This window comes from Gossypium arboreum, chromosome 8 (genome assembly GCF_025698485.1).
Source record: "Gossypium arboreum isolate Shixiya-1 chromosome 8, ASM2569848v2, whole genome shotgun sequence".
Lineage (NCBI taxonomy): Eukaryota > Viridiplantae > Streptophyta > Magnoliopsida > Malvales > Malvaceae > Gossypium > Gossypium arboreum.
The window spans coordinates 128,997,501-129,069,589 of NC_069077.1; the positions used below are offsets into that span (position 1 = coordinate 128,997,501).

The 72,089-nt window shown below is 33.9% G+C and overlaps 6 protein-coding genes and 1 long non-coding RNA gene across 11 annotated transcripts; 4 read left to right on the forward strand and 3 right to left on the reverse strand.

Moving 5' to 3' along the window:
- Positions 1–3,224: 3,224 nt before the first annotated feature.
- On the forward strand, positions 3,225–10,553 carry LOC108468326 (uncharacterized). The gene is made up of 3 exons (XM_017769216.1): positions 3,225–3,420; positions 3,687–3,794; positions 10,387–10,553. The coding sequence occupies exons 1-3, from the start codon at positions 3,225–3,227 to the stop codon at positions 10,551–10,553; spliced, it is 471 nt and encodes a 156-aa protein (XP_017624705.1).
- A 4,492-nt stretch (positions 10,554–15,045) lies between these two features.
- LOC128296336 (uncharacterized) lies at positions 15,046–23,962 on the forward strand. Of its 2 annotated transcripts, XR_008286913.1 has the most exons (5): positions 15,046–15,186; positions 17,565–17,685; positions 17,758–17,904; positions 23,425–23,565; positions 23,653–23,962. XR_008286913.1 is itself a non-coding variant. In XM_053031494.1 (3 exons), exons 2-3 carry the CDS (start codon positions 23,430–23,432, stop codon positions 23,922–23,924), a joined length of 408 nt encoding a protein of 135 aa, XP_052887454.1. In that variant the 5' UTR covers positions 17,753–17,904; positions 23,425–23,429; the 3' UTR covers positions 23,925–23,962. The 2 variants fall into 2 exon arrangements, 1 of the variants encoding a protein (XP_052887454.1); XM_053031494.1 differs by lacking the exons at positions 15,046–15,186; positions 17,565–17,685 and having other exon boundaries at positions 17,753–17,904.
- Positions 23,963–27,648: 3,686 nt separating this feature from the next.
- Positions 27,649–29,478, reverse strand: LOC108468327 (uncharacterized). 2 transcript variants are annotated; one of them, XM_017769217.2, is made up of 5 exons: positions 29,241–29,478; positions 29,093–29,158; positions 28,190–28,361; positions 28,023–28,112; positions 27,649–27,925 (listed from the first exon to the last, which is right to left on the reverse strand). In XM_017769217.2, exons 1-5 carry the CDS (start codon positions 29,379–29,381, stop codon positions 27,753–27,755), a joined length of 642 nt encoding a protein of 213 aa, XP_017624706.2. In that variant the 5' UTR covers positions 29,382–29,478; the 3' UTR covers positions 27,649–27,752. The 2 variants fall into 2 exon arrangements, with proteins under 2 accessions (XP_017624706.2, XP_052887381.1); XM_053031421.1 differs by having other exon boundaries at positions 28,190–28,364.
- Positions 29,479–31,042: 1,564 nt separating this feature from the next.
- LOC108468146 (pentatricopeptide repeat-containing protein At4g02820, mitochondrial) lies at positions 31,043–33,531 on the reverse strand. Of its 2 annotated transcripts, none has more exons than XM_017769013.2 (2): positions 32,988–33,531; positions 31,043–32,671 (listed from the first exon to the last, which is right to left on the reverse strand). In XM_017769013.2, the coding sequence occupies exons 1-2, from the start codon at positions 33,282–33,284 to the stop codon at positions 31,418–31,420; spliced, it is 1,551 nt and encodes a 516-aa protein (XP_017624502.1). In that variant the 5' UTR covers positions 33,285–33,531; the 3' UTR covers positions 31,043–31,417. The 2 variants fall into 2 exon arrangements, with proteins under 2 accessions (XP_017624502.1, XP_017624504.1); XM_017769015.2 differs by having other exon boundaries at positions 31,043–32,674; positions 32,988–33,114.
- Positions 33,532–33,695: 164 nt separating this feature from the next.
- LOC108470175 (mitochondrial Rho GTPase 2) lies at positions 33,696–39,540 on the forward strand. Of its 2 annotated transcripts, none has more exons than XM_017771435.2 (14): positions 33,696–34,131; positions 34,442–34,574; positions 34,671–34,820; positions 35,170–35,346; positions 35,419–35,670; positions 36,387–36,455; positions 36,603–36,658; positions 36,936–37,017; positions 37,674–37,885; positions 38,032–38,101; positions 38,337–38,449; positions 38,742–38,892; positions 38,979–39,165; positions 39,276–39,540. In XM_017771435.2, the coding sequence occupies exons 1-14, from the start codon at positions 33,926–33,928 to the stop codon at positions 39,347–39,349; spliced, it is 1,932 nt and encodes a 643-aa protein (XP_017626924.1). In that variant the 5' UTR covers positions 33,696–33,925; the 3' UTR covers positions 39,350–39,540. The 2 variants fall into 2 exon arrangements, with proteins under 2 accessions (XP_017626924.1, XP_017626925.1); XM_017771436.2 differs by having other exon boundaries at positions 33,700–34,131; positions 39,282–39,540.
- Positions 39,541–44,867: 5,327 nt separating this feature from the next.
- On the forward strand, positions 44,868–45,618 carry LOC128296275 (uncharacterized). The gene is made up of 2 exons (XR_008286829.1): positions 44,868–45,090; positions 45,392–45,618. It is a non-coding gene; the product is annotated as an uncharacterized LOC128296275 (long non-coding RNA).
- Positions 45,619–57,506: 11,888 nt separating this feature from the next.
- On the reverse strand, positions 57,507–58,079 carry LOC108468328 (uncharacterized). Its single transcript, XM_017769218.1, has one exon. It carries the CDS (start codon positions 58,077–58,079, stop codon positions 57,507–57,509), a length of 573 nt encoding a protein of 190 aa, XP_017624707.1.
- Between the last annotated feature and the right edge of the window lie 14,010 nt (positions 58,080–72,089).

Here is a 72,089-nt window from a genome sequence, read left to right on the forward strand (position 1 = left end):
TTCGATAGTCAGTGTAAGACCATGTCTGGGACATGGCATCGACTTGATGGATGAGCCAGTGTAAGACCATGTCTGGGACATGGCATCAGTATTATACCCTATGTTTGAGCCTTAGTGAATATCTGATAGTATTCCAAATGGTTCAACGGTGAGAGTTACAGTTTAAGTTAAACGAGAAAAGTATAACCATGTTGTAAGTGGTACAGGTACCTATTTGAGATGTATGAGATGTGAGCTCAATATATGCTATGTGAATTGTATTGGATAGTGATGAGTAAGTTGTGCTTATGCCTACTTTTGTATTATGAGCATGATGATGAATGGTAAAGTCATTGTTATATTTATTTGCATACAACTTACTAAGCTTTATGCTTACTCCCTCTCATTTCTATTTTTTTTATAGTACCACCTAATTAGCTCGAGAATCATTAGACGTCGAAGGCATCGGTCACACTATCAACCAAAGCACTTGGTATAGTTGGTTTTATTATTTTGAATATGGCATGTATAAGGCTTAGACTTTTTAAGTTTTGTGTCAATGTTAATTTGGCCAAATGTGTTGGCTTGGTATGAATCCCTTCATTTTGTATAAAGCCTTGGATAATGGCTAATGTTCGTTATTGATTTATGCAAATGATGATATTTTCATGGATGAGTAAATTGGATGAATGAGATAATGCCTTGTGTGGCTGATTAGACCTTGTATTGTTGTATGGATTTTCCATGTTAGATGTTATGTAAGTTAGTGCAAGTAAGGGTGGCAAAAAATACTTGGTAAATAGCCTTATTTTGTCTACACGGGTAGACACACGGGCGTGTCTAGGCTGTGTGTGACACACGGTCACCCCCATAGGCGTGTTGCTTGGTTGTGTGTTCCCTGCACGTAAAATTTGCAAGTCAGTATGCATGGTAGTAAACACACGGACAGAGACACGGTCGAGTGTATTAGCTGTGTGGAGGACACGACCTCTGGCCACAGGCGTGTGCCTTGGCCGTGTGCCCTAAATTAGATGCTAACGTCAGAAATAGAATGTCAAGGTTTTTAAACACGGGTTAGGACACGGGCGTGTCACGGCCATGTGAGGGACACGGGCCATAGACACAGGCGTGTGTCAGGCCGTGTAAAAACCCCTGTAGATTCGAATTTAAAATTTAATTTACACGGGCATGGGACACGGGCGTGTCCCTAGATGCTTAGGCCATGTGTGTCACCCGGGCCATCAGCACGGCCAAGTTATAATGGCCACACAGGCGTGTACCCTGTTTCAAGAGTTATTTTCCTAAAGTTAGTTAAAGGACCCGGGTTGGTCCTAAGTGGTTTCCAATGAATGTTTGGGGCATCGTAGGCCTATATTAAGGAGTTTAGACAAAGTTCAAAAAAGTTTTTAATTTGACCGAGTCTTAATGACATCAAAATTATTGTATGTATGTGATTAAGTGTGGTAATGTCTCGTATTCTGTCCCGGCGTAGGGCTCGAGTATGGGGTGTTACAGTGATGGTGAAAGACACATCTTTGTGGGCGATGAAAAATCGGTAAAAGTGGAAGTGATAGGGCATTTTCGGTTGTTAGTAGGAACTGGTTTTTATTTTGATTTAAATGACACTTTGATTGTACCGTCATTTAGACGAAATGTAGTTTCTGTTTCTTCGTTGGACAAATTTGGATATTATTGTTCATTCAAAAACAATCAATTTAGTTTTTTCATTCGAAAATAATCAATTTAGTTTTTCTTTAAACTCAAATGTTATTGGAACTTGTTATTTAAATACTTATGACAACCTTTATTTGCTAGAAACAATTGCATCCTATAATGAAAGCTTGCATGTGGAATCACGTGGTATTAAGCATAAATTAAACAATGAAAATTCAGCATCATTATGGCATGAACGCTTAGGTCATATCTCAAAAGGTAGAGTTGAACGCCTTGTTTCTTATGGTATTTTAAAGTCCCTTAACTTCACAGACTTTAATGTCTATGTTGATTGCATTAAGGGAAAATAGACCAAAACCAAGAGATTGGGTGCCAACAGATCTTCAAACGTCTTAGAATTAATTCATACAGATATTTATGGGTCATTCCCTACAGTATCCTGGAATAGTCTACAATATTTTATAACATTCATAGACAATTACTCATGTTATGGGTAACTATATCTTATTCATGAGAAATCTCAGTCTTTAGACGTGTTCAAAGCTTATAAAACTGAAGTTGGGAATCAACTTAACAAAAGGATTAAAAACATCAGATCTGATTGTGATGGTGAGTACTACGGTAGATATGATGGCTCAGGTGAACAATATCTAGGACCATTTGTGAAATTCCTAGAGAAATATGGTATTGTCCCACAGTACACCATGCCAGGATTACCTAGTATGAATGGTGTAGTTGAAAGATGAAATAGAACTCTTAAGGATATGGTAAGGAGCATGATTCCTCATTCTACCCAACCTAAGTCCCTCTAGAGAGAAGCATTAAAGACAACAACTTACATTCTGAATAGAGTACCCAATAAAACAATTGCAAAAACACCTTATGAGCTTTGGACAAGTCAAAAGCCTAGTCTAAAGCACTTTCACATTTGGGGATGTCTAACTAAGGCCACATGAAAAGAAATTAGACTCTAAAATAGTAAGCAGCTACTTTATTAGTTATTCTGGGCGATTTAGGGGCTATAAATTTTATGATCCCATAATAAGGAATATTTTTGAGATGGGAATTGCAACATTTTTTGAGGATGTTGAGTTTGGAGGGAGAAATAAGGTTAGAGACATTGCTTTTGATGAGGAATTAGATTCTAACTCAGTTCCTACTGTCACTTTTGATGATATTCAGGTTCTTATACCTATCATTAATCAAGAAGTGAATCCAGAACCTTTACAAGACAGTGTTGAATAACTCCCCATTCAAAATAAGATAATTGTTCCAAAAGAACAAATTCAACAACCTCAAGTACAAGTTCCATTAAGGAGGTCCACAAGAAAAAGGAGAAATGCTATTCTAGATGATTATGTTGTATTTCTCTAAGAACATGAGGATGATAATAGAACGATGGAAGATGATCCAATTAAATTTCATCTAGCCATGAAAAGTTATAATTCTCAAAAGTGGATTGATGCCATGATAGATGAGTATAATTCTATGTAAAACAATAGAGTTTGGTAACTTGTCCCATTACCTGAAGGTGCAAAACCAATTGGTTGTAATGGATATTTAAAACCAAGATGGATGCAAATGGTAATGTGGAGAGTTATAAGGCGCGTCTTGTAGCAAAAGGATATACTCAGAAAGAAGGTATTGATTTTATAGAGACTTTCTCTCCAGTTTCATCGAAAGACTCCTTTAGCGTAATCATGGTGCTTGTTGCTCATTTTGATCTTGAGTTACATCAGATGGATGTTAAGACTATGTTTCTTAATGGTGACATTGAAGAAACAATTATATGGTGCAACCAGAAAATTTTGAGTCAGAAGACTCAAAGAATATGGTTTGCAAATTGACAAAATCTATTTATGGACTCAAACAAACTACCCGTCAATGGTACCATAAGTTTCATCAAATAATTGTTTTGTTTGGTTTTGAGATGAATATTGTTGATGATTGTATGTATCACAAATTTAATGGTAGTAAGTACATATTTCTATTTCTATATGTTGATGACATTTTGCTTGCTGCTAATGATATAGGCTTATTGCACGAAACCAAGAGGTTTTTATCTGAGCATTTCAAGATGAAAGATCTTAGGGATGCCTATTTTGTTTTAAGAATTCAGATACATCGAGATCGATCTCAAGGTATTCTTGGATTATCATAAAAAAGCTATATCGATAAAGTACTCAAAAGGTTTAGCATGCAAAGTTGTAGACTAGGTGACACCTCTGTCGCTAAAGGAGACAAATTTTGTCCTACTCAATGCCCTAAAAGTAACTTTGAAATTCAAAAAATGTAAAAGATTTCCTATGCATCAGTTGTTGGGAGTTTAATGTATACTCATGTATGTACACGTCTGAACATTGCGTACATTGTTAGGATGTTAGGAAAATATTTAAGCAACACTGGTATAGACTATTGGATAGCAGCCAAAAGGGTTATGAGATATATTTAGAGAACAAAAGATTACATGCTTACTTATAAAAAATCAGATCTTTTAGAGGTCGTAGGGTATTTTGATTCTGATTTCACTGGGTGCCAAGGTAGTAGGAAATCTATATCAGGCTATATTTACCTATTAGCTAGAGGGGCTATATCTTGGAAAAGTATCAAACAGACACTTGTAGCCTCATCTACTAAGGCAACAGAGTTTGTAGCATGCTATGAGGCATCAAACCATGGAATATGGTCGTGAAATTTTGTCACAGGGGTATGCATTTTGGAGAATGTAGAAAGACCACTCAAATTATTTTGTGACAAAAGTCAGCAGTGCTGTATTCCAATAACAACAGGAGTTCATTTAAGTCAAAGCATATTGACATAAAGTTCCTAGTTGTAAAAGAAAGAGTGCAAAATGGTCAAATATCCATAGAGCACAGACAAACTCCATGATAGCGGATCTGCTCACAAAGGGTTTACCATCCAAGGTCTTTCATGAGCACACTGCTCACATGGGTGTTACATTGTTTGAGGATATCATGATTTAGTGGGAGTTTATATTTTATTTGTTTTATGTTTGTTTTCATACATTTATGTATTTTGTTATTTTTTGATCAGAAATGAAGTATTCAGATTATTCACTCTGTTTATTGTTTTGAAACTAACATCACTTAAGTTAAAGAGGACCAGCTGGAAATAGACATGTTTAGATCATATTGCATGTAATTTCCGTGCTATTTCCAAGTGGTCCTTTTTAACTTGATTTATTCTAGTTTATTAAGTTTCATTTCAGATTTATTTTATAAATTCTAACATTGTCAACTTGGAAACAACTAGCAAAAACAGTAAAGTCTGCGCTGGGTACATCCTCTGGTTCGGGTTCTTTTAGGTGGCTTAAACCTTCCTCAGTTCAAATGGTTCATTTCGCAAGCACTAATCTAGATCATTGGGTTTTTCAAGAAAGAATATAGATTGACAATTTCTTCCTTCTACCTTGACGATGATGTTGTTGAGTGGTATGATTGGACGCATCACAATCAACAACTCGTCGACTAGTTTTCCTTCACTAAAGACATTAGCAAACGCTTTTGGCCACGACAACTTAAGGGCCCAAATGTTTTCTTTGTGATTATCACTTTAGTTTCAAGGTGATTACAAACTATGTTGCACACACGTTTCAGATAAAATATTTATTTAAATCACAAGCCAATATGGAACTAGAACAATATATATAAAATATGAAAAACGAAAAAAAAGAAGGATTAAAATGTTGGTCTCATAGGTAGATAAGAAAAAATCGACCGGCAGTTAAGGTTTGTTTTCACAGTTTCTTTAAGATAGATTTGGCCTCTCCTTCGATGCTGAAGAAACGTTGGTCGACTGTTTTTCAAGATATAACAATGAGATGAACACGACAGTGGCACAGTTGCAATGATCAACAAACTGCAGCCTTACCTTTGTCCATGAAAACGGTTTAAAAAATATACAGGGAAAATATATCTCGAAATTTTAGAAAATTCAATATCTCTTTTCCTGCATATTATCTAGTTTTAAATAAAATTCAAATGAAAAACTTTTAAGTAATGAACATTTCAAGAGCGATGTCTTTCTCCCTTATCTTCGAAAGTTCATCTTGGTTTTCTTTGATGATATTTCAGTGTATAGCTCCACTTAGGACACTTATTTGGAACATGTTTGGGTGTTTCTTCAACTGTTATGTGATCATTACTTAGTAGCCAAGCAGTCCAAATTCGTTTTTGGGTAGGTTTTGATTGGATATTTAGGCAGAGGCGATTTTAGGGGGGTGGCATGGGCCGCCACTAAACTAAAAAATTACCATTTAAGCCCTCTAATTTTTTTTAAATTTTAAACTAGTAAAGGTAAAATTGTACTTTGGCACTCCTCAAATTATAAAAATTCAATTTAATCCTCTAAAAATTATAAAGATATAGACTATAAAAAATTAAAATTTCATTCGGCCCCTTAAAAAATTATTCTAGCTTCACCCTTGTATTTAGGCCATATATTTATAGCAGTTTATGCTAATAAAATATCTGCTATTCAACAATGGCCTCCTGATACGTGATATTCGCGACAGGTTTTAAAGATTTATGAATGAATCGTTCTTGAGACTAACTTATTATCACGATTAAGGCAAGTGTATCTATCGAACAATAGTATAGTTCAGCAAGACCGGATTGTCGAACCCAAAGGAACCACGAGTACTAGTATTTACTTCATTTTTATTATCTAACCTAAAAATTAAGAGGTTTGGTTATCTAAGCTAATTACTAAACTAAGAATGCACAGAAAGAAAATTTGGGAAAACACTTTTGAGAAAATTCGATTGATTAAGACAATACCTAAGGAAAAATCCACCTAGACCTCACTTGTTATTTGACTCTGAATCAGACGATTTATTCATTTGACTTGATCCATAAGAATCCCTAAGTTATATTATTATCTCTCTCGAAACTAATAACGTCTAACCCTAGGTTGAATAATTGAAATTTCTTTCTAATTAACACCCTAGAATTGCATTAACTCGATCTATGGATTCCCTTATTAGGTTTCACCCTAATCCGGCAAAATCTTGTCATCCTATCTCTAGGCGCGTAATCAACTCCGCTTAATTATGATAATTTTACTCTTAGACAGGGTCTATTCCTCCTCTGAATAAGAGCGTTAACTTGAATATGGGGAATAACTCCTACTCTGCGTCCCCCTCCTAAGTGCCTCCTCAGGTGTTTAAATAGGCTTTAGAATGCCTAAGAGCCCTCAAAATTGGCCTTTTCTGAACAGGGTTATACTTGGGCTCGGCAGGGACACGCCCGTGTGACACGTCCGTGTGCGATTACTCCAATCCGTGGTCAAGGCTGTTGAATAGGCACGGGCGTGTAGTCTACCCTTGTAACTCGTGCTTCAATCCTACTAAATGGACATGGCCGTGTGACGAAGTCTAGGCTGTGTTGATTTCCTACGTGGGTACATTTTCTCCATTTTCGGCCCGTTTCTCACTCTTTTTACTCTCCTATGCTCACCCAAGTATAAAACATGAAATTAAAGGATTAAGAGTATTGAATTCACCAAATCTAAGGAGAAATCATCCGTAAATGCGCTAAGCATGGGATAAAAATATGTATAAATTACGGTTTATCACCTCCTCCGAATGCCAAGGATGTTTGGAGTTTTCTAGGTTTGGTAGGGCATTATAGATAGTTCATTGTCATTTTTCTTCCATTGAAGGGCCAGTGATTGTTTGCTTAAAAAAAAAGGATTTCATTGGACAAACATCTCCACTCAAACCTTGGAAAAACTGAAATGTTATTGAGTTTAACCTTTATCTTTCAACTTTTGGATTTCTCCAAACCATTCATAGTTAAGACGAATGCATCAAAGACGGACAACAGTGTTATTCTTTCGCTAAATAAGCTCCCAAATTGCTTTCTTTATCTAGTAGCTCAGTGACCCAATACAACATGCTTTGACTTATCTTAGGGAAATGTATGTTATTACCCATGCTGGTGCTAAATGGCATCAGTACTTAATAGCAATCTCTCAAGAACCTCATTGAATAAGTAATCCAAACACTGGAGTAGCAAAAATGGCTTGGAAAATTAGTGGGCTATGGTTTTGATATTATATATCATCTAGGAAAACACAATGTGGCTGCAAATGCTTTATTAAGGGTACCATATTTTCAGTTTTTTTCCTCTCTTATTTTGCATTCGCTGTTGTGGAAGAAAATATTCGAACAACTAATACAGAACATCCTAAATTTACTTGAGTTGTAACAACATTGGTTAAAGGGACCCTCAGTCCTTACCTGACCATGTTTTCAAAGATGGGTATCTAATATTTCAAGGGCACCTTATCACTCCATACAAAGCTTTTATTTGAGTTCTACTCTTCTCCTGTAAATGGACATGTAGGTATTGCTCGAACTTTCCATCACCTTTATTCCAAGTGATTTTCTCATCTATTGCCCATTCCTAACTTGGTGTTAGAAGGCATATCCATTGATCAAGTTACTAGCTTCCAAAAGAAAATTTGTCATCATGGTAGTTGTTGACAATTTATCTAAATATGGACATTCATCTATTTACCATCCAATTTCACCAACGATCTGCAGCTATTGCTTTTGTGATTGAAATAATTTGTCTTCATGAAATTGTGACTGATCATGATGTTCGATTTTTTAGTGTATTTTGGCGAAAAATTCATTATTTACAAGGCACCACATTACCTATTAGCACACCATATCATCCACAAACTGATGGTCAAACCAAGGCCTTCAACAAGTGTCTAGAAATGTATTTATAATGTTATGTGGCAGATTATACCAAAACTTGGATACAGATGCTACCATGCATGGCCAAAATATTGGTATAATACATCTTACCAAACTTCTACTCAAATGATCTTTTTTGAGGTTTTGTATGGTTTTCCTCCATTAACAATTAGTCGTTATATTTATGATGCTATAGGGAATTCCTTAGTTGAGGATTATATGCTCGAACGAAATCATAGCTAATCAACACTGATGTGTAGTTTAATTTGACGAAGGAGATTGGGTATATGTTTAAACTTAAACGCCACTCCATTACAAATTAGGAAGTAGATACTTCAGACCTTACCAAGTACTCAAATGTTATTGGTGATGTGGCCTGATTCTGGCAACATTCATCTTATTTTTCATGTATTACTATTTCGCAAATGTGTTGGCACCCTTGATTAGTAAATTTCTTTATTGCATTTGCTAGATTCTAGTTCTATGTGTTACTTGATAAACGTGTAATATCACAGTTTAGCCACTTAGAGGAGCAATGGCTTTATTTCTTGAGATGGTTTCTTGAGATGGTTTTCCTGCTACTTGGGAGAATAAAGATATAATTTCCCTAATTGGAACCTTGCAAACAATTGTGATTAAGGTGTTTGGAAGCTGGAAAATATTTTCCAAAGGGAAAATATTTTACTAGACACGGGTAAAATGGCTTCAATTTGGGGAAAATGTCTTAGTGATTTCATTTCTGTAAGACATTTTCCATTTCCTCTTCATCTAGGCAAGCTTTTTTTTCTTTCGTTCTTCAACTTTAAGCTTTCTTTTTCTTCCATTCTTTAACTTTTCCCATCTCTTTCTTCATCCAGGTAATCTTCTTCTTCTTCCATTCTTCAAATCTCTTCTTTAATTCTGCTTTTTCATTTTGTTTTGGTAATGGGTTTTATGATGTGGGGTTGTGGTTTTGGTGCAAGAACTGATATCAGTCGACTGATATCACTGGTGTCAACAAGCAAGGCTTCCCTAGCCTTAGAGGTATGCATTCCATGAACCCTAAAATACTAAAAACTCTGTTGTTAATTTTTTTACCTCTAATACAATCACTCTTTGACATTGATATAGTTACTTGCCTGTTTTCAACAAAGTGTTTCCCAACTGCCTACCTATCTGTCTCTTGTTTTGGCTAATTAGTATTTCTCATAATACCTATTGCTGTCATTGCAGAGTATTTTTATTTACAAAGTCATTACAGAGTATTTTTATTTCTCATAATATGTAAAGAGATGATAGCAATGCCTTTCGGATACCCTTTTATTCTTCATGACCATTCATCTTGGTTAATTACATAAATAAAAAAAGTTGTCAGTTACCACATTCCGTTTCATAATGAATCAACCTTTTTTAAAAAAAATAAAGAAGCAAGCATGGAATGGGTTATAAAGGCAGAAGCCCTACAACTCAAAGAAGATGATCACATAGAGTTGTGTTGTCTACTTATCTAATCATTCCATGCATTAGTTTGAAACCAAAAGCTTTATTAGGTCCGGTTGGGTCAAGACAAGTGTTTTTCGTTTATTATTATTTTTTGGTATGTATGTGAAACGAGTATGTTAAACTTTTTCTAAGTTTTTCATGTATTTGAAAGGTCATCTTTCCATGCTTGTATTGGAATATGTGTTGGACATGGGTTCCTCAATTAAAATGAAGAGGTTGAGTGATGCAGTTTAAGGGTAACGATATTACAAGAAAGATGATACTGCCTTCATTTCATTTTGTTCATCGATTTATTTGGTATACTATTAAAAGTCCTTTGAGAAGTAATAGTGAGACTTTTGATGCATATCATTATAATAATGGTTTCATTATATGGGATTTGAAAAAGCTATTATATACTAACATATAGGGACATAAGGATGCATGACAATTCATGACTCGACCGGTGCCATACTATAAATACCTGTGTTTGATATGTAACTTATATCCTGCTGAAAGTGATTGTTTTTCCCTTCAATGTACAGAACCAAAAAACGGGGTTCAAGAAGTGAAGCCGGGGCAAGCAACAAAGTGTTCTCAGTCTCCTGTAACATCTGTTTCAAGTGAAGATGAAATTAGAGTCGTGCTGGAGCTAGCACATCTGGATTCAAACACAACTGGATCTAACCTGAAGTGCAAACGTCAACCATAAAATAGGTTAAATTCTGTACATACAAAGAAACCACGAGGAGAAGATGATGGCATGACCAGCGCTCTCTGAGAGATGGCAAGCGCTGTTTCATCTTTAACAGAGAAGAAGGATGACGAGAACACCAACTCCATTTCAATAGAGAATATGATTACAGCAGTACAGGCGCTACCTGACATGGACGAAGGCCTTATATTGGATGCATGTGACTTGATGGAAGATAAAATAAAATCAAAAACTTTTATGGAACTGGATGTTAAACTGAGGAAGAAGTGGCTGTTACGTAAGCTTCGTACTCAGCAGTGTATTTAATCGAGTTGAGTCGAGTTTCAATGGAATGGTTTAGATATGTGTCATAGTGAATGTAGATTCAGTGAGTTGAGTCAGAGTTGTTAGCAAGTAATTTAGCAGCCTAAAGTTTCAATAATCTTATGAAAATGGTCTAGAAATTCTAAATATTTGCTATGATGTATATGTGTATATATAGAAATAAGCTTATATTTTTAATTTGAATATGAAATCGGCTTTGAATATAAATAATTGAGGGTTCAGGGTTATACAAGCTACCATTCATGGTTGTTATCCACAACTATTTTATGTAATGTAACTTACTTCCTGGTACCATCCATTGGTTTTTGACATGAGAATTAGTGTGGTATGGGGAAATTAGAAAACTTGTAGAATCGAGGTGAAGAGCGTTTAACTTTCGAACAAGTTGGACGAGGTGGGACAATGGTCCTTACCGTCTCACCGTTGTTAATAACTCTGCTTAATAGTCTAGCATCCGCTCACTCTAATAAGGTGGATACACTCACCTGAGATCCTTCCCCAAATGGCTGATTTAGCCTCTCTAGTGCTTATGATCTGGTTAAAGGATAATTGAGCAATCTTGATTCAATTAATTGTTAAAATTCCATGAAAATTAACCCACCAGTCCCTCGTAATAATTTTGGGAATTTGGACCGAAAGGATTGGATTTCTATTAATATTTCTTCTAAAAAGTAGATGCAAGTCCTTAAAGTTCCATGGAAATTTTTTTGTTTCTTTATGTGGCAGGTTTGGTATTTCTACAATTTAGTCAGGTAGGTTCGTATATCCTGAATGAGCATGTAAATATGACAATTTAAGTATTGTATTATATTTTATATGATATTTTGAATTGAATATATGAAAAGGATGTTACATGAAACATGAAAATGAATACTAAATAATATAAATTAATTGAAATTATTCTGAAAATCTCGGTAATGCCTCGTATCATATCCCGGTCTCAGGTACGGGTATGGGATATTACATTTAATGGTATCAGAGCTATGATTTAGTCGGTTCTCGGACCAAACATAGTATATGTGAAGTCTAAAAACACATGTCATTAAAATATGTGATAGTGTGATACCTCTCGACTCTAATGAAATTTGTTTTACTTATAGAAAGATATGGTTTTCAACCAAGCTAATTCTGATAATGCTAAAAGCGATACTCAAGTATACGAGGAGAAAGTTGATTATGATGAATCGGTACAAAAAAATCATGAATAAATGTTTTATAATACATGTCGATGATGAATATTATGTTATATGTATTATTAAAAGCAAATTATATTACTACATGAAATATTGTGCCGATGACTAAATTACAAAATATTTAAATGTAATATATGAAGTACATGATAAGGATTATTAGAGAATTATGAATGAATAGTAAATTTTGAAATATATTACATGTATTGAAGATACAAAAGATATAAGTATATGAATTATTGGTACAAGGATTAAATTGTAAAGCATGTAAAAATATTATGTGAAAGGTGTAAAAGTGATATGCATGTATGAAATAATTTGCCCAAGTAGACAAGATTAGAACTACTAGGATGTTAAGGGATCTCAGCATGCTCTCTGAATATTAGCACGCCAGTGCTCTCTGAATATTAGCACGCCGGTGTTTCTCGATATTTAGCACATCGTGTTTCTAATTAGCACATTTGTGCTCTCGATATTTAGCACGTCGGTGTCTCTCGATTAGCACATTTGTGCTCAGATAGCACTTCAAGATTCTCTGCTCATTAGTGCATAATAATGCACCTCTGTATAAGTCTGTATATCCAAGTGTTCTATCTAGTCTCATGGGCCTCTGTTAAATAAAAAGTAAACAATTTTCGTTACAAGATAAAGGATTATCCCGAGTAAAAATGTTAGTTATGATGAAGCAGAACTCGTAAAAGTACGGATAAATGTTTTATAATACTTGAGAATAATAAATGTTATATGAGTAAATACATGAAAATTAAATTATGAGGCTTTACGATCTATACCCCTTTACTAATACAGTTATATGCAATGAAATTCATGAGATTTATATTGATTAAATTCAGAAGCGGAAAGTGAAAAGCTCAATGGTTGAACAATTGATAATGCAGTCAGAACTGAGAATGAGTTAATAAATAAAGATGGGTTCTGAATAGAGATATCAGATTTTTCTTAAACTAGTTGAGATATACAGTATCACTGTTAAAGAAAGAAGTTATTTATGGGAAAATCGATTTATTTAAATATGGTATTTACAGAATAGTTAACTGAAAATTTCTTCCGAATTAGTTTTTTTTTTAGTGAAGTAAATGATGTGAAATTATTGATGACTATACTAGTCAATAGATTGGTGATTAAATTACAAAAATATTTGAATATAACCGTTATAACTAGGTATATTATAGTAAATTTTTGGGATTTTATATGGGTATAGTGTACAAATGATTTCTAACTAAACATTTTGGGTTGAATATGATGGTTGTTTGCAATTTAGAAATAAAAGTGAATGTATGATTCGTAACTTATACAGAGAATTTGCATGAAATTATAGTAGTACTATGTCTATGCATTCTGGAAGAATAAGATGTACAGTGATTTGAGACAAATGTGTTGAAGACTGGGAAAAGAAAAGCAATACTTTGAATTTGCATATAAATGTTTATATCGGGTACATATGTCTTCGTAATCTATTACGACAAATGATGATACCATAATGGAAATGGGATAGAATCTCTATGGTTTTGGACTGGAATTATCTCTGTCTGTGAAAAAGAAAGATGATATTTGAACAATCGTCGAAGATAAGGCAAAGTCTGTATAATTTATTTCGATATGAATGAAATTCTTACTTAATAATTATCTGAAATATGGGTTTCTGAGATCGTCAGATTCATGGTATAGTAATTTTTATTATTTCTGATTGAAATACATGGTTTATATTTTGATTCTAGAACAAGTACAAGAAGTTCGGGATATATAATAATAGTGTACAGTATTGTATGAAATTTTGTATGATTGTAAATGTAGAATTTCATAGTATTTGATTTAATATTGTGAGAAAATGAATATGCAAAGTTGTTTGATTTATGAAACCGAAGAAAAGTGAAAGTGATCGGATTAGATTGAAATAGACTGAAAGCAGTTTTAACAGATGCAAAATTATGTATATCGAGTATTCTGCCAGTGATAAGGTATTTCTTAAGTTGCATGTTGGAAGAAAATTTTGAGATCTAATTGGAAAAGAGAAGTTGAGTTCTCGTTCTGTTTGGGTATCTAAAATTATAGAAAGAATTCAGATAGTAATGAATTGATTGGTTTCACTTCCGAAGCTACAGAAAATTTGTGATGCTCAGAAAATATAGGTCAAATCTCTTATATGTTAGCTTGACAAGGGATATTGAAATTTAAATTGATTCATTGTATAAAGAAAAAGAACCGATCGAGATACTAGCTTGAGAAGTGAAGTCATAGTATTAAGGAAGTAACATGGGAACCGAAAGAAACAGTGAGATTACTAAATCCCCATCTCTTTTAGGCAAATTTCGAGGACGAAATTTGTTAAAGGGGGGGAGAATTGTAATGACCCGAATTTTACCGACACTGAAAAAGTGTAATTTCAGATATCTGTTTATGAAAAATGGATTCGTAAATATTTATTAAAAATATTTACGAAGTAAAATGAGTGGTTAATTAGAGTTTAATTAAGTGAATTTAACTTAATTAAGAGTGATTAGGAAAATGATTAAGTTAAATGAAGTGTAAAAGTTTAATTACGTAATTAAAAAGATAAGGGGACTAAATAGGCAATTAAGCCTATTCTAAAGAATGAGGCGGCAAAACATAAAAATCTTTGATTAAATTATAAATATATTATTAATGTTATTATTTTATTATATTACAAATTAAATTAATTATATTATTATATTTTGAAATAAATTAAAAAAGACAAATGTATGGTGTATATGGATATGGTGACATGTGTAATATTAATATACATACAATTTTAAAATACATGTATATTTACTTATCATATAAGTATATTATTAAATTATATATTAGTATTAAGTAAAAGATATTTATATAATAAATAGATTAAAGAAAGGCAAATGTAAGGATATAAATGGATACAAATGTTAAATAAATATTGGTTATTTAGTAGATTTTTATTGTTATTATATTATATATATAAAACAAATGGAATAAAAAAAAAAAGGAAGATAGAAAAGAAACAGAATGAAACGAAACAGAGAGCAGGGGAGAAAAAGAAAGAAAGAAAAGAAAGAAATGGGGAAAAGGGAAAATTGAAGGTTTGAAGCTTTAAGCTTTAATAGGTAAGTTAATCAAGCCCTTTTTACTTAATTTTGATGTTTTAGAAGTTTCGGAATAAAGTTTTGATGAAATTAAGTTGATATTGTGAAAGTTATTAGATTTCTAGATATTATCCATGTTAAATAAAATGATGAATTAAGGGCTAAATTGATAGAAATTCAAGTTAGAAATGATATAATGATTGAATTGTAAAGTGATTCATAAGTTTTATGCTTTAAGGACTAAATTGAAAGAATTTTGAAATTATGGTTTTATGATGAAAAATAGATAATTATGTCTAAGTTTGGTTAAAAATTGAGTACAAGTAAAGTATGAATCAAGATGGAAAAGCAAGTGAATTTAGTTAGGATTGAATTAAAATTAAAAGTAGAAAATCAACATTTTGCACTAAGACTATTTTGGACAGCAGCAGTAGTCTAAGTTTGAAAAATGACCAAAAATTGTATAAATTTAATTAGAGGATGAATAAAAAATGGAATTAAATCTTATTGAGTCTAGTTTCTTATAGAAGAAACGGTATAAGCAATTGAATTGTAAATTATGAGATATAATGAATTTTGTGAGACAAGGTTAGAATGAATTCAGATTCTCCTGTTCTGACTTTGGAAAATCACAAAAAATTGGAAAAAAATAATTATAGGCTTAAAGTTATATTTTTAGAATCCCTAATGAGTCTATTTTCAGGAGAAATCAATATGAATATTATCTAAGTTTTGTAATGTGAGATAATTAATTTTTAGTGAAGAAGGGTCGAAACTGTCAGACAGCAGAACATGGGTAACTTTAAAGGATAAACTGTACTTATTGGCTAAACCAAAAATTCTTAAAATTTTATGGTAATAATATATATGAGTCTATTTCCAGGGAAAATTATCAGATCTTAATTTTGAGTTTTATAGCTCCAGATACAAATAATTTAGTGACTATGACACAGATGGACAGCTTGAATATCTATAAAAGTAAATAATAAAAATTATAGATAATGTTACTTACAAGTGTGTTATACACATTAAGGATGTGGAATGGAGAGGAGGAGGAGGAAAATATATATGAATATTCAGTTAGCATGGCTAATTTGCATGTTTTAAGCTCATGGACTAAATTGAATAAAAGTAAAACTTTAGGGGGCAATTTTGTAAAAATGTCAAAAATGACTAAATTGAAGGGAATGAATTGTTTTATTATCTAAATTAATGAATTGAATGAAATTATCAATTTAAGATTGGGTGAAATTTGGAAAAATTGTAAATTACCAATATGCCCCTAAATCTTGGTATTTCTGCAATTTAGTCAGGTAGGTTCGTATATCCTGAATGAGCATGAAAATATGACAATTTAAGTATTGTATCGTATTTTATATGATATTTTGAATTGAATATATGAAAAGGATGTTACATGAAACATGAAAATGAATACTAAATAATATAAATTAATTGAAATTATTCTAAAAATCTCAAGAATGCCTCGTATCATATCCCGGTCTCAGGTACGAGTATGGGGTATTACATATCATTTAAAACGGGATATTAGAATATATAACTTTTGGTTTGATGCCTGTATTTGTATTTGAGGATTAGAATTTTACAGTGTTTGCTCCATTGGTAGCCTGCTATCTAAGGTTTTTCACTTGAAATGTCATAAGCTGATTCACATATATTTAGGCTTAAGCTGCCAATCCAATTTTAAGACATTTGCATCTCCATAGTTTTTTCCTTCAAAGTGCTCCTTTTATCTTTGATCTAAAACATGGATTTTTATGCTTTGCATAATATGCTTCAATGTTCACAAAAAATGCCCCAACTAGGAAGTAGGAACCTACAAGGCCATCAGCTTTTTAGCCTCCAAGTAAAGATAAGGGTTGAACCGATCTAAAGCAGTAGTTTTACAATAAGTAGCTTTAGATGTTTATCTTAGTTTAATTTAGAATTTTATCTTTATTTTGGAGATTTTAATTATTTTTAAGAGTTTATAAATATTTGACTTACTTCACCATTATAAAGAATAGATATTTTATTAGTTTAATAAATTTTACTATGTTACTTCTTTTTAAATTTTGAGAAATTTACCTTATTTATTTCCTTTTCAAGGTTGATAGCAATACCTTGTTATTTTCTCATTATCCATGTTTTTAAGTACAAGTTAAGTCTGGGTGTAGGAAGGAATCATTTTGTGACACTCCACATCTTATCCAAACAATAAATTTAAATGCCAAATGTCAGAGTAACTCAAATAATTAACCATCAAAACATGCAAGTTTTAAAATTAATAATAAAAAAAGGTTTATAGATTTGCTTTTTGCTTTTTGCTTTTTGCTTTTTGCGTTTATAAGTAACAGATGCTTTTTACTTTTTGCTTTTTTAATCTGTTTTTTTTATAACAGATTTGCCAACTGCTTCAAACTGGGTGAGAAAGGTGTGGAGAATGATATAGATGTAGATGACAGCACTTCAGTAGAGGAAGTCTGAATCAATTTGGTCACTGTACTAAAAGATTACCTTCAGGTCAGCTTCTTCTTCTTCATTTGGGTAGCTATATGCTGAATAATTAATCATGTTTGTAATAATTGTAATTAGTTGGAATTGTTGGATTGGGCAAGATCGGACCAGCAATAGCAAAAAGAGCCGAAGCTTTCAACTGCTCTATCAGTTACCACTCGAGATCTAAGAAACCAAATACAAAGTACAAATACTACTCAAATACAAAGCCTAGATAACCAGAAGGTTAGCTACTCTTTTATTTTCTTTTTATTTTCGTTTTTTTAAATTACCATTCTTGTTTATCGTAAGATTATTTTTAATGGATCTTTAATGGATCATGTTTTTAACTTATTTCAAGTCTGTCCTTTGATTATTTTTTTAATTTGCTTATGTTGTTTATCCTTAGAGACTTGTTATGCTATCTTTAATTTTTTTAATTTGCTTATTCTGCTTATCTTTGGGATCTCTTTGCTACTGGTTCCAATGCGTATGTTCTTTCTTACAATAATACTGTAAAGGGGATCATTTCTGCTCAATTTCTAACCTTTTAATAATATTATACGTCTAGACATGTATGCTTGCCATGTGAATTTTTTCTACCATATTTTTGTAATTTGTGATTTAATATTTCTATATTTCTATCATGATTTTTAATAAATTTATTTATTGATATAATATGTCCCATCTAATATACAATTATTTCTATCACGATTTTTAATAAATTTATTTATTAATATAATATGTCCCATCTAATATACAAATATTTAATAAAATATTTTATATAGTTTTTAACTTCAATTTAAATTATTATTGAAATATTCTCGTCCGCTTTATCACAAATATTATTGTCCGTTTTATCACAAATATTATCGTCTGCTTTTATCATTTAAGTTAAACTTTTACTCAAAATAAATCATACATTTTAAGCTAAATACGGATGTCCACATAGTGGTTTAACATGTACTTAAGAAAAGATGACTTGTAAAACATAAATTAAATTAATTGTGGACTATTTTAACGCACATGTAATTTGTCAAATAAAACGAATGACATGTATATTATTTAATTAAAATAATTTTTTCAATATTATTTAATTAAATATTATTTAATCCATAACTTACCTGTAAATACTTGATGCTTGATATGTATTATCCATGTGATTTTCCACATCGTCAAAAAAAAACTTACATAATACATAAATATATTTGATAAATATTTAACATAACTTACAAAACTTACATAACTTATATAACTTAGATAAATATATAACTTATATAACTTATATAACTTATATAACTTAGATAAATATATAACTTACATAACTTATATAACTTAGATAAATATATAACTTACATAACTTACATAACTTATATAACTTAGATAAATATATAACTTATATAACTTACATAGCTTATATAACTTATATAACTTACATAAATATATAACTTACATAACTTATATAACTTATATAACTTACATAACTTATATAACTTATATAACTTAGAAAATATATAACTTACATAACTTACATAACTTATATAACTTAGATAAATATATAACTTATATAACTTATATAACTTACATAACTTATATAACCGATATAACTTTGATAAATATATAACTTACATAACTTCTATAACTTAGATAAATATATTACTTACATAAATATATATCATATCATAACTTATATAACTTACATAACTTACATAATACTTAAATATATTTGATATCATAATTTACATAACTAGTTTACTTAAACTTACTTAACTTACATAATATACAAATCAATACTTGAAAATCCCGCAACTTACCTAAATTAGTTTATACCCATTAGAGGCTTAATATTTAGTATAATGACATGATTTAAATCAATTGAGAACATTTAAGTAACTATAATATGTTGTCAACTTTAGATTTCAAGAACTACGAAATGGATAGGAGTTGGATGAAATTGTCAAGGGTAAGCAATTCCTATCAAAATGGAGTACAAACTTTTCTAAATTTTGTATTTCAAAATGCAAGCCAAGAGAATATGATTCTTTGCCCGTGTAAGAAGTGTGGCAACATCAACTGGCATTTTCGTGAAGTTTTCTACGAACATCTAATTATTGATGGCTTTATTCGGGGGTATAAAAAATGGATTTTCCATGGAGAGTGTACATCTAGTGGAACTTCTTCAACGATTAATCCGACTTATCCTGATATTGATTACCATCAGTATGTTAGACAAGATGACATGGAAGATATGTTGTGGGATGCATTTAATATGCATAGTCATGGTGAGCAATCGTTTCCATCTGACTTTATTGCATCCGATGATTGTAATATTGGTGGAAATATTTTTTGCGAAACGGGAACAAGTGCACCTGATGAGGAGCCAAATGAAGAAGCGGCGAAGTTCTACAATTTACTTAATGAAATGAATGAAGAACTTTACGAGGGATCAAAATATTCGAAATTGTCCTTCTGCATTCGTCTATTTCACTTAAAATGTTTGGGAAGGTGGACCGGAAACTCTTTTACAATACTGCTAGAGTTTTTGAGAGAGATGTTTCCGTTTGCAAAAATTCCCCAGTCTTGTCAAGATATGAAGAGACTAATAAAAGATTTGGGCCTTGGGTACGATAAAATTCATAGTTGCCCAAATGACTGCATGTTGTACTGGGGTGATCAGAAAAACCAACAGTCTTGTTATGTTTGCGGTAAGTCTCATTGGATGAATAGTAATACAGAAGATGTGAATACGGATGAAGGTGGGGCACAGTTAAGAAAGAAGCCAGTCAAGGTCTTGCGATATTTTCCCCTAATACCAAGACTTCAAAGGCTTTTCATGTCCTCAAAGATAGCCGAATCTATGAGGTGGCATAATGATCAACGGACCGATGATGGATTATTAAGACATCCTGCGGATTCTTTAGCTTGGAAATCATTTGACAGTAAATTTCCAAGCTTTGCAAGTGATCCTCGGAATGTGAGGCTTGGGCTAGCAGCTGACGGCTTTAATCCATTTAAAATCATGAGTACTTTGTACAGTACTTGGCCTGTAGTGCTTGTTCCTTACAATTTGCCTCCATGGATTTGCATGAAGCAATCTTCATTTATTTTATCAATGATTATCCCTAGAGAGAAAGGTCTCAGAAATGATATTGACATCTATTTGCAGCCACTTATTGAAGAGTTAAAACAATTATGGTCGGGTGTTGAGACATAACCTGTATTGAGAAAGGAGAACTTTAATTTACGTGCAGCTTTGTTGTGGACAATTAATAATTTCCCGGCTTATGCTAATTTATCAGGTTGGAGTACTAAAGGACGTTATGCTTGTCCTTGTTGTACTGCACAAACTTGTTCGAAGTGGTTGTACAATGGGAAGAAGTTCTCTTACATGGGTCATCGTCGGTGGTTAGATGGAAATCATAAATTTAGATTTCAGAGGACTCTATTTTGAGATCAAGAGTACAGAGGAGCTCCTGAGCAAACCATTGGATCTGAAATCTTGTTTATGTTAAAAGATATTAATTTTAGTTATGGGAAGATGAATCAACCACCTAACACGCAAACAAAGAGAAGATCGAGGGATGAATCTGATGATGAATCTGATAGAGAGAATGATCCTAATGAGGCGGACTTGTGGAAAAAAAGGAGTATTTTTTTTGAGTTGCCTTATTGGGAGCACAACATTTTACACCACAATCTTGATGTCATGCATATTGAGAAGAATGTCTGCGAGAACATAATTGGGACAATTTTGAATGTCGATGGAAAATCAAAAGACAATCTTCAGAGCCGACTTGATTTAGTTGACATGAGAATTCGGTGCGATCTTCATCCTCAAGTACTTCCAAATGGGAAATATCGGTTGCCGCCTTCTATTTTTTCAATGTCAAAGGAAGAGAAAGAAGTGTTCTGCATGGTTTTGAAGGATATAAAGGTCCCAGATGCGTATGCGTCAAATATATCTCGATGTGTGAGTCTCAAAGATCAAAGATTATATTCATTAAAATCACATGATTACCACATCTTGATGTAAGATTTACTCCTAATTGCTTTACAGTGCTGTATGTCAAAAAATGTAACGTCCTGTATAATTGAACTATCCAATATAATGAAAGCTATTTGTGGCAAAGTTTTGGATGTTGAAGAACTTGAGAAAGTACAGAATCGAGCGGCTTTGACTTTATGCAATTTGGAGAAGATCTTTCTACCTTCCTTTTTCACTATTATGATGCACTTGGTATTCATCTCCCTCACGAAGGAATACTCGGTGGCCTGATATTTTGTTGATGGATGTATCCTATGAAAGGTGCTAATTTATTTCTCAAGTATTCATTCATTCACCTTTATACATTTAGTTACAGCTTTTGATAAATATTGTATATCGTGTTTAGGTTCCTAAGCAAATTGAAGTCATATTGTCGCAATAAGCGTTATCCGAAGGATCAATTCTTTGAAGGCTACTTGGCAGAGGAGTGCATGACCTTCTATTCTAGATATTTAGAAGATGTTGAAACACGATTAAATAGACCAAGTAGAAATGCTGGGCTCAATGATCATAACTTGGCCGAAACTTATTTATTCCAAAGTTATGGAGAACCAATCGGCAAAGTTGAAATTGCAGAATTAGATGATATATCGTGGATACAAGCATATCGATATGTACTTTTTCACCATGATTTAGTTGAACCGTTACGCAAGTAAGTGCTAAAATTTCCTCATATATTCATCGTTTTGATTTGTTTATCTTCTAACCAATTAAACTTGTTTTTAACATAGTGAGTACAAACAAATTTTGAGATCTCGTGCACGCTCTCGAAGATTACAACATCGAGAGATTAATAAGTTATTCACAGAATCTTTTCATGAATGGTTAAGCCAAACGGTATGTAACTAAAGTTAATAAGTTACATATAATCGCAAAATTTTACATAATACATTTATAATTATTCAATTTACTTTCGATTCAATAGGTTTGGAGTGGGAAGGATGTCAATGACGAAGTTAAATGGCTTTCCCAAGGTCCAAACAGAGTAATAAAAAGATATAGTGCCTTCCTCATCAATGGATACAGATTTCATACAAAGTATCGCGAGAGAATGAGGAGAACTCAAAATTGTGGAGTTGTTGTTAATTCTTCAATTACAAGTTATGCTAGTGCTAGGGACAGTAATCCGATTGAGGGTAATGTGGAGTATTACGGACTTCTTACCGACATTATTGAATTGGATTACTATGGCAGATGGAAAGTTGTCTTATTTCGGTGTGATTGGGCTGATGTTAATGCTGCTCGAGAAATTAAAAAAGATGAATTTGGTTTTACAATAGTGAATTTCTTTCGCTTGATTCACACTGGACAACAATTAATGGACGAGCCATATGTATTTTTGTCTCAAGTGAAACAAGTTTTTTATTCGAAAGATCCAACTGATGAGGATTGGTTTGTTGTACTTCGAAACACCCCTAGAGACTTGTTTGACATGGGTAATAGAAGTAGAGATGACATCGTCGAAAGATCAGAAACATTACCTTTTCCAGAACAAAACTTAGATGAAAATATCCCTAGTACTAGTACACAACATCAATGGGTTCGACATGATGTGGATGAAGATATTTACGAATAATGATGTAGTAAGATTTTATGATTTTTTAATTATATGTAATATTATAATTTTAATCTTGGTCATGTTATATAATTTAACTATTTTATATGTACTATTATTGTTGTAATTTGTTACTAAAACTTTAACTATTTTATGTGTATTGCAGGAAAAATGCGTAGAAGAAGATTACGAGATTTAAGTATTGTCCAGAATACTCCAAATTCGGAAGAAGGAAATAGTGAACAGCAGACAGTTGTTGGATCTTCGAATATGCCGGAGACACTTGATGAGCCTGAAGAATTTCAAAGTAATGTTAAGTTCATTTTACATGTGTTGACTTTTATTATTGATTTATTTGTCAATTTTAATATAATTATAGTATATCATTTTTCAGCTAAAAGTGGTGGGACGCGCAGAGTTCGAGGACGTACGCTGCTTAGAGATTTATACGACTTAGATCCTGTCGAGTGTGTCAAAGTAAGTAGAAATACCCATGGTCAGCCTGTTGGATCTGAAGCTCGACTTTTAGCAGGCTATTTGGGCATTTTAGCACGAAATGCCAATATGTTGCCCATTAACTACGAATCATGGCATCACATTCCTGATAGCAACAAAAATCAGGCTCTCGCTAATATTAAGGTAACAAAATGTGAATGTAATTTATAATACTTTGGTTTAAGTTTCATTTATATTTACATTCTAAACTTGTGTTTTTTTAGGAGAGATTTGCTTTAGAGGTCTCCGATGATTATATCAAGAAGGCATTGGGTAAAAAATGGAGAGACAATAAAAGCACTTTAAAAAAACAATATTTTAAGAAAGATATAAGCCTCGAGGAAAAATTGAGAAATGTCTCGCCGGGAATGCTGAGGTACCAATGGAAAGATGCGGTTAGATTCTGGAATTCAAAGAAAGGAGAGGTATTACATATTTCCAAACTCTTATATATAGTGTTTACTATATACGTAATAATAATTTTATTATGTAGGACCGTGAGCGAGTTGGAACAAGCAGCAGGCAAAAACAAAAATTCACGCACACGGCAGGGTTGAGAAGTTTTGCTTCTGTAGCTGAGGCTGAGGTATTATGAATTTATTAATTCTTTCAAATATTAATAACTTTCTACTATTAAATAATATTTTTACTACTATATTTTAGGAAGTCAAATCTGGACGAAAAATTAGACGCCTTCAGCTTTTTGAGATTACGCATAGGAAGAAAGATGGATCTCCTATGACATCCGAAGCTGGAGAAATTATGGTATATTTACTTAATAATATTTGATTTATTCTAAATATTTATAATGTTTAATTATAATTGTTTAATTCAATTAATCATTAGTAGTTTTAAAGAATGTTAAGTTATGTTGCATTCCTTTTTATTATATATTTCGTTTCTAACTCTTAATTGATTTTTTAGGAGAAACTAAAGGAGAAGAAGGCGGAATATGAAGCGATTGCTTCGACCGATAGTTCTGTTAATCTTGAGAACATCGATAATGTAATTATCACAAGTTTTGGGTCTTGAAAGGTACGGTCGGGTTCGATTTCAAGGATCCGTGTTACCCAGACCCAATATTTTGGATCCGCTCCCAAGAATACATGCCTTCCTAAGTCAAGCTCAAGTCAAGTCGAGGTTAAGAGACCAGATAGCTCAGATGCAAGTGAACACGGTTGAACAAATTGCAAGTTCAACGAAAATATGAAAACTCCAGAACAACTTCGAGCGGAGGGCAGAGAGGGAGGCGGTGGCGGAAGTGAAGGAGGCGTGAGACGAGCGAGGAAGGCAGAGGGCGGCGATGGCGCAGAAGCGAGCAAAAAGTATGATGACCTCCACTCTGACTTCAAGCAGATGATGCAGATGTTTCAAAGAATCGCAAAAGTCGCCATCATAGACATTAGTTTTCTCATTGTAAGAATGTTTTAACTTTGTCACGTTTAACATTATTGTAAGAATATTTTAAATTATACTTTATTTATTAATTATATCATATATATTTCGTTAAATTTGAAGTATCATTTAGAATTAATGTTTTTGGTTGTATTTTTTATGCTAAATTTGTTATTTTTGGCTGCATTTTATACTATATTTGTTGTATTTGGTTGGATTTTAATGCAGGAAAGGCTGGATATTGGTGAAAAAAATATTGCAAATTTGCCAAAATTAGCGGCGTTTGTGGGAAAAGCGCAGCTAAAAGCCATGACTTGTAGCGGTGCTTTTACCACAAACGCCGCTAAAAGTCATGACTTTTAGAAGCGCTTTTCCCATAAACGCTGCTAAAAGCCATGACTTTTAGCGGCATTTTTTTAAATAAACGCCACAAATTTTTGTGGCGTTACCTATAGCGGCGGTTTAAAAAGCGCCACTAAAAGTCTATTTTCTTATAGTGACACCAATCAAACGAAAGCCAATCTCCACCATTATGCAGGTTTCTTGGTTGGCACAAGCTTGATACCGGATATTCTTCGGTGGGGGACTTGGACAAGGATGGAGCTAAGAGTTCAATACGAAGCCATGAGGGACATTGGGTTAGGGGCTCAGTGAGACATATGGAGCTGTGGGATCTAAAGGATGCCCTCCATTTTGCAAAATCTCTTGATATTGTTAATTTGGAAATTCAACTTAATGCTACTAATGTTATTTGTCTTACTGAGAGTATTGAGAACAAGTCTCTAAGTAACCATTTGTTTTCCTCGATATTCAGGGAATTCCAACAAACAATAATGAAGCGTGCTTTTAATGAAACCAGTGTGTTGATGCGCTGGCTATGGTATGGGGAGTAGCTATATGGAGTTGGTAGTCGGTATCGTACTGGCTAGTACGGTCCTAAATTGGTACCAAATAGTTTATGTTCTATTTCGGTAAAAATTTTGGTCCTTTTCGATCATTTTGGTATGTTTTGATTTGTTTCAATCAATACCGATATGTACTAACCTGTACTGGTTTAAACCAACTTTTAGATTTTTTATCTTAACCATTTTAAATTTTCTATAATTAAATTTAAAATTAATAGTTGTTAAATTAAATTCTTATAATTTTAAAATTTATATTTATATATATATATATATATATATATATTTATATGGATGTAATTGAGATATATATGCATATAGAATCCATTGTCTCTATAACAGCCACCCGCTATAACATCATTTTGCTATGACAACTTTTCACTTATAACAACATCCATAGTTACGAAGCACGTTCTTTATTAAATTAGTTCTTTATAACAACATATAGTCTAATTTTTAAGTAAAATTATAGCTATTTCATATAAGTAAGTCAATTAATTATCATTTATTAAATAAAATGATCTTAATTAAAATATCATTTTAATAATAAAATAATTAAATTTCAAGTGAAAAAGTTATTAATCATATTTTATTAAATAAAATAATCTTCCATGAGTGGAATTAAAGATATAGATTCAATAAACAAGATCCCTTTCAGCTTTGATCTTCAATCTTATCTATTGATTGTCTCAATCTTATCTTTGATCAACTTTTTTTTTTTAAGGATCTCCATATTCACAAAAGTCCAACTTAAAGAAACAAGTCGAATTTCAGTTTAATTGAAACAAGCAAAGGCTTGAGAGGAAGAAGTTCGAACTAACGAATGAAGCAGGTAGATGAACCAGTGAAAGATGAAAGAGAACAACATGTCTAGAAATTATAAAAATTTAAGCTAATTTATTTATAAATAAATCATTGCAATATATGTAAAAATAATTTAAAATATAAATTTATTAATATATATATAATTTATTAATATATATAAAACAGTTTTTTGGAAAATATTTTCGAAAATCTGCCAAATAACATAAAATATTTAATATAGTTTTATCTAAATACCATAAAAGTAAATTATTTCCAGAAAAATAAATCATTTTTAAAAATTATTTTCTAAAAACATTTTATGACAAACAAACGGAACCTAATTTTGAGAATACCTCATCAACTTGTACGGGTCAGCAAGAACCAATATGCGAGGTTTACGCTAAAGGATGCCTTCTAGAACATATGTTGATTTTGTGATGGAGCCATATCACTAGAGGTCTAATCGATTTAGCACGAGACCTTGCAGAATTCCTTCAGTATCTTCATAGAATTCCATATTGAGTTTACATCAATACATTAACTGAATTCAATCAAGATATGAAGATTTCATTTTATTTCTTTAAAATATAAAATGAAGCTTGGGAAATTTTAATAACAATAATTATTTTATTACATATAATCTGATTAAACATGGTACATGTAATGGTCTAAATGTTATATGTCAAGGTCAAGGATATATCATGTACAAAACCACATGAAACTTTCTTTTTCATCATTATTATTTCAACATATACTTTTGTACCCAAAGGTAAAAAAAAAAAAACATTTATTGTATCACGTACAACATAGTCAATGATATTAACATGGTCAATAACCTAGTTGGGGGGGGGGGGGGTTGGGAATATAGGTTAATCTTGGCCTTGTTTTTGATATAGGGCTAGTAAGTCCATTCTCTAGGAAGAAATATATCCGCCGAAGAAGTTTCGGTTTGGGAAACCACACAACGTTTTGTTGATGCATGATCCTTTCCATTTTTATTACCATTATTACTATTATTATTCAACGAATTATTCAACTCTCCACGTCTTGTACTTGTATTGTTTCTGGGATCTGCATGAAAATGAATGTAACTCCGTGTATCAGAAACGAAGATCAATATATACACACACAAAGTAGAATATATATACATATAGGTTAAGAGGTAAACCACGGCGAGGAGAGATTTGGAGGCCTAATTCATGAACGTTGAGGTTGAGAGCTTGAACAACCCGAGAAGGGAGAAGAACTGGAGAACAAGCTGGGAAAAGAGATTAATGTTGTAGACTTTTAACACAAGTAACTATTTGATTCTTTAAATAAAACAATGTTAAATACCTGGTCTTCTGCTTGAATGAGAAATGGTGCCAGCTCTCTGGGGAAGGAAAACACCAGTGCCGCATGATTTTTGGCCTGAATCTAGGAAGAATGCCTGCATTCCAGGTCCTCCGGATGCTCCCCCGTTGCCACAATATCTTGGTTTCTGATGCCGTCTCCAGCTCCCCCTCCACTGCTTTAAACAAACAAACAAAATGTCAAAGCAAAATATGAAATCAGATTCATTCAGCAAATCTATGAGATATATACAAGATTTATTTAGATGAAAATTGATTTTGAAAAATGTTGTAAAGAAGAGTTACAGAAAAATTTGATAATATTTATCGTTCTGTTAAAAATGTTTAAACAGAGATAAAATGTAATTTTATTGAAAATCACCATTTCAAAAGATTAGATTAAAATTTCAATTTAAAATTAAAGTTTTAACTTGAAAATTAAATTATTATTTGAGTCAATTTACTAGTTAAAATTAGGGATTTAGTATAACATTACTTTGTTATTAGTTTTTTTATATAATGGTTAAAATTACTCGTAGTGCTGCCACAACTTTTATTCGAAATTCCTACGCCGATAATAATATTAATTTCAATCGAGCTAAAACTCAATTCACTACTTTATTATTAGTTATTCCAACTCATTAATGTTAATTTTTTCTATGTTTAATGATGTTTTTTAAATAATTCAATCAAACAACTTCATCCCATCATATCATTCATCAACATTTTTAAAAATAAAGAATAAATTATATAGGAAAGACTCACTACAGGAAATTGTAGAATATATATTCATTCAAAATAAATTAATTCCTGGCTTTTCGAAAATTTTCTCGTAAAACCCAAAATCTTCCTCCACTTGTTTCACAATTAGCAGCAATATAAATAAGAAAAAAAAAAAAAGGAATACCGGTTGAAAAAAAGGCTGAGCAGGCAACTTGGAACGATGGCGATGATAATTGCAGTTCACATCATCCTGTAATTAAACACCAAACAAATCGGCAACCGGGAAAAAAGAAGAAAAGAATGGTTAAATAATAAGGATGACGAAGACTGACCTTTTTTATCTTGGTTTCCCAAATAGCCTCGTCGAGAACATGAGAAGGCAGCCATGACATAGCTTCTTCGAACCCAACCTCTATATCCTCGACGCTAGCTGCACCCATTGTTGAACTTGAAATTTGCTTTTCAGTTTTCATTCTTTGGGAGAAAAAAAGGGGAGGCTTTTGAGCTTTCAACTTCTTCTAACCTGCAACTCAACTACACAGGTTTAAGCGGAAGAGTTTGAGTGAAATGGCATCCATTTTAGATTATATATAGGGCTTGTCTTTTAAGGGCCTGATGGAAAGGAGAGTATATAAAATAATAATTTATTCACTTTCATGAAAAGGCGCGTGCATGCCAGTTTCGGCTTACAGGATGGTGAACCAAGTCGTTTCTGAATTCCAGCATGTGCGTGAAACAAGAATTGTGATTGTAGATTGACCTTGGTTTTCGACTATAATTACGCACCTAACCACGTAAATTTCATTTGTAATTTCTTTGGTGTCTTTTTCCCTTATCATTAACGGGGTTCTGTAAAAGCTTGCAAATAGCTGCCACCAAATTTAACTCATCATCATTAATGGGTTCCGTAAAAGCTTTTTGGTCAAATATTTTTAGAAGTCTAGTTCTTAATTTCATTTTAGAAATTATTATTATTATTTTAATTTATCAGAATTTAACAATAATTTATAAAAATTAAAAGTTGATCTCTTAGCAAACACATTAATTTGAAATGCTAATAATTGTTTATTTTTTATATAAATTGCTAAATTGCTAATTCTAAGCTAGTAATTTATGATGAAGGTTTACAATTGTTATTAAATTTTCATTTTTCTTATGGTACAAGGATTAAATTCTAATAAATTAAAATAAATATACAACTTTTACAATTTTCACATAATTAAACCATTTTAAAAGCAAAATTCTAGATTAAATCCAAAATAAAATGGAGAATCTCTTTGACCGCGTAATAGAAAAATATATATTTAACGTCCTAATATGTTTATGGCCATCTGATTGTTTTTTGTTGTTAAAACCAAAATGAGTTTGCTCCAAAAACAAACCAAAATGAGTTTGCTCCAAAAACAAACCAAAATGAGTCGTCTCAATGTAAATAGAATATCACCGTTGTAAGAAAATTAGTGGAGGGTATTCAAGTATTTTCATGTAAGCCAAGCCAGGGTTACTATGTACGTGGATTGGGTTGGCTTCGGTAAACCCACTTCCAATTCCATTTTTCCTCATCGCCTTCTGTTTTCTTCAGTTTGTTTAATTTAATTAAAAAATGCGTTTAAAGGTACAAATAATGGCCTCACACATCTCTGAAAAGCTACATGCTAATAGCTTTTGAGCCAAATGTTCATAACCACTGCACCAACTCTGACATTTCAACCCATATGTTGAAAAATAAAAACCTGTTTGGTTTAGGAAAGTAGGTCCACTTCTCTAGCTGACAAAAAGGGTAAACAAAACCTTAAACAAATATAATGATGATGATGTTGGTGAACTACTCACTGCTTGTTGGCAGAGGTGACTTATGATTTTGTCCGAAGTTAAAGGTCAATCTTACTAAATCTGTCAATAATAAGATACACGGTTCACTAAAGGTTTATCTAATTATCCAAAACTTTGGCACTTGTCAAAGTGACGGGAGGTTTTTTTTCTGGGGTTTTTTTTTTTTTTTGGGGGGTTGTTGGCAAATTCAGGTGAGATTTTTCAGTTCAGTTTTTATAGGTAAACAACTGCAAGCATGCAATGGTTTTGGCTTTCAGATACAGCTGACTGAAATCATATATAATGAAGCAGTAAGGTGCAGTTCTTGATTTCAATCAAGGAAAAAGTGTCATCCTTCATTACTTTCTGAGCAATGTACATTTAAGCTCATAGCAATTAACATAGAACTTTCTGTATTCAACAATAGCAGTTAATAGACCAATCAGAAATGGAGTTTCAGACGGATTGTTCTGTCATTTCTAACACTATCTGCAGCCTATTTAGCATCGAACTATGCAAGCTGAGAGTCACCCAATCTTGCTCTGCCATGTATTGTTCTATCATTTAGAACACTTTCTGCAACCGATTTTGCATTGAATTATGCAGGCTGAGAGTCACCAACAGTGTAATGCACCTTTTGTCATCAAAATGACTCGGAATTTATCCCAAAGGAAATCTTACTCTTCCACATACAACATCAAAAACTGCTCGAAACTTCAGTCACACGCATTTTACTTGTTAATTTTATGAGTTTATGTGTTTCCTCATCCAGTCGTACATTATCCTTCTGCATCCGCTCAGCAACTATAAGTGGCATTTTACCAGCTTTTGCATATACACGAAGAAGTGAATTATATACCTTAGTACTGACATGGCCGGCATCCCGAAGAATAACTAACAATTTCTCCGCGTCTTCAGTATCACCTAGGTCCTCAAGTTTGTTAAACACTTCTCTGACCAACTTCTCATTTGGATTCCATTTTTTTACACTGCAAACAGCTTGCTTAAAACAATCCAACACTTTTTCCATTTGTTGCTTCTTTAAATAGCCCCATGTAAGAAGTTCCCAAGTAGTATAACAAGGGGAAATACCTTTCTGAACAATTTGCTGATAGAAGTTCTCAGCAACATCCATCTTGTCTCCATTGATGTAAGCCGCAAGCAGTATGTTTGGAACTCTAGCATCCCCGCTTCCAGAAACAGACTCCCACTCATTGTAGAGTTTCTCAGCCTTTTCAAAATCCCCAAGTTTCACAAGTGTCGATATCATACATGTATACTCTGTATCATTCATTTTGCGGAAGCATGATTTCATCTTCTTCCAGATTCGCTGAACCCCATCTTTATCCCCCATGTTTGTATGCAAACTGATAAGGGAGGGATAAACAACTCGATTTTTCCGAGAAGCCTTCTTTTCCATTTCCTTCAAAGTAGATGCGGCCTTCTCAAATTGTTTTCCTTTTATGTACAGATTGGTCAATGCACTATATGTTACCCAATCGGGCTCTATTTTCGCTTTCTTAAGCTCATCAAAGATTTTTCCAGCAGATTCAACCTTATTTAGGGAGGCACAAACAGATAACAGCAGATTAAAAGTAACGATATCTGGTGAAGTGTTTTTCTTTAATTCCTTCACTATTGCAGGAACCTTCTCTAATTCCCCTTGTGAGATGCATAGAGAGATCATGTGATTGTAGGGAAGTGGGTTCCTGACGAAACCACATTCAGACATTTTCTCCATTAAAGCCTCAGCTTTAGCAGACAACTTGTTCTGGACATACGTATGGAGAAGAGCTGTGCAAGTGGCTTGACCTCTCATCTTCTCGGGAAGGTCTTCAAAGAACTTTTCCGCACTAGTTAATCCGCGGACTTTTGCAATCAAGTCCAAGTGAACGGCATAGTCACCAGGCAAAAGCTTGATATCTTGCTGCAATCTCATCCATTCACATATCTACTACAATAAAATAACCACGGTGATAGATATAAGGCCAACTATCAAATACAAACATTTCATTGCAAATTCTTCATACCCAGTTTCAATAGGCAACAATTATTCGATAAATGGGATTCATCTCACAATGGGGGAAAGGTGAAGAACAAAAAACAACTTTAGAAAACAATCTATTCTGGTTAACTAGAATACGAGCAGCAATTCACAATCAAACCTAGTTCCCAATTGAAATTAAGACTTTATTGCAACATCCCAATGCTATTAACTTCATAATTGTAGACAAATGGAGGGATTAATAAGAAAGTAAGAATGATACCTCGAGGGCGTGCTTATACCGCTTGAGCTTGCGAAGCTCTCGGACGATCCTATTGAGCTCGTACTTACGGACCGTATGTCCTTCCTCTAGCCATTTCCGTATCGTAACCACGGCGCTGCGTTTGGTATACACGAGCCCTATAAGCCTCCATCCCAGCGTCTCTCGTCCAACTCCACCGCCGCCACAGTTTTTCGCAGCGCTTTTAGTAGTTGTTACTGCTTTCTCCGCCGCCGCCGCTTCTTCAGTCGAGAAAAAACGCGCGGCAAAGAGGGACGCCCGAATGTAGCGCCTCAACATTGTCAGAAATTTTTTTAGTAAGGGGAGAGGCTAACGATCAGGGTTTAGGGTTTATGAGAAAAATTAAGGGAACCAAATAAACGACACCGCCCTATAACAAATTAAACGGGGTTACTTTTACTAGAGGGCCCTAAGCTATGCGCCAGATTCTAAATTAGTCCCTAAGCTTTAAAACATTCTAATTAAGTAGTAACGTATCAATTAAGTCCTTTTGTAAGCTTTTGTATTAACTCGGACCTTAAAGTCCATGTCAAATTTTGTTCTGAACTGACATTTTAAGCTGAAAACTAGGATGAAGTTATACATTACCTATACTTTAATTAGGATATTTTAAAATTTAGGGATGAAATTAGACTGCTTTTGGGTATAGAAAAGCCCAGTGGGCTTAAAACATACCCAATAAAGAGGAGACAATTGTCCGTGAGAGAAGGCGAGTTCTAGTACACGCAAAACCGGCCCTACACTTGCTTCACACACCTTGAATAGAAATCTCCTTCGCTAATAATCGCCAATAGGTAGCCCCCCACTCTAACTACTGTCCTACTATTCTCTCGCCTGTCTGATTTGAATCCTTCAACGCACCCACCCAATAGGGAAAAAAAGAGGACGAACACAAATTCCTTTTTAGCAACAGCGTTCCAATGCCTAGTAGATCAGCAGCTGGTGTACGAACCGGCGTGAGAGTCGTCGTTTCCGGCGATCGTGGCACCGGTAAATCCAGCCTCATCTCAGCTGCAGCTTCCGATGCTTTCCCCGAATATGTTCCGGCGGTTCTTCCCCCAACTCGACTCCCCTCTGACTTCTATCCCGATGGCGTCCCCGTTACCATTGTTGACACTTCCTCAAGGTATTGGTTTGGAACTTTCTCGAATATCTATGTACGCCTATATTAGTTATTGTTTTTGTTGATCCGGCTATTCCAGAGTTTACTTTTTTTTTTAAATTAATTATGGTTTACCATTTTTTAGAACGTATTGATCTTCTATGTTTTTCTAGAATGATAAAAGAACTGTAATGTAAGAATTGCTATTTTGTTTAAGTAACGATTACATACTAGAAAGGCAAGCAGCTAATGTTAATTTAATGGCTTTAGAAGTTTGATGAGTTGTGGCTGCATACTGAATTGCTAATGCTTTGCCGTTGTTATTGACCTTTAGCATGGAGAGCAGAGTAAAGCTTATTGATGAGTTGAAGCGAGCTGATGCCGTGGTTTTAACATATGCTTGTGATCAGCCTATGACACTCAGTCGTCTGAGTAGCTTCTGGCTTCCCGAGCTTCGTAAATTAGAGGTTTGCATTGACATAATCCATTTGCATAATATATATTTTCTTGCTTACTCATTCAATGACATGCTTTTATTATTTTTATGTGTTCTATCTGAATAGATCAAGGCGCCAGTGATTGTTGTTGGGTGCAAACTTGATTTACGAGATGAACGTCAGCCCATGAACTTGGAACAGGTCATGGCACCCATCATGCAGCAGTTCAGGGAGATCGAGACCTGTATAGAATGTTCCTCTGCTACTCTAATTCAGGTTTCTTTTTTTTGTCTTTTTTTTTTTTTTTTTTTATTGTTCATATTTTCTAGGTTAACTTTACAATCATTTTTCAGTTGCTACTCTATCTATTTTTATGATGTTCTGGCATTAGCATTAGCAGTTCAACTTTTAACTGGTGGCTGTAGACTCTAGTGGGTATCGTGATTCAAGCCTCCACCATTCTTTTTTTCCTGTTGGAAAGTGTTTCCTATTTTATTATAATTTTGAGCAATTGGTAAATGTTATCTTTATGTTTGTTAAATCTCTTTACCATTTGTGTGTTTTAGTAACTACAGATTTGAGGGCTGAAATATAAGTTCTTTTTTTTTCTTTTTAAAATCTCCAGGTCCCTGATGTATTCTATTATGCTCAAAAGGCAGTTTTGCATCCAACAGCTCCACTATTTGATCAAGAGAAACAAACTCTGAAACCTCGATGTATTAGGGCTTTGAAACGGATATTTATGCTTTGTGACCATGATATGGATGGAGCCCTTAGTGATGCAGAGTTGAATGAGTTTCAGGTTTCTTTTTGTCCTTAACCATGGCTCTCTTAAAAAGTTGGAAAGTTTGACATGCTGTGCACTTATGAACAGGTTAAATGTTTTAATGCTCCATTACAACCTGCTGAGATTGTGGGTGTAAAGAGGGTGGTTCAAGAGAGGATAAGAGGAGGAGTAAGTGACCTTGGTCTTACTCTTGAAGGGTTCCTTTTTCTTCATGCTCTTTTTATAGAAAAAGGGCGTCTTGAGACAACTTGGGCTGTCTTGAGGAAGTTTGGATATAATGATGAGTTAAAGCTCAGGGATGATATTCTTCCAGTTCCAACCAAGCATGCCCCTGATCAGGTAGCTCTTATTTTTGATAGTAGACATGTCACATAACTAATATTTTTTCCAAATTGGCATTCAAGTTTATTGGTCTGCTTCTCCTTGTATATATATATTGGTTAAATTCCTAAGCAATTGATTAATCATATGTATGGTAATTGTTGTTTCGTTCTTTGTGGTTTTGAATAATGACTTGGTGATTGTTCTTCACCTGACATGTTAATGCTTGGTCCTAGTCCTGATTTAGCTTAATGATTTATTCTAAAGTATTAATCAGCTCTGTCATGCTTAATGGATCTCAGTATGAAGGAAATATGGAGCTTTAATGTTGCATGTATCACTAGTTCTGAAGTTTTAGGTAATTGTTGTTTGGTTCTTTGAGGTTGTGAATAATGACTTGGTGATTGTTCTTCACCTGACATGTTAATGCTTGGTCCTAGTCCTGATTTAGCTTAATGATTTATTCTAAAGTATTAATCAGCTCTGTCATGCTTAATGGATCTCAGTATGAAGGAAATATGGAGCTTTAATGTTGCATGTATCACTAGTTCTGAAGTTTTAGCTACTTTACTGCATCATTGATAAATCCCCCACCCCACCTGCCTTCCCTTTTCTGTATGTCCCAGTAACAAATTCTTTACTTGTTGAATAGTTGTACTTCCTATAATTTTATTATTCCTTTCATGACAACTTTTATGAGGATAGCAATATACTTGCTCTTATACATCCTGTAGACTGTGGAGCTGACAAATGAAGCTATCGACTTTTTGCGTGGGATCTTCCGATTGTATGACAGTGATAATGTACGTGTTAATCTTCCAAATACTTATCACTTATACAGAAATAAGAAGACACAAATGTTTATGACAATTCCTTCTCATATTTAGAGTTTCTATAAAGCAAATTTATGGACAATCACTGTATTTCTTCTTCTTTTTTGAACTTACCAGGATGGATCTTTGCAACCTTCCGAGTTTGATGATATCTTTGTAACTGCACCAGAGAGGTGAATTTAGTTACTGGATCTATCTTCTTCATTTATAGACATGTTAGAGTTAACAGTGTTTCTGTAGCACAGTTCTACTGCTCCATTTATCAATGCAGTAAAACACTTGAAGCCTTGACAATCTACTTCTACTGCTTTAATCTACTGATCTTCGTTTTCTTGTATGGCAAGTTAACTTTTAGACTTAGCCTTTGTTGCTGTTTATCAATTTTCTCTTCGATTCTATTCGATTTTCAGGAATATATTTCCATTAACATATGTGTTGTCTCTAATTCAGTCCATGGACTGTGGATCCTTATGTGGACGCTGCAGAGAGAACACCTCAAGGAAATTTAACTATTAATGGGTTTTTGTCTGAGGTTTGTTGTGCCTACTACTCATTCCTTGATTTCTTACTCTTGTTATAATGGGTGATGGCATCCTAGTAGCTATCTTGGCCATTTATCCCTGTTATGAGTTCTGTTTATATCCTAAACTTTCTGCATTATTGGCCTGACTGCACAGCGTCTTAAGGATCCTATTGTTTAAAGATTTCACAAGTTTTTTGTGCATTTTTCTAATTTGCATATGTAAAACATAACTCAATAAGAATTGACCACTAGGATGCTGTTGCCTTGAAGCTCCACTTATTTACAGTACATAGTATGATTAAATGGCTGATATTGCTAGATACTTCCATACATTCTTTCACAGATCTCAATGGAAGTACATACTTTACCATTTCACTACTATGGTTAATTAAACATTGATGTCATACTGGTGCTTTGGTCTACATGTGTAGAAAAATGTGATTGCCTCCTGTGAATATTTTGCATTTATCTGTTCTCTCTTCTCTTGGCTCTTTTAGCTGGAAACTTCAATTCATGGTTCCAAGACCAGATTTATTTCTTGTATTTGTTAAAAAAATACTAGACACAGGGTTTCTCTTTTCCTCTGTATTAATTGATATTTGTACCTTTTTAATCTTGTCAATCTAGTTCTTAACTGTAACTCTCATCATATTTGTGTTTTGCAGTGGGCCTTGATGACAACTCTGGATCCATCATATTGTTTGGCTAACTTGATTTGCATTGGATATGGTGGTGATCCAACTTCAGCCCTTCGTGTTACTAGGAGAAGATCTGTAGATCGTAAGAAGAAGCAGACAGAAAAAAATGTTTTCCACTGCTTTGTTTTTGGTCCTAAAAAATCTGGGAAGTCTGCTTTGTTGAATTCATTTATAGGAAGGTGTTGACTCTAGACCTTTGTAATCAGCTGATTGATCTTACTAGTTCTATAGCTTCTTTGGTTATCTGATAAAATTATACCATTGTTTTTGTCTTTAGATTCTTGATACTATGACTTCATTCATGAGAATAATATTTGAACTGCAGGCCTTTCTCAAGCAACTACACTCCAACAAATGATGTACGTCATGTAGCTAATGCTGTTGAACAGATTGGGGTGAGTGATAGCCATAGATGCCCTATTGTCCTGGTATTATTGTGCAACTCACTTGTATCCTTTCTTTTCTTACCACCCCATTTTTTCACCGTGAGATCCTTGACCATGAATGTGGGGTGTAAAATATTTTTCAAAAGAGGAGGTGATTATAATGAGAAGTTTCACATGGCTGTTCATTTCTGATAAAATTTTCACATTTGATGTGGCAATCTTTGTGACTCTGTTGACTTTATAGGGTTCTCAGAAGACCCTTATTTTGCAAGAGATACCAGAAGATGGAGTTAAGAAATTGCTGTCCAATAGGGAATGTTTGGCTGCCTGTGATGTAGCTGTGTTTTTGTATGACAGGTAAAGTTAAATATTTTATTTGTCTGAAGCTGCAAGATGAGAATATGATGGTGCTATAGCATACTTATAGAGCAGTGGTTATGAACCCCTGTAAATTAATAGTTTAGTGGTTTTGAATGTCCTTTACTAACTAATCCTACTTTTTCCCTTTGTCTGCTTCTATGTTGTGCTAAATCTGCTAGCTTGTGGGTGGAAGTTGAAGAATAACCAACACCTCAAAGGGCTGTAGAAATCTGTTGATATGTCTGTAAATAGTTTCTTATCTTACATGATAGTGTATTCCTATTGCCAGTTCAGATGAATATTCATGGAAAAGATCTAGAGAATTGCTTCTGGATGTTGCTAGGCGAGGAGAGGAAAGTGGTTATGGAGTGCCTTGCCTACTCATTGCAGCAAAGGATGACTTGGATCCCTTTCCGATGTCTCTGCAAAACTCGGCTAGAGTAAATATCTTATCATTGGCTGCTTTGTTTACCCAATAAAACCATGGCAATATTTGAATATGGTGTGAATTTCTATTTTGTTTCAGGTTACTCAGCAGTTGGGAATGGAAGCTCCAATTCCTGTAGGTGTGAAATTAAGAGATTCCAAAAGTGTATTTTCTAGAATAGTATGTGCAGCAGAACACCCTCATCTGAGCATTCCTGAGACTGAGAAAGGGAAGAAAAGAAAGCGATATCGCCGGCTTGTTAATAGCTCACTTATGTTTGTTTCAGGTTAATATTATTATGTCATTTCTTAATGCATCTCTCTCCTTTCAATGGAAATGAACAATATAATTGTTGCTGTTGTAGTTTGCTTGTTAATAACCGGGTTTGTGATTAAGTTACAGTGGGGGCTGCTGTTGCTGTGGTCGGACTAGCAGCTTATCGCGCCTATGCTGCAAGGAAGAATACTTGAAAGATAGTCTAATTGACAGCTATTTCTTTAGTCTGCATTTGCAACTCAAATAAATGGTCAGTACATGTATCCTTGTTTGGGTTTTCAAGCTGATACCTGTAAATAATTTTTGACAATTATTTCAGCAAGGCAGGAGGTAATCTTTTCTACTTTCACTTATATTGAATGAAATAATTTACCTTTTATTTAAAGTTTCTTGTTTGTTCCCCTTGTCTACTGAAATATGTTATATGTAAACTACATGCAATTTTGTATCAATTTCATGGTGGCATTTCATGCCAATTGTCTGTCATGACAGGATCTGTGAACCTTGGAATAAAGTATTATTGTTTGTATTGCCTTGTGGACAGCTCCCAAGCTTGGAAAAAAAAATGAACTAGTTAGTTGGCTTAGATTCATTATGAGTAGCAGGCAGGTATATAGGCAATTCTTGTTGGGAAGGAGCAATGTTGCCCCCTTAGTCCTTAGATGGTTGTTTGTTTTCCCCTTACATGCATGATCTGTTGGTGATATTGCCTAGCTATGGTTATACCAAAATAGCAGTTTTGAAGAAATGAACTTTAAAATGGTAGGATTAGAATTGAAATAGTAGGATACTACATTCTTTCACTATATTTTTATGATCTTTTCATGGACATGGTAGAATAATACATGGGTAATGACTAATGACCAATGACAAAAAAGCCTAGTGAACGAAATTTCTTCTTGTGGTGACGGGCTGCTTGGCCATGCGCCCAGATGCTGTTTACTTCAAAGGGACTTAGGCCTAGACTATCTCATGAGTCGGGTCGGGCCATCCTTTGTTACTTACAACTTTGCTTGTTCAAGATCTAGCTTGACTTGAGAAGCCTTGAAATGCCTGAATAATTGTTCAAATAATATCTATTATTCTTGTAATATAATACTTAATAAAGTTATTATTACTCTTATGGGGTCAAGTGAGTTTGGATGTGAAAAGCTAGGATCGGTTTTATCTGAGTTGAGTTAGACCCGTATGTTATTTGGATAGATCTATTCAGGATACAAAAACTATGCTTTTAATTTAATTTAGATTAAGTTTGGAAACTAATTTAAATTATTTTAGATTAGACTAATTTGTAAACTAGTATATTTGTTCAAATAAGTTCTGTTACTTTTGGAAATTTTATTTTAGCTAATTTTTTTTTTAAAAAAATGGGTGCATTTGGTTCAAGGAATGTAACATTCTCGGGTAATGTGAGATTTCAGTGTAAAATTTTAATGTTTGAAGTTTAAACATTATCTTGAGTCAGTAATATAACATTCTCAATAGTGTCAAGATTTTTGACCTCTTTAGGAATTCTAATATTCCCTTGGTAATGTGATATTTTTGCAAATTTACTCTTTACTTTTTAATGACATTGATTCATATTGTTAAAAATGAAATAATAATAAAACTAATGAATTCTCTAATTCTTTAATTTTTTCTTCAAGTAATATTACAACTATATTTATTTGTTATTATAGGTTGAGAAAATTAATATTTAATCTATTATATTACATTTTGCTCAAAATATTACTTTGACAACAATTTACCATTCTTGTTTTTATCATTTTGGTCAAATTGGCCTTTAAACCATTTATTACATATCTAAATAAAAAAATCATATTTTCTTCATTTTTCTGGTCTCTTGGATCAAAGCAGAATCCTAGCTGTCTGTTGAAGATAAGGAATTAATGTATCAGAGAAATTTATTAATTATAAATAAAATAAAATTTTATGAGGACAGTTAAATAAAATATACTTTTTAATTTTTTTAAAAGGTAAAATATAGTTTTAAATAATTTTACATTTCCTCAATCAAACAATAGAATCTTACTTTCTAATTAATTGAATTAAATAGAGTAATATATCGTGTTAAGTAATTTTACATTTTGATAATCTTATTATTTAAGCAAGTTTTTGGAATGTTATGGTATGAATGTTCAATTTAAACTATTTAGTTTAATTTTGATAGGTTACAATTGTTGGAATCATATAGTTAAGTTTTAGATTAAATATTTTATAATCTTATAAAGTTTATCAAACTAAAATAATAATAAAATATATATTTTTAATGTGTTTGTTGAAATTAGTGAAGTTTGGTTACATCGTTCTCACTTTTGTATTTTAGTATGAAATGTTAACTAATATTTTAAAACATAATATTGTTTTTCAATTAAAATAAAGTGCTTCTATTTCATGAACAAAAGAAAAGAATAAAACTTATTTGCTTAAAATAAATAAATAATAATAGGTTATTTATGGGGTTTTATTAGAGTAAGAATGTGACAGCGAAGAGTTATAAGAAGGTCCTACAAAATCAACTTAAAAGTTCAAAATTCATTGATTAAAAAATAATAATTTACACCAATATTTACTCAATTTTAGGGTAATTGACAAAATAGTTATTCAGGTGTTAATCCAGTCATTTAATTTTTAAAAAATAATAAAATAATCACTGCTAATTATTTTCCGTTAGTAAGGGAACTATCGTTTTCTATTACGAACTTTAGAGCTACCATTTTCCATCCCCTTATCACTTCTCTCATCCCTCTCCCTCTTCCCCACCATCCACTTGACCTCCGTTGCCAAAAAATTCTCTTTCCAAACCGGATGCTTCGACAGCAAGAATCGGAGGAGCAATCTCACCACAAAAGAACAAGATGAGGAACATGAGCCCGAAAGGATAGCGAAGATTGAAGAATTAAACTTTGCTATTGGATGGTGGGGAAGCAGTGATAGGGGATGGAAAATGCAGCTCAACGGAAAATGATAGCTCCGTTACGTCTATAACAAAAAAATAAATAGTAGTGGCTATTTTATTATTTTTTAAAAGTTAAGTGATTGAATTAAAATTTAAGTGACTATTTTGTTAAATATCCCAAAATTGATTGAATAACTTTTAGCGTAATTTATAAAAAAAAAATCCAAAATCCAAAAGCGCAGATTCAGTAGATTGTTGAATATGTTTGCACTTTCCAGTCAGTCCACCACCACGTTTCGGCTTGGAGAAGAAAACAAACAAAACGACGAAAAATAAATCATATAGGCCCTTCAGAAAATCTACGGTAAATAGAAAAAATATCATTATAGAGAGTCGCCCAAATCCGTTTGGTCAAAAATATAATAATAGAAGAAGAAAGTAGGGGGAGGGGGGGAATCTGGTAGGAGATGCGCTCTCTTTGATTTTCTGTAAAAATGTCAAGGAAATAAATAAAAGAGACAAGGTTGATTGATCATTGATGTGAAATGGGAGGATCCTGTAAAAAGAAAGGAAAATGAAGCAGAAAAAAAAAGGAAGATTTTTGATTCATTGATTGCCAATGCCATCAATCTGGGTGGGTATATTCCCACTCTCTTTTATACCAGAGCCATAGGCAGAGGCAGAACTGCAATTAACGCTGGAAATACAAAAAGAGCCGCTCAGACTAGACTCTATATTTTCTGCCGCGTGCTTCTCGACAGTATTTTTCTTTTTCCAACTATCACTTGCTTTGTTTTATACAAAACATAATAGTTATTTGATTGAAACTGTAATAAATATTTTATTTATATTTAAGTATTTTACAACTCTTAATTTGCCAAATAGAGAAATGTTTTGGGTAATGTAGGTAGTGGCTAATTAAATCCGTTGTTTTTAATCATTTAGAAGGATTTATGAAATAATTGTGGTTATGAAATTAAGGACACATTGTTAAGCAGGTAGGGAACATGAGGACTTGTGATTCAATGATGCAATTATATATAATTGAACGTTAACAATTATAGTAGTGAGCCCTGTCCTACCTAATTCCAAAAGTGAAACACATCATATATACTACTAGATATTGCATTGGGTGAAAACCAAAAAGGAAAAATGAAAATTATTTTGAGTTAAATTTTCCTATGCTATGTATTTGGTATTTTTAATCTTTGTACTTTTCAAACTTTAAAATTTTAGTCTCACCTACTAGTAGCAATTAAATTCATTAAAGAAGCATTCAGGAATTTAGATTTTGAAAATAGTGTAAAATAGTTAGAAATGTAAATTCATGGCAATTTTTTAAATCCATGAATTTATTGGATACCAATTTAGCAATGAATTTGAAATTATTAAAATATTTTTGGATTTGACAAATTCATATTTTATACTTGTTCAAATAAATATTATATTAAATCCCAACTAACTTGTCTATAACATGTGTATTTTATTATTATTGTTTACATTATAAGTGTAATTCAAATTTTAAATTTCAAATTTTAAATTTCAAATTCATGTTTTCAAATAGATAAATTATTTTATTTTTAAAATCTTATACTCAAACATATTATCATGTGTAGTGTGATTTCAACATATTGTTTTCACATTATATTCATTAAAATAAAGATGCACTATTTTAGATAATAGGTTTAGGGGCTACTATTTGAGTAGACTTATTCAAGGGCAAGGCTAGTTGACCAAACTCAAAAACCTGACAAAATATAGAAAGGTTTGGACAAATAAAAAATGGGTTTAAACAAAAAAATTAGGCTCATTAAAATATATGAGTTAAGCTTGAGTTCTAACATTCAAAGTTTGAGCTCGGTCTGACCTATTTTTTACTTTGTAATATATAATTTTATTTTATTTTTATATGTTATGAAATTAAAATTAAATATATAGAAATATATAATAAGAATAAATATTAAAATAACACATAAACTTTGGTTTTTTTTTTTTAGATAAGTGATGAATTTAATTATCCAAAAAGAAGCAGAATTCTGATACAATATCATTTACATGTTGCAATGTAACTTGCTCATTGGTACTAAAATTCTGCATAATTTGATAAAAGAGAATTCAAAGAAAGGATATTTTACTCTCAATTTTAGTCCCCATCCCTCTTTTAATAAGACTATCTTTAGTTGGGAGTCTATCCATGCAATCAAGGAATGCCTAAGAATGTGCAAATCTACGCCAACTATATCTCTACTCCACCCAAGAGAAAAACAGCTCAAAAAAGAAGCTTCAAAATCTTCCTCCAAATCCAGCTAGCAAGTCTGGCATTCCAAAAATCAACACCTTTCAACACATATTCTTTAAACACTAAACCCTAAACCTAAACAGTTGGGGTTAAAACTAAAATTTCAAAATTAAAAAGAAAAAGAAAAATTGATCAAATTAGAATACAAAGATTAAATCTATAATTTACGCATAATATATGTACTAATAGCAAAATTTGACCAATATTTTAAGGTAATACTTTTTATGGATATTTATTTTTAAAACAGGAAGTTCCAGATAAAAACAAACAAAGAAAGTTATCTTCAAAATGATTTTCTTTCGAAGTCTTTTAGAAAAAGGGTAAACTATAGCACTAAGTTATTTCGAAATAATTTTCTTCCTATTTTAATCACTTTTTAACTCCTTTTTAATTTAGTCATTTTAATTAAAATAATTATTTAAATTATTTATTATTAAAATTTTAATAATCTATTAACAAATTATTGACGAATTAATTGAATGACACGTAGCACTTTCATTTTAATTTTAACTCAAGTTTAGGGATCTCTTAAAACAAACTCTTTTTTATCTGTAACTCAGAAATGGAAAAACCGGAACCCACGGGCATGGATGCAACCTTTGACCATGGGGATACAAAATCTGAATGGCCGAATTCTGCTTCTCGTGTTGATGATCCATGGTTGGCAACTTTTTGTGAAGCTGTGGAAAAGGAAAATTCAAACCACTTGCTTACCGAGGGGCTTGCTAACAGCACAGGTCTCTAGTGCATTACTTTTGTTTTCACTTTCTAAATCTTCAATCTGTTTCCTGCATATGGTGAGCGAAATGACTTGTAAATTTGGACAATGAATGGAAGAAGAACTACATTCAAAAGTTGAGAGGTTTTGGGTTCATTTAGTTAAAGGAATCAGGGAATCTTCTTTTAGTTTCTGGAGTTGGAAAAATGTAAATATATGAGAGGATTAAACTAGAATGCTGGTTGGAAAGACATATTGTTTTTGTAAGGCCGTCTTCTGATTTGATCCTGATATTATCTTTTCATGCATTCTAATGGCAGAAACCGACCTATGCTGGTAAAATATGCAGCAATAGCTCGTGGCGATGCTGAAGCTTACATAAACTTTGCAAGATCTGGGTACAAAGAGAAGATCGAGTCCATTTAATAATAGTATAATATTCACGAGTATTTAGAAAAAGATTATATGTGAAATTTAAATTTTAAAATAATTAAAATGAAAAATTAATATATTTTAAAAATATGACATTCTATTATCATTTTATTTATTCCACGTGTGTGATGCGAAATCATGATGGGTTCAACCTATATGCCTCTAATACCACGATTGAAAGAGAGTAGGGAGAAAAGAAACAAAAAAAAGAAAGAAGATGGGGTATTGCCTCATAGATCCTCTGAAAAGTTGAAATCCTCGTGTCAAACCATTGATTAAATTTCAGATATTCTTCTTCTTTGAATCAAACATCGAATCGGGAAGGATTCTATTTACCTACAAATCATAAAGCTATCTAACCCAATCTAAGATTTTTGCATCATATATCAACCTTTCTCTTTCACCTACTATATGAAAATGATTTTCATCTAGAAATTGCCTTTACAATGTCTACTACTGATTTGGAATCATCTCTCTCATCTATAACTAAAATTATTATACCTATATTAATGTGAACAAGAATCTGAAAATGTATAATTAACTTTTCTTATAGATGCTTTAAAGTTTCCCATTCATTATAATTTTCCTAAAGATTTATCTTAGATAGCTTATTCCTTTTTTCCCTTTTCCTAAATTAATTTATTTAACTTCATTTGCCTTTAGAAATATTGAAGAATGAATCAACACAATAAGTTGAAGTTTTATATGTTTTATCCTAGAAGAAACATGGCACCATATGGTCATTTGAATCTGAGAGCAATGTAGTGGGGAGGTTTGAAACCACAAGTTGTGATAAAGAGCAGAGGTCAAGTGATGTAGCTGCTTCATCCTTTTATGCAGAATCTCATTAATTGTGATGATTTGAATGAAATAGAATTGTAATAAGTAATTTAATTATTTAGTTAAGTAGAATGAAATAGAACTATAATAGTATTCTTGTGTTTGGTTTAATCAAATAGATGTTGTAATAGTATAAGAAAAAAGATTAAATGACCAAAGTACTCTTAGAAGAATTTTTTAGATAGATGATTATTGTTATTGTTATTAAATTTTAATATGGGTATTATTAAATATAATTTAATAAAAATAATAACATATAATTTAATAACATTTTTAATATAATTATTATTAAAATATGAATTAATAAAATATATAAGATTAGAAAAATAATATATAGCTTACTTTATTATTTTTAAACTGTAATGCATATTTAATGTGTTAGAATATCATTAGTAAAACAAATAATTTAATTATCTTCCAAACTAAAAAGCAAAACATTAGAAGTAATAAATAGCTTGAAAATTATATTTTACATCTAAACATAATGTTCATACATTAACAAAAAGTTATATGATGTCATTAGCTTATAAGCCATAATCTATATGTTAAATTTTACAGCATAAAAAAGTTACAATAATCTATGGCATTCTATTATGTCATTATACCACCCAAGTATTACATATACAAAAAGATACGAAAACATCACCAACACAACCATGATTTTTAATGGGTAGAAATAAATCTTCTCACCCATTCCAATCGCACAGAAGAAGGTAGACTTAAGAAAATGAGTATTTGCGTTGGATAGTCTGGAATTTTGCTCAATGCAAGAAAGTACTCATCCTCAATTAATCCTTCTACTTCACATTAGGGGTGAGAAAAATACGATTCTGATCGAAAAACTCGATAAAAAATTCAAATTTTGAATTAAATAGTTCGAGTTATTTGAGTTAATCAAGTTATTCGGATCAACTCAAATAAAAAAATTAAGTTTTTTGGTTTAACTCACATATGAATTACACAATTTGAGTTATCCGAGAATCCAAATAAGAAAAGGCAAAACTACGTCGTTTTCATAAATGTTTACCTTCTCTAAAGTTAAAAGTCAAAACTATTAAGTTAAAAGGTAAAATTACGTTATTTTGATAAATATTTACTCATTAAGTTAAAAAGTAAAACACTTATATTGTTTATGTAGTTAAATAATATTGTACTTCGTCTACTAGTTAAATAATCGGTCAATGTAAACGTAACATTGAGTATAAATAATATGATTCGTTAACTCAACTCGACTTAACTTGAAATTTTTTCACTCGATTCGATTCGATTCGATTCAAAAAAATTTAAATTGAGTTCGGTTGCTAAAATATGATTCATCAAATCGACTAACTCGAATTTTTTTGACTCAATTCGACTCGGCTCGATCGAATACTCACCCCTACTTCACATAAGGCCAAATATATTTTTTGGGCATTTTCTTGAATGAACATTTCTGACTTCTCTTGAATTAGCACTTCGGAAACAATGCTCCTACTTAATTCAAGGCCAATAGTTCGTATGTTTTCCCCTAATAACATGACAGCATCAATAAGTGAAGTAGAATAAATTTGTTCATTTACATCAGAAGTCCTTTTTTTTTCTTCTTTGAAAATGTGGAATCATCTTGGTTTGGATTCAACGGGTGTGATTATGTAGCCGAGACATCCATCTCATCCAAGGAAACATCAGTTTCGTATTAATGGTCATTGCTTCCTTCTTTAGTATTATTTGTAGTAGCTACATCCTCAACATCTGTTTCTTCAACAATATCAACAGCTATTTAAGAAATCTTTCCTAGTGGCTTAATGTTTTGCGTATATGGAAGTAAGTTGGTCATAATACATATTCATGTTAACATAAACATTGTAACACCCCTAACCCGTATCCGCTGCCAGAATAGGGTTTCGGAGTATTACTACCATTTGCAGATCACTTAAAAAAATTAAAATACTTACCGATTCAATGCATCATATAAAATAAATATATTACCATTCAATCAACAGTTTGGCACTTGTATAAGCATCAAACAACAACATTGTTAGTATACTTGCACATATCTCATATAAATTCAACATTGATATATCTATTTTCTCGACATGTCGCACTTGAGTTTAATAATAGTCTCAATTACATAATTTCCTTGTATCAACATATCAAAGATAATCATATATGTACATGTCATGAAACATATCATGCTCTTACCGTTTCTTCACAAGCATATATCCTTCATTTCATTATATCAATATTTTATGCTTCATCATTTCCATATATTTTATGTATATTTATTCGGTAATAGCTTATATCAAACTTAACATAAATTATATTCCATGTACTTATACTTATTTCGTTTATCCATTTTCATAATTATTTCATACAACGCTTTTGTACATATATTTCCATATGACCAGTTCTTGTAAACATTTCACACAACCATTTCATATAACCATTCGTCATCTGATACATTTTACCTGAATATCAATTGTTCAACAGATGTTATAGCGTCTCCCATCCACGGTCTTATTTATCTTTGACGTGATGCCATAGTGTCTTTCAACTATGGTCTTACTCATTTTCTGTCATGTTGCCATGGTATCTTTCAACCATGGTCTTACTCATTTTCTGTCATGTTGCCATGGTATCTTTCAACCATGGTCTTACTCATTTTCTGTCATGTTGCCATGGTATCTTTCAACCATGGTCTTATTCTTTTCATGTCACGTTGCCATGGTATCTTTCAACCATGGTCTTACACATCTCATATCGGTTGCCATGGTATCTTTCAACCATGGTCTTACACATTTCATATCAGGTTGCCATGATATCTTTCAACCATGGTCTTACACATAGGTTGCCATGGTATCTTTCAACCATGGTCTTACACACAGGTTGCCATGGTATCTTTCAACCATGGTCTTACACATTTCATATCAAAGAGCACACTCCGGCGAACCTCATCCTTACAATGGGATTACCAGTCCAGGCTAAATCCCCTGTAATATAAACTCATAGAGTATTGTCAGGATTACCAGTCCAGGCTAGATCCCCTACAACGACAATTACTCTAATGAGCTTGGATCTGAATTACCAGTCCAGGCTAAATTCATACCCTAATTCGGATTACCCGTCCGGGCTAAATCTGTTTTACACATATTCTTCGGGAGGGCTATATCAGGATAGGATCACCCGTCCGGGCTAGATCCTTTTTACCGTCAATTCCTTTTCAGAGATCCATCGAATTTTCCTTTCATTCAACCAGGATTTCTTCTCCTTTTATCAAATTTATCAATGTTTCATAAATTTTCATACAATGAACATTCAAATCATATTCACATATATAACATACAATCTCAAGCATTTAAGAATATAATTCAAGTTACACGAACTTACCTCATTGCTTGTTTGTGTTTATAATTTCATTAGTCTGATATCTTTTCTTTTCCACGATCAAGTCTCATATTTGAGTCGTCCGGATCTTTATAAATAAATTTGATCATCATTTTCATTCATTTTATATTCTAATGCATTTAATTAATGCTCTAGGCAAAATTACCATTTTGCCCCTAAACTTTTAATTAATGATGATTTCATCCTTAGGGTTAGGAAAATAAAATTCTTGCAATTTAATCCTTATTTCCAGCTATTATTCTCATATATATTGATAACAATCCATGAATTCTATAAAATATCAGAATTTTTCATAATTTCAACACTTTTTAATTTAATCCCTAAAACATGTTTTCCCCCGATCTTGAACTAAATTAATAATTTCATTCAATTTTGTAATTTAAATAATAAAATAATCTATTTCATGCAATTTGGTCATTTCTGACATGTTTACAAAATTGCCCATAAAGTTTTACTTTTATTTAATTTAGTCCTTGAGCCTAAAATATGCAAATTAGCCATGCTAGATGAATATTCATACATATTTTTCCTCCTCCTCCTCCTCTCCATTCCACATCCTTAATGTAGATAACACACTTGTAAGTAACATTATCCATAATTTTTATTATTTACTTTTATGAATATTCAAGCTGTCTATCTGCATCATAGTCACTAAATTATTTATATCTGGAACTATAGAACTCAAAATTAATATCAGATAATTTTCCATTAATATAGACTCATATATATTATTACCGTAAAAATTTCAGAATTTTTGGTTTAGCCAATAAGTACATTTTATTCTTTAAAGTTACCTGCTACTCACTGTCATCGATAGTTCGACCCTCTTCACCAAAAATTAATTATCTCCTCATACAGGATTCAAATTGTTTGTTTCTATTAAAAATAAACTCATTCAGGATTTTATAAATATAAATTTAAGCCCTAATTATTTTTATTAAATTTTTATGATTTTTCAAAGTCGAATAGGGAACCCAATTCATTCGACCTTGTCTCACAAAATTCATTATATCTAAAAATTTACAAATCCATTGCTTACAATATATCTCTATGAGAAACTATACTCAATAAGCTTTAATTCCATATTTTTTTCATCTTCTAATTAGATTTCTACAATTTATGGTGATTTTTCAAACTTAGTCTACTGCTGTTGTCCAAACTGTTTTTGTGCAAGCTATTAATTACCATGTTATAACACCCTTATTTTCTTTTTCTACACCATTTCTCATCACTTTCTCTTATTTTCTCTTCACTAACATATCAAAAACATAGGACCTTATGTAAGAAAACTCTACTATAACATTATTTCCATGTTTTGTCAATAATAATGACTTAAAACATATTGAAATCTTGATATACTTACCTTGTTCTATTGATACTAATCTTTAACTTGATTTTCTCTCTCCTCCAGCTTCTATTTCTTGAATCCAACTTGATATTCTAACTCCCCATGCTCTCCTTAACATTTTTGTCTCTTGGTAGCTATGGAAATTCATTTGATTTTTGGGTGAAAATGGTGAATTTTTGGTAAAAGGACCAAATTGTAAAGAAAGCAAAACTTTCTTTCTTCCTCTCTTTCTCTCACGTTAGTGCATGGGAAAATATGGATGAGAATTTCTCATCTTTCTTTCTTTATATACTAATAAAATGATAATAAAATATCTTATTAAAGTATTAATAAAATAATATTTATCTAATTAAATAATTATAAAATATCAAAATATCTCTAGCATCATTTTTACTTTCTAGATTTCTCTCTCTTCCAATTGACCATTTTGCCCTTCATTATCTTTTAAAATTCCATCCTTGAGTCATCATTTAATTTGGTAAAATTGCAATTTAGTCCCTCATAGTTCTTCATCTATTCAATTTGGTCCTAATTCATCCATTTTCCTTAGTTTCTAGATCATTCTACTATTAAATTATTTACACTATTGGTCCTTCAACTTTTTCATATTTACACTTTAACCCCTCAAATTATGAATATTTACTCTTGTGCAACAAAACTTTTCTCACTTTTACAATTTAGTCCTTTCTTGAATTAATATATCATAATATACTTCTCAATATTGACATAACTCAAAATTTCCCTTTTTGTCACTTTATTTCCTTATTTTACTATATCAAGGATAATATCTTACTGTAAAAATTTTCAGGGTATTACAAACATACCAAATACATACCAAATACATATCAAATTCATATCCAAACACCACCAAGAATTAAGATCCTACCAAAAAATTTCATATCCAAACATACCCTTTTTGTTCCTAGTCCTCTATTTAAATGGCTTTCAATGACTATCAATATATCAATGATTATGATACATAACATTTCTAATTGCATATAAATAGAGCATATCATATCCAAACATTAAGTTATATATACACACATTAGTCATAACATCAACCATCACCTATACCACAATCAAAACATAACCACTTTGCCACAATTTCATACCACTTTACTTAACTAACATTCTATCACATCTCATCAAACTTACCTATATCAAAACTTACCATTTCCAATTAGGCCTCAACTATTCATACCATATTTACATATTATGTAACACCCTTTACCCAACCCGATCGCCAAAACTAGGTATCAGATGCCACAATAATTTGAATACTTTAACACATTATAAATTTTGATTTGAATACATACTTATACAAATTAAGCCATCAAATTACTTTTTAACATCTATACGCTCATCATATTTGTTTCAATTTCATACAACCTGACACCATTAATGATCTAACTGTTATTTAGAAGTTTACATTATGCCTTAATACAAGTTCAATCAACTCTAACCCTGAGCCGTGGCCTCTGCAGGTGCCCCTCTATATACATGAACAACTATCACGCTCACATAACTTTGGCAGAGTCTGGCTTGGTCCCTCTTAATTTTTTCGAGTCTTTATCTAACTTACATTCAAGTAACAAATTTATAAGTTTGGGAGAACTTAGTGAGATATGTACATGAAATGCGTGTAAGACTGCATAATCTTAAGAAATTAAGATTTCAGGCTTAGAATTAACTCCATGAATTTCATATGAGAGTTCACGAACTTAGTTGACAAGGCCCATGCCTTATGCACTTTGAGCTGTTTACCAGTGGACTTAGACTATGGTTTGGTCTTGACCATGTTCCCTCAAGCGTTTCACCCCTTTCCCATCTCTCATTATTCCACATCCCAAATACTTGTATTCACTACTTCTGGCTGGCGGCATTTGGCGTTTACCCAACTAATTATCGTAACTGCGGTATTTACCAAAATTCAATACCCTCACTTCTTTGGAGAACTAATGCCCACAATGTAGCACCATAGTACCCACTCTTTCAACCCATTCATTTGAGATGCTCCATTAGACATGTGGTACCCGAACACTATAGTGTCTTCTCTGTAAGGCCTAGAACTTCATAAATCATGGTTTGCACCCAGCAACACCAGATTGCATCTAACAGAAACTCTTTTTTTCCAACCATTTGCCCAATCCTAACTTCATCTAACCCGTCACTACTTCTCCTTCCAAACTCCAAGTTTCATGAACACATAAGCACAGTCACTCAACTTATACAGTCACTCAACTTATTATTTCACATACACTACGTTGATTAATTAATCATTAATCAACAGCCATAAAACAAACAACAAACAACTAGCAAAAGATCAAACAATTTTTATATAAACACAACCTACTCTTCCATCCATCATACACATCATAAAATTCAAGCTAACTTAATATATATCCATTATTATTCATGCAAGCAACATAACATCATTCTAACACCCCAAAAACAGGTACAAAGACTCACCTAAATCCCTTATCTTCATCAGCTTAACTTGTCTAATGTCAGAGCCTCATTCATCCTGGTAGATAAACATGACAACCCGTTTGGTTAAACTAAAAGTGGTAAGTCCTTATAAACCCAAAATCTTAGATTATATAAAATCTTTGAAATTCTTTACTCTACTTTTTTCTTTAATCCACGAGGATAGAGGGGTAAGAAAGCTTACAATTTCCCAAATTTCTCTACTCTCAGACTTTAATTCACACGACAGTTGCAACATACAGAGCTTCCTTCAGCTACATCCTCTTCTTCTTCGGAGTAATCAAAGAGGAAAATTGGTAAAGAGAATTGAGAAGAATTCTGTCTCCATACACCTATATATATATACTCCATTGGCATGGTCTTCACTACTTAATACAACTGTGTATCCTTAGTCATTTTGTCTTCAACTATGGAACCTGTCGGTTCTATTCTAGCTAAACTAAAATTGAAATCCAACTATTTACTCGTAAGCCACAAATTTTCCCAAAATTCTAGGTAAAATTCGTCAACTTTCATGAGTTTAATTTAGTCCCAAAGTTCTTCTAAAGTAAAGTTCATAAAGATATCCAGGTGTGACATATTAGCATACATATAACTACTTTATACATATAACATCTTCCAAATAAATATTCCGAACCATTAACAAAATAGCAAAAACTTCCTTAGGTACATGCCCTATATTCAACAAAAGAAATTAACCAAAAAATTTGAGATTGGGATTCTGAGATTGATGTTGAAATTGACACTTGATAATTCCATAAGTACCTAACCTGCGCACGAAAACAAAACTGTATGCTGAATATAAACTCAATGATATTTCTATAATCGAACAACTAAGCACAACATAAATAAATTATAACACCTAACAAAATGCCATATAATAACATTTCCAATAACATACCATTTCACAAATGTATCGTTACATATATAAACAATTGAACATTATAAATATATCATGCTTTTCATATGAAATTATAAATCTGATGTACAAATCATATACCATCTCAATTTGTTTTATATACCATTATATATCTTACGTTGAATTCCCTATTAACCTGACTCGAACTCAGATAGATACACTGATCCAACCAAACACACTAGTTTGGTACTTAGTGCCTCATCTGACAATTCTGAAGTATATGAGTTGCGCCCTACAGTCTTCGATATAACCGAAGTGATTTGGCACCTATTGCCTCATCAATGCTTAGTCAAAGTAACCTGTACTCTACCTATCCTATGACATGCCTGTTGGAAAAAATCTAGTTTGAAAAGGATTTTCTTGCATAACGAAAAATTTAAATTTTGAAATTCGACCCAGTTTGTGATATTTATGTCAATAAACCCTAATCAAATTCATACATGTGTTTTCAGCTTAGTAGACTTTTTTTGTTCTTGACTTTGAACCAATCGATTTTCTTTGCTATTCTTATACAACGAATTGCTTCGACTGTGGATTCAAACCAATTAAATTGAAACACAAAACTAGAAAAAGTTTTCTCTCTTTTATTTTGGGTGAAAACGAAAATTCTCTATTATTTAATAGAAGCTGATAAAATTGTTATTTTAGAAAATATATTTAATAGTTGAGAATAAATTCTCTCTATTTTTCGATAGAGTAACAATCTCTCAGAGTTATGTATTATGCCCTATCGATGCCATCTATTCATAAAAAGAGAAGGTAGAACCCTTGTTAAATTGTAATTGTTTATTTCAAATAGAAAAATAACTTCCTACTTAGAGTAGGAGAGGGGTGGATGACACACCTTAGTATTGTTACTAAGGTTGTCGCCCTCTTCATATTATATAGGGTTTATGGCCTCTCTCACATCCCAAACCCGGCCTGAACGTTATGGCTGAATCTGGCGATGTCACATGATAGGGCTTTTGAAAACGTAACGATGCAAAAAAAAAAGAACTCTTTCTCCTGTTACACAACTTTTCATTATCTTATGTCAATTCCTAAATCGTTTCATTCATTTCCAAATTGTTAACCATATTCCAAAATGACATACTTTGCGGAAGCTTTAGAGCCATTTCCGTATATGTGGGAGTTTAGTAAAACGTTTGATCCTTTTGAAAACCCGAGTTTTCCTACCACTAACACTGAAAACCGTAAAAACATTACAAAATCCCAAATTAAGCAAAAATCCATAATGGCCTTAATTACATCAAATTTTCCCCAAATAAAAATTAAATTATAAGTAAATAGAAAACAGTCCAAGTGAAAAGAAAACCATGTGGCTACCGCTGAGTCCTCTGCTGCTCTGATCCGTCTAATATTGGGGATTACCTGAACAGATAAAACAGAAAAAGGGATGAGATTTTGCAAACTCAGTGTATAATCCCCATAGATAAACATGCATACCAGTATACATCAGATTATAGTCTAGGGCTGGAGCCCATCACAGAATCAATTTGGGCCTTAGCCCAATCAGACACGGAATGCAGATCAGAATATCAGAATCCTACCTAGAGCCTCTACACACCATCTCTGTCCAGCCCTACACACCATGTGGGGATATAATTAACCCACCCAACCCTACATACGATACTGTACCAAAATGCGACACATAAACTGAATAATGTAGCTGAGCTGCTAGATAACAGGCTTTAAGCCTTTCGACACTTCCTCCGAAATATCATTAACCCAATCCCCGATGCAATACAACATACCAATATGACATACTATAATGCAACTTAACAGATCATACAATCGGTCAGATACACATGCTAAGAGTAACATTCTTAATACATACATCTTATAGTCAGATAACAGAATTAGGGGTCTAAGTAATGCTTATCGAACCTACGGTAGGTCACAGTCAACTTGGACTTGTGTAACCTTACGGATTATTTTAGAAAAGTGGGCTCACAGGCCCATGTGGCCTGCCTGTGTAGGCCAGCACATCCGTGTGGCCCACACGGCCCAAATTGGCCTTGGTCATGTGGATCACCCGGCCTGGCCCATAATTCCACATACTAGTGTGGCCCACACGACCCAAATGATTGGGCTCGTATCTCGTATATGGCTTCTTCGGCTATCACACGGCCACATCGTACGCCCGTGTCATGTGCGTACGACCTAGTTCATCGACCACACGCTCGTGTTCCATCACACAACTACTACACGGGTGACCACACGCCCGTGTGGCGTCGACAGGATAGTTTTTAGCTTTTCGCCAAATCTCGTTTTCTGCATTTCCGGGTATACACATGGTATAGGTTTGTAGCTAAGACACCCCCGAGCATTCCAGTACCTATCATTGATTAGTATTCCATAGCATTAATAATATCCTAATCGTGCTTACCAACACGATGAGAAGATCGAACAATGAGTTGCAAAAACTTAACCACAAAAAGAAAACAATTGTACGAGGGATTAGAGATAAAAATTGGTAGCAAGAGGAGGGATTGAGAAGAGGGAAAAACAGCAGTAAAACTAGAGAAATCAAGGGTGAAAGGCCGAATTTTGAGAAAAGAAATCAGTCCTGACTGAAACTGATAACCCCCAATCTTTTTCTCCTTAATTCCCTCTACTAACTACCCACTTCTCAGATCCCTAATCCCACTCAAACTCTTCCCCGCAACTGCACAAAAATAAAGCCGAAGCAGGGAATCGAACACAAGACCTCCAACAATCCAACACTTTACTTAACCACCAGACCAGCAGGCCTATTCTTATATGCTTTAACAAATTATAGAATATAAGCCTATTGAACCTAGTTAAGGCTTTATTCATAAAAAATACCAAAATTTGCCCAAGCTAGAGCTTGAACTTGGGACCTCCCAAACACACCCAGAACACTTAACCACTGAAGCAGATACAGATATTTGTGTGTCACATTTTAACAGAATCAAATCTAAAAATTTTGGGGTGTTACAACTCTACCCCCTAAAAGAAAATTTTGTCCTTAAATTTTACCTATATATAAAAGGTAAGGATACTACTGATGCATCGAGTCCTCCGGCTCCCAAGTGGCTTCCTCAGTGCTATGATTCCACCACAGCACTTTCACTAAGGGGATAGACTTTCTTTGCAGAACTTTAATGTCACGATCCAGAATCTGGACCGGCTCCTCCTCAAACGTCAGATCTGGTCTAACCTCAATGTCCTTTACTGAAACAATATGCGTGGGATCAGAGCAGAAGCGTCTCAACATTAAAACATGAAAAACATCATGAATGCAATCCAACTCTGAAGGTAGTTCCAACCGATATGCAACTGGTCCCAGTCGCTTCAGTATACGGTACGGCCCAATAAACCTAAGGCTCAACTTGCCCTTGTGACCGAACCTCAAAACGTTCTTCCATGGCGAGACCTTCAGAAACACAAAGTTCTTGAGATCGGCATAAGACTTTTCTCTGTTAGAAGCTACTTTCAGACAATCCCTAATTAGTTGATCCTTCTTATCAGTCTCAGAGACTAACTTTGGACCTAAAACCCGTCGTTCACCCAACTTAGTCCAACATAAGGGAGTGCGACACTTAAGACCATATCGTGCCTTGTAATGTGCCATCTAGATGCTAGACTGGAAGCTGTTATTATAGGCAAACTCGGCTAATGGCATATAGTCCTCCCAAGTACCTCGAAAGTCAATCACACAGCTCCTCAACATATCCTCCAGTATCTGAATCACCCTCTCCGACTGACCATCTGTCTAAGGATGGAAAGCAGTATTGAGGTCTAATATTGAACCCAGAGCCTCATGCAGTTTCTTCTAGAACCGAGACGTGAAACGAGGATCCCTATCAGAGATGATCGAGACAGGTACCCTATGGAGTCTCACTATTTCAGAAATGTAGAGTTTAGCCAACTTTTATAGAGAAAAGTTTATCCTAATTGGGATGAAGTGAGTAGATTTGGTCAATCGATCCATGATGACCCAGACATAATCCTTCTTAGTGGGTGTTAGAGGCAACCCACTAACGAAGTTCATCGTTACTTGCTTCTATTTCCATAACAGCATCTTTACTGGCTGCAGCAAACCTAAAGGTAACCATGCTCAGCCTTAACCTGTTGACAAGTCAAACAACGAGCAATGAAGTTAGTAACTACAAGCTTCAACCCTGGCCACCAGTACAACTCTCGCAGATCTCGGTACATTTTATTCCCGCCGAGATGCATAGCATAAGGGCTACTATGCGCCTCCCTCAGAATCGACAGTCTCAAATCCTCATCATTCAGTATACAAATTGGATCACGAAAACACAAGACCCCATTCTTATTAATCCTAAAATTCGTAGTAACACCACTTTCAACCTGACGGAAACGTAACTTAAGTGACTTATCCCCAAACTGTTTATCTCTGATCTGATCAATCCATGTCATTTTCACTTGAAGTTCTGCCAATAGACTCTCATCGTCGAATAAACTAAGTCGAGCGAGCATCGCTCTCAGATCGGTCATAGCCCTACGGCTTAACACAACGGCCACCACGTTGGCCTTACCAGGATGATACTCGATGGTGTAGTCATAATCCTTAAACAGCTCAACCCATCTACGCTGCTTAAGATTCAACTCCTTTTGGGTGAAGAGATATTTGAGGCTCTTATGATCAGTGTAGATAGTACATTCTCACCGTATAAAAAGTGCCTCCAAATTTTCAAAGCGAAGACTACTGCTGCCAACTCCAAATCGTGCGTCAAATAATTAGCCTCATGCTTCTTGAGCTGACGAGACGCATAAGCAACCACCTTATTGTCCTACATCAGAACGTAACCCAGACCCACATGCGACGCATCACTGTATACCACGAAGTCTTTGCCAGGCTCAGGCTGTATCAGAATAGGAGCATGTGTTAGAACAGCTTTGAGCTTATTAAAGTTCTCCTTCTATACACCAGTCTAAACGAAAGGAACTCCCTTACGCAGAAGCTTAGTCATCGGAGCTGCAATCAAGGAGAACCCTTCTACGAAGCATCGATAATACCCTGCCAGACTCAGAAAGCTACGGATTTCAGACACATTCTTCTACTGTTTCCAATCCAATACAGCTTTAATCTTACGAGGATCAACATGAATCCCCTCAGCAGAAACCACATGACCCAAAAATGCTACTTCTCAGAGCCAGAACTCACACTTACTGAACTTCACATACAACTATTTCTCCTAAAGAGTCTATAGTACCATTCTAAGATGTTCATCATGCTCGTCTTTAGACGTAGAATACACCAAGATATCATCGATGAGCACCACTACAAACTGATCCAGGTAGGGCTGAAATACTCAGTTCATCAAGTCCATAAATGCCACCGGTGCATTAGTCAAACCAAAAGGCATAACTAGGAACTCGTATTGTCCATATCGAGTCTTAAATGTTGTCTTATATACATCAACCTCCTAAAACATAGAAGTCTCTCTGAACAGGTCAAATAAATCATCTATTCTCGAAAGTTGGTACTTATTCTTGATCGTTAACTTGTTCAACTAACGGCAGTCGATACACATCCTCATTGTCCCATCTTTCTTTTTCACAAATAGAATAGGTGCTCCCCACGGAGACACACTGGATGAATGAACCCACGGTCTAACAATTCTTAAATCTAAGCCTTAAGCTTTGTAAGCTCCTTCGGTGCCATTCGGTAAGGGGCAATAGGCACCGGAGCTGTACCAGGAATCAACTCAATCTTAAAATTTACCTCACAACTCGGAGGCAACCCTGATAGTTCCTCAGGAAATACATCTGGAAAGTCCCTCACGGTTCTGTGTTCTTAACCGAAGAGTCCCCAGAATCAGAAACACTGATGTAGGCCAAGAATGCCTAAAATTCTTTTTGAACCAAGTTTTCTGCTACCAAAGTTGAGATCACATTAGTCAAGTAGTCATGTCGTTCTCCAATCACCACTACCTCACTGTCTTCCTCGGTCCTCAAGACAACCCTTTTCGTCGCACAATCCAGACTCACCTGATGTTAAACCAACCAGTCCATTCCTAAAATTAGATCAAACTTCCCAAACGGAAGCTCCATTAGATCAGCCAGAAATACTGTCCCTTGGACCTCTAGCGGAATGTCTCTAAACAGTTTACTCACTCGATAGACTGCCCCAATTGACTCACTACAGTTACCTTACTAGAAGTACTCTCAACCGGAATCCCCAAGGTTTTAAACACGGGACTAGCTACATATGAGTTTGTAGAGCCTATGTCTATCAATGCCAAATAAGGTACTTCAAATATTAAAAACGTACTTGTAATGAAGTTCAGAGCATCTCAGTCCTCACGGTGATGAGCAGCATAAACCAGTGCAAGCTACCTCGCTTCTGTATGCCCAGCACCTCTAACCGGTGCTCTCTGAACTTGGCCTATACCGCTACCACCCCTGGTCTAACCTCGACCCCTATGTGGCTGTTGAACTGCCTTCGGTGGTTGCGTAGCACTAGTACCCGTAGCTTGCATCTGATCGGTCTTTAATGGACAATCTCGAACACGGTGCTCAGTCGACCCACATCTTAAACATGCCCCGGTAATCCTCCAACACTCACTCGGATGGCGTCTACCACAGTGTCCATAAAGTGCTACCCCAGTAGATATAGTAGGAGGCCCAACTCTCACTGGCCCATCAGATCTAGCATTTTTCTTAGGCCTCATACCAGAATTTGAGGGCTCCAAATCCCTCTTATTCTTTCCTTTGTCCTAGTTTTGGCGCTCAGTGCACTTTAATTCTTCGGTGATCTTTACCTTCTCAACTAGAGCAGAAAAGTCATGCTCCCTCTGCAAAGCTATCAGAACTCGTAAACTGTCCCTAAGACCATCTTCAAACCGGAAACAGCGCTCATACTCGGTCGCCACCATGCCTCGTGTATAACGGTTCAACCTTAGGAACTCGGCCTCATGCTCAGCCACTGAACGATCTTCCTAAGTGATATTAAGGAATTCTCGCCTCTTAGCGTTGATATAACTAGCCCCCACGTACTTGCCCTAAAAGGTCGTCTTAAAGAGATCCCATGTCAGTCGATCGGGCTGGGTGCCCTCCTTAACCATCAACCACCACTAGTACGCCTCATCACGAAGCAGAGATACAGCTTTTTTAAGCTTCTGCTCAATAGTAAAATCCAGGTCGTCCATAATTCTCTCTGTGGACTCTATCCAATACTCGACCACATTAGGGGCGACTCCAGTGACACCTCTGAATAACTCAGCTTCGTTGGATTGGAGTTGTTCCGTAACTGACCCACGACTCTCAGATTCGGTGTTGGGCTTAACAACCCTTTATAATATCCTCAGAATAGCCTAAGACAATGCGTCGTCCCTGGCCGTGCGATCATGAGATCTAGTCTCTATAGCAGGTGAAATCAGCGTCTCGCTGGTATCCAAATTAGGCAGATTTCCAGATGATGAGACCCAATTTGAGCCCCTCTACGGTTTTATGCATTAGTTACAGTCCCAATATTTATTAACAAATATTTTATGCAGAACAGTATCAGAACGTTCAGAGTATGTTATCGCGCTCACTACAGTTTTCAGTTTACACTACTAGAGTGTTTTCAGTGTAATATACTACCTAAAGTAGTTTCAGTACATTCTAATTGTACTTTTAGACAATTCTAAACAGAGTTTAAGAACTTACAGGATCGGTGTTGAAGATTCGGAGTACTACATACTTATTCCGAAAATATTTACAGTTGTTTATAAATTATTTCTTTAAAACTAATCTTTAAAACTCAAATTCGCAGCTGAGTTTTGTAACCTGGCTCTGATATTACTAAATGTAACACCTCAAACCCGGCCTAGATGTTATGGCCGAATCTAGCGATGTCACATGATAGTGCCTTTGAAAACGAAACGATGCAAGAAAAAAGAACTCTTTATCTGGTTACATAACTTTTTATTATCTTATGACAATTTCTAAATCATGTCATTCATTTTCAAACCATTAACCATATTCCAAATGACATACTTTGCAAAAGCTTTAGAAAAATTTTCATATACGTGGGAGTTTAGTAAAACGTTTGATCCTTTTGAAAACTCGATTTTTCCTACCACTAGCAGTGAAAACCGTAAAACATTGCAAAATCCCAAATTAAGCAAAAATCCGTAATGGCCATAATTACTTCAAATTTTCCCCAAATAAAAATTAAATCATAAGTAAACAAAAAATAGTCTAAGTGAAAAGAAAATCGTGTGGCCACCACTGAGTCCTCCGCTGCTCCGATCTGTCTAATGCTGAGGATTACCTAAACAAATAAAATAGAAAAGGGGTGAGTTCTCAAAAACTCAGTGTGTAATCCCCATAGATAAACATGCATACCAATGTACATCAGAATACAGTTTGGGGCCGGAGCCTATCACAGAATCAATTTGGGCCTTAGCCCATTCAAATATAGAATTAGATATATATACAAAAGGACCTTAGCCCAATCAGACACAGAATGGAGATTAGAATATTATAATCCTACCGACTAGTCTCTACACATCATCTCTGTCCAGCCCTACACACCATGTGAGGATATAATTAACCCACCCAACCTTACACACCATACTGTACTGAAATGCGACACATAAACAGAATAATACAGCTGAGCTACAAGATAACAAGCTTTAAGCCTTTCAGACACTTCCTCCGAAATATCATCAACCCAATCCCCAATGCAATACAACATAAATGCAACTTAACAGATCATACAATCAGTCAGATACACATACTAAGAGTAACATGCTTAATACATATATCTCATAGTTAGATCACAGAATCAAGGGTCTAAATAATGCTTACCGACCCTACGGTAGGTCACAGACGTCTTGGGCAATCTATGCAACCTTACGAATTATTTCAAAAAATTGGGCTCACACGCCTATGTGGCCTGTCCGTGTGGGCCTATACGACCGTGTAGCCCATACGACCCAAATTGACCTTGGTTGTGTGGATCGCACGATGCCCAGAATTCTACACGCTCGTATGGCTCACTTGTGTGGGCCTACACATCGGTATAGCCCACACGACTCAAATGATTGGGCTAGTGTCTCGCACACGGCCTTTTCGGCAATCACACGGCTGTATTGTGTGCTCGTGTCACACGTGCACGTTCTAGTTTGTCAACCACACACCCGTGTTCCGTCACACAGCCTACCACACGCGTCGATAGAATACTTTTTGGCGTTTCACCGAATCTTATTTTTTGCATTTTCGGGTACAAACCTAGTGTAGATTTGTAGCTAAGACACCCTCGAGCATTCCAATACTTATCATTGATCAGTATTCCACAATTTAGTCACTACAAATGATACTTAAATGAAAAAATGATCGAGATGACCAAACGTTAATAGTCACAAAAACGTTACCTTCAGTCGATCAATCTAGTTTTGCGCACCCTAAAACATTAATTAGAGATTTCCCGTCCTTTGAATATCCCCTATACACCAATCGACCCAGTTAGTAATGATACACCAATCCACAACATTAATAATATCCTAATCGTACTTACCAACACAACGAGAAGATCGAACAATGAGTTGCAAAAAATTAACCACAAAAAGAAAATGATTGTATGCAAGATTAGAGATAAAAATCGGCAGCAAGAGGAGGGATTGAGAAGAGGGAAAAATGGTAGCGATAGAGAAAACAAGGGTGAAAGGCCGAATTTTGAGAAAAGAAATCAGTCCTGACTGAAATTGATAACCCCTAATCTTTTTCTCCTTAATTCCCTGCACTAACTACCCACTACTTAGATCCCTAATCCCACTCAAACTCTTCCCCGCAACCTCACAAAAATAAAGTCGAAGCAGGGAATCGAAAACAGGCCTATTGAACCCAGTTAAGGCTTTATTCATAAAAAATACCAAAATTTTCCCAAGCTAGAGCTTGAACTTTGGACCTCCCAAACACACCCAGAATACTTAACCACTGAAGCAAATATAGGTATTTATGTGTCGCATTTTAACAGAATCAAATTTAAAAATTTTGGGGCGTTACATTGGGTCCAATTACGAGTACTTTTTGGGCCTTTTGACTTAGTACTCTATAATGTAATCTAACACGATTTGGTATCGTGATTGAGCTCTCCCTAACAACATACCATTACAAAAGTAATTAATAAATGCTCATCCAATGAAATTTTCATAAATGTCTTACCCTCATAGGATATCTTTGATCTCTTTGGGATAATATATGTTCTTCCAATATGATCCTGTTTTATCTCATGGTAACTATTACATCTTCTTTCATGAAAAGTCAATTACTTTAGAATAGTAATTAAGTCATTCATCACAAAGACAAAAGAGCTATGACCGTGTTTACTTTTCATCAACCATGTAATGCTAATGAGAGGAGAACATTTACCCATGTCTCAGGCCATGAATTCCATTGTTGTGAATGATTCTACGTGCTGCAGAAGTCGTACACCCAACGCATCAGTTTTCGGTTCCTTATCTATTCGAACTCAAGCTTTTATTGACATTAAAGTGTACGAGTCATACATACATAATCTGTCATCCACTCAGGATTTAGGTATGTCACACTATGAATGTCACAAGTGGATAAATCTAAAAACGGATTCAAGATCTATTCTGCTTGGGTCTTGTTAGATGTATTGTCAATCCAGTTAGTCACATCTACGTCTTTATCTTCTGGGAGTCATCCAATCCAATTCCCAAGAAAATGCATATCCCAAATTAGACTTGATAGATGACATATTAGTCTTTCAATCAGTTTTCTCATTTTCGATTAGACTAAGGACATACTTAGGTTCGTATACTAATACAAGTTGTCTTTTTGTATCACAATCTGACCACGTAATATTGCTTAGTATTAGTTAAATATTAAACAACCAATAAGAAATATTTACTTCCATTTTTCTTTACGTACAAAAACCATTTTAGGAAAATTTATACAAAGTATATTAAATTAATTAATGAATTTATTTTATTAACCAATCTGTTCATAAAAATTACAAGTGTTTATTGACGGAAATACTGCACTTAGGGCACCCAATCCAACAGTCTTCCACTTGTCCTAGTGAAGTAGATGAGTCATATCTTGCATTTTTGTGCCACTCCATATGTTTCCTAAAGAGCTCTTTAGTTATAAGAGTCTTGGCTAAACAAATCTTGAGGTTTGTCCTCATATACGATCTTTGACTATGCCTACCATTCTATCTAACACTACTATCTCCATTATGTGTTTTGTCCTTATGTGGTTTATTTGGGTTTAGCTATATCCATACTGTTATAGTGTCATATCTATTCCATACCTCATATTTGGCCCTTCACAGTGAAGTTAGTAATGCAAACCCTGTTTTACATTTATTCATACAATAGACCTATCGCCTAAGACAAAAACATAGCCTTACCTTATTTTCCTTAAATCGTAACATGTTTGGAAGTCAGATTCAATATATCTTATAGGAGTGAATCTCCTCCAGAATGCAAGTGAGATCTCCTCCAGAATGCACAAGCATATAATCCTTCATTCTTCGTAAATACTTAAGTATATGGTTAATTACTTGCTAGTGTCTTCGTCTTGGATTCGTATAATATCGACTCACAAACCCCACTGCAAAATAGATATTTAGGTGTGTGCATAGCATAGCATACATGAGACTTCCTGCTGCCAAAGCATAAGGAACCTTTTTCATGTTCTTTCTTTCTTCCGCTGTCTTAGAACAGTCCTCTAAAGAGCGATGAATTCCCTTATTTGAATTGGTCATTGAATAATGCTCGAATATCTTGTCTATGTATGAAGCCTGAGACAATTCTCCATCACTTTTTTCTTTCAATCCCTTAGGTTTCGAATTCCTAGAATAAAATTAGCTTCTCTCAAGTCCTTGTAACAACCCGTTTTTAGTGGTGTCTGAAACAGCAGTTTTGGGCCACAAATCTGATGAGCGAATTCTTAAATATCATTACTTAATATTTATGAGTAAAATATAGGTTATAATAAATTTTAATTGATAATTTATGTTATTTGAATGAATAATTAGGTTTAAGTAATATATCCCTGAGGTTAAGTGGTTTTAAAAAAGGAGGTATCAGGACCTCGTTTCTATAAATCGAGCCTGTAAATATTTTATTAAATATTTAAGGAGTGTTGTTAAGGTCATATTAAAATTTGGTTAAGAAAATTTAATGTTTAAATAGTTAATTAATTAAAAGGACTAAATTATAATAAATGTAAAACCGAATGGTTATTGAATTACTAGTTTAAATTGATTATTTAATAAAGGTGGAAGGTTTTATAATATAATTATACCATATGACAAGTTAGGGGACTAAAATGGGGTTGTGTTTTGGTTTAATTAAAAGTTTAATCAAAGGACAAAATGGTAATTTAATAATTTAAACTTAAGTAAAATAAAACAAAAATAACATCATCTTACTAATTGGGGATTTTGATCATAATTGAGTGAGGAAAGATACCATTGTTGAAGCTTGACATTTGGTCAAGCATAAACCTTTGCATGTAAGTGGCTTTCTCAATTATTTCTTGTAGTTTTTACGTTTTTTAGATTGTTACAACTAGGTCTAGCTAACCCGTACCTCCGTTTTTGAAATTGTTAAAGATTTTAGATTTTTCGATTGATGAATCTTGGTTGTTCTTGATGTCAAATGATGAATTTGAAGTATTGGTTGTTGATTAAGACTATTTTGTAAAGTGATTTTTGATAATTTTAGTTAAAAGACTAATTTGATGAAATGTTAAAATTGACATGAAGTTTTAGTGAATTTTTAAGAAATATGGACTGTTCTACTATAGTCAAATATTCGGCTAGAATAGTGTTTGAGAAATTTTTTTAAATTTAGAATTTTGAGTTTAGAGTCTAAATTTTATGAAATGTAAAAGTTTAAGGAAAATGTGCAAATAATGAAAACTTAAGGGTCATATGCATAAAATTGAGTTGGGATGTGTAATTGATTTGATGAGATTGAATTTAATTATTATAGATCAATATTTGATTTGTACGGAAGATAACCGAGGAAAAGTAAAAATTACGGAATAGTCCCTACTAGTCAACCGTTGGTATATAATAGGTAAGTTCATAGTGTAAGTATGTGTATATGAATATTTCTTTATATTTGTATTAATTTTTGATGGATAATTGTATTTAATGTGAAATTTCATTATTTACCTAGAAATTATTAAATATTGCGATTGAGTACAAATGGTAAATGAATATTCGGAACTGATGAATTTTGTGGTTGTAGAAAATTAAAATGAATATAAAGGGCTTATGGTATGAGTATGAAAATAAGAAGTGCCTCTGAATGTTTGATTTATCAATATTGTGAATTAAATTATAATGCCCAGTTGAACGTAGTAAACGGTTGGGATACGATTGACATGCCAATAGGGTTAGTACACACGCGTGTATGGGAGTGCACTTTAGTGCCTCTATTTGCACTTCGGTGCCTCTATTAGCATTTCAATGCTCTCTGGTATATGTTGACAAAAATTTGAGTATCCGAGTCAAATTGTTATAGTTCAACGGGCCATGAAACTTTATGATTAAATGTAAAATCATTCCATGATTTGAAATTATGTATAATGAATTGTTTGGATATATATATATATATGTATGTATGTATAGGTATGAAAGCATGGATTGCTTTGATTTGAGTCATTGTGTATATTGAATCATATGAGGTAAATGTTTTGATTAGTATAGTTTGATAATGAATAGTAATGCCTTGGTGTAAATATATGCTTCATATGTCTATAAATAATTTACCTAGTTATGTTTGTGGTGTGTTTAGAGAATTAGTATTTTCCGAGTATTTGAGGTTGTTTCATTTGGTTCAACAGGTAAATAAAACTTTAAAAGGTATATGATTACACGAAATGAATTATGATTTTTGAGTAATGATATGGGTTATGATGAAATGTGTAAATGAAAGGAAAAAATGATTTAGTATATATATATATATGAGTGATGAATTATAAAAGTGAAATGCTAGATATGTTTTATGTCATGTTTTGATTTGAATTATATATGCAATGTTACACTAACTAACCTTGTGAGGTGTTGTATATAGGAAATGAGAGTTGGTTTATGACATAATGAAATTAAGTTTAGTTGGATAACCTAAAATGTTCGGTAAGTTAAGGTTTTTTTTATACGAGCTTACTAAGCATTAGTGCTTACATAATTGTTTTCCTTGTTTTTTTTTTGTAGATCATTAGAAGCTCAATTGGCTAGAATCGCACAGGAGAATCACACTATCATTTTTCCCAATTGAGCTCTCAAATGTCAAAATTAACTCACCAAAATTTTCATACACTAATACAAACATGCAATAACTCCAAAATAAAAAATAAAATAATTTATTCGACCCCGAATTTGTGGTCCCGAGACCATTATTCTGACTAGGCCCAACATTGGGTTGTTACATTTCTCCCCTTTAGAGATTTTCGTCCCCGAAAATCTTACCGGCGAATAAATTTGGGTATTGATCTCTCATAGTCTTTTCGAGTTCCCATGTGGCTTCCTCGACTCCATGTCTATGCCACAAACTTTCACGAGTGCAATACTCTTATTTCTTAATTGTTTGACTTCCCGAGCCAATATCTTGACCGGCTCTTCGCCATAAGTCATGTCTGGAAGAATCTCAACCTCTGCTGGCGCAATCACATGCGAAGGGTCAGATCTATATCGGCGTAACATGGATACATGAAACACGTAATGAATCTTTTCCAACTCTGGTGGCAAAGCCAATTGATAGGCAACTGGTCCTACTCTATTGGTAATCTCATAAGGTCCTATAAAACGAGGACTCAATTTGCCTCTTCTACCAAATTTGAGTACTTTCCTCCACGGGGATACTTTCAAAAATACCTTATCGCCGACTTGAAACTCAATTACCTTATGTTTCAAATCTGCGTAGGATTTTTTTCTATCCGACGCAGCCTTTAAGTAGTCACGAATCACTTTAACTTTCTCTTAGGTCTTTTTGACCAAATCGACCCCATGAATCTAATTTTCTCTCAGCTCAGTCCAATATAAAGTCGTTCTACACTTTCGTCCATACAAAGCCTCATAAGGCGCCATTTTCAAACTTGTCTGATAACTGTTGTTGTAGGCTAATTCAACCAATGGCAAGTACCTTTCCCAACTGCCTTGAAACTCGAGAACACAATACTGCAACATGTCTTCTAAAATCTGAATCACTCTTTTCGATTGGCCGTTGGTTTGTGGGTGAAATGTTGTGTTAAAACTCAACTTTGTTCCGAATACCTCTTGTAACTTTTTCTAAAACTTTGAGGTAAATCTCGGGTCCCTATCTGAAACAATAGACGAGGGCACTCCGTATAGTCTCACAATCTCAGAAACGTACAATTCAGCCAATCTCTCAAGGGAATAGTCGGAATGCACTGGTATAAAATGTGCCGACTTTGATAGCCTATCCACAACAACCCAAGCAATATCCTTTTTCGTTGGGGTTACCGAAAAACCCGTCACAAAATCCATGGTAATTCGATCTCACTTTCACTCTGGAACCGTTATAGGCTGAAGTAGACCCGAAGGTAGTTGGTGTTCAGCCTTCACTTGCTGACACACAAGACAGTTGGAAACGAACTCTGAAATATCTCTTTTCATTTCCGACCATCAATACATTTTCTTCAAATTGTTGAACATTTTTACACTACCCGGATGGACGAACAAACAACCACTATGTGCCTCTCGTAGAATCTTCTGAATAAGCTCACTGTCTTTGGGTACACAAACTCTATCCTTAAACATCAAACGCCCGTCGGTACCAATTCGAAAGTCTGATTCGGGCCCCGTCTCACATTGGGCTCTCTTGGTTTGCAAATCTGTGTTATTATTCTGAGCCTCACGGATTTCCTGCAGAAATATCGGCTTAGTTTTCAACTCCATTAGAATCGAACCATCATCTAATAAAGTCAGTTGGGCATTCATTGCTCTCAACGCAAATAACGATTTTCTACTTAAGGCATCAACAAACACGTTCGCCTTGCCCGGGTGATAGTCAATCACCAAATCGTAATCCTTTATTACCTCTAACCATCATCGTTGCCGCAAATTTAACTCCTTTTGAGTTATCAAGTACTTAAGGCTCTTGTGATCGGTGAATACTCGGCATTTGTCACCATACAAATGGTGTATCCAAATCTTTAATACGAACACTATAGCTACTAGTTCCAAGTTGTGGGTCGGGAAATTTCTCTCGTGTGGCTTTAATTGTCTCAAAGCGTAAGATATGACCTTACTCTCTTACATAAGCATGCACCCCAAACTATTCAAGGAGGCGTCACTAAATATCACAAATTCCTTACCCAACTCCGGTTGCACTAACACTGGGGCTTCGACCAACAAAACCTTTAATTTCTCGAAACTTTGTTGGCACTTTTCTGACCATTCGAATTTAACATCCTTCTGTAATAGCCTCTTCATTGGAGTAGAGATCATAGAAAACCCTTGAACAAACCTTCTATAGTATCCGGCTAAACCCAAAAAGCTTCGGACCTCTGTCACATTTTTCAGCAATTTCCATTCAACAATAGCCGAGATTTTGCTTGGGTCAACTCTAATCCTGTCACCCGACACAAAGCATCTAAGAAATCCAACCTCCTTAAGCCAAAATTCGCTCTTACTAAACTTTGCGTACAATTGTTTGTCTCTCAGGGTCTATAATACAGTTCTCAAGTGCTTCGAGTGCTCACTCTCATCACGCGAGTAAATCAGTATGTTGTCGATAAAGACCACCACGAACTTATCCGAATACGGTCAAAAAATGTGGTTCACCAAATCTATAAACACCGCAGGGGCATTAGTCAAACCCAAGGGCATGACAAGGAACTCATAATGCTCGTATCTTGTCCGAAACGCAGTCTTCGGTACATCTTGCTCTTTCACCCTTAACTAGTAGCATCCTGACCTCAGGTCAATCTTGGAAAATACAGTGGCTCCCTTTAGCTGATCAAACAGGTCATCGATCCTTGGTAAAGGATACTTGTTCTTCACTGTTACCTTATTGAGCTATCTATAGTCGATGCATAACCTCATCGACCCATCTTTCTTTTTCACAAAAAGCACCAGAGCATCCCACGGGGAAAAGCTCGGTCTTGCAAAGCCTTTGTCAGTTAACTCTTGTAGTTGAGCTTTCAACTCCTTTAACTTCGTAGGAGCCATCTTATACGGAACAATCGAGATGGGAGCCGTACCGGGGACCAACTCGATTCCAAACTCAACTTCCCTCACTAGAGGTAATCTGGGTAATTCCTCCGGAAACATATCTGTAAACTCACAAACCACTGGTACCAATTCAATCTTCGATTTAGAAACTTGAGTATTTAGCACAAAAGCAAGATAAGCCTCATATCATTTTCTCAAATATTTCTCAGTGGTCAAAGACGATACTATTACAGGCAAATCATCTGACTCATCTGGTCCAACTCGAAGAATATTCCTATTTTCACATTTCAACTCAATAACTTTTCTCCCACAGTCCACTACAACATCATGAGAAGTCAACCAATCCATCCTAAGGATTACATCAAATTCATTAAACGACAATAACATCAAGTTAGCCGGAAAACAATGGCCCCTAATTGTCAAAGGACAATTTCTACACAC

Excerpts from the sequence above, each read along its gene's own strand:
- LOC108468326 (XM_017769216.1), top strand. The coding sequence starts at position 3,225 with ATGGATGCAAATGGTAATGTGGAGAGTTATAAGGCGCGTCTTGTAGCA. Across the intron at positions 3,421-3,686 it reads TAAGACTATGTTTCTTAATG|GCTTATTGCACGAAACCAAG; the intron begins GTGACATTGAAG and ends CTAATGATATAG. Across the intron at positions 3,795-10,386 it reads ACATCGAGATCGATCTCAAG|AACCAAAAAACGGGGTTCAA; the intron begins GTATTCTTGGAT and ends TTCAATGTACAG.
- LOC108468146 (XM_017769013.2), bottom strand. The coding sequence starts at position 33,284 with ATGTTGAGGCGCTACATTCGGGCGTCCCTCTTTGCCGCGCGTTTTTTC. Across the intron at positions 32,672-32,987 it reads GGTATAAGCACGCCCTCGAG|ATATGTGAATGGATGAGATT; the intron begins GTATCATTCTTA and ends TTATTGTAGTAG.
- LOC108468327 (XM_053031421.1), bottom strand. The coding sequence starts at position 29,381 with ATGAAAACTGAAAAGCAAATTTCAAGTTCAACAATGGGTGCAGCTAGC. Across the intron at positions 28,113-28,189 it reads TCATTCAAGCAGAAGACCAG|CTTGTTCTCCAGTTCTTCTC; the intron begins GTATTTAACATT and ends CTCTTTTCCCAG. Across the intron at positions 27,926-28,022 it reads CCAAATCTCTCCTCGCCGTG|ATCCCAGAAACAATACAAGT; the intron begins GTTTACCTCTTA and ends ATTTTCATGCAG.
- LOC108470175 (XM_017771435.2), top strand. The coding sequence starts at position 33,926 with ATGCCTAGTAGATCAGCAGCTGGTGTACGAACCGGCGTGAGAGTCGTC. Across the intron at positions 34,132-34,441 it reads ATTGTTGACACTTCCTCAAG|CATGGAGAGCAGAGTAAAGC; the intron begins GTATTGGTTTGG and ends ATTGACCTTTAG. Across the intron at positions 34,821-35,169 it reads CCTCTGCTACTCTAATTCAG|GTCCCTGATGTATTCTATTA; the intron begins GTTTCTTTTTTT and ends TAAAATCTCCAG.
- LOC108468328 (XM_017769218.1), bottom strand. The coding sequence starts at position 58,079 with ATGGCACATTACAAGGCACGATATGGTCTTAAGTGTCGCACTCCCTTA.
- LOC128296336 (XM_053031494.1), top strand. The coding sequence starts at position 23,430 with ATGCGTAGAAGAAGATTACGAGATTTAAGTATTGTCCAGAATACTCCA. Across the intron at positions 23,566-23,652 it reads TGAGCCTGAAGAATTTCAAA|CTAAAAGTGGTGGGACGCGC; the intron begins GTAATGTTAAGT and ends ATCATTTTTCAG.